Source organism: Cyprinodon tularosa, unplaced genomic scaffold, assembly GCF_016077235.1.
Source record: "Cyprinodon tularosa strain WSP-4 unplaced genomic scaffold, ASM1607723v1 ctg1074, whole genome shotgun sequence".
In the NCBI taxonomy this organism is placed as follows: Eukaryota; Metazoa; Chordata; class Actinopteri; order Cyprinodontiformes; family Cyprinodontidae; genus Cyprinodon; species Cyprinodon tularosa.
The window spans coordinates 17,153-89,241 of NW_024037865.1; the positions used below are offsets into that span (position 1 = coordinate 17,153).

Consider the following 72,089-nt stretch of genomic DNA (forward strand, 5'->3'; position numbering starts at 1 on the left):
AACGTTCGTGTTGATCCTACATCTGCAGCAGGAAAAGGCTCAGATACGTGAGAAACCCGGAGGGTTGGCAGTTACCGTTACAAACTACACCTTTGAAACACATAGCAGCTAGTTAAAAGAACATTACATGCGTGAGTGGTTGTTAGCACTAGCGGTTAGAAGTTGCTAAACTAGCAGTTGTCAGAGCTCGTCTGAACACAGCTTACCTTGGTGCGTATCACTGTGTTCCTAGTGTTTGCTGGCTTTATGATCTGCAGCTCCTGAACCTATCCATCATGAACTGCACATGCGACTCCAAGGACTTGTAGCTTCTGTATTGTTCTGAGGTATATGCGCTTAATCCACAAACAAGGTAGCCGAAGACGTCCGAGAAGGAGAACAGTGGCAACAACTCGTCGTCGGTGCTCCACTCATTATTTGGAACCTCATACGGATCCAAATTATTTATGATGCTGATTTTGTCTACATACCGGCCCCTGGCTTCTCTATTAAGTGTATCCCGGTAAATTCCGGATCCTTTTTGGGACTTCAACATCGTTCTTCTCTTCTGCTTTTCCTCGTGCAAATACGTTATGTCGGCGCTATGAAATTGTTAGCGTAGCCGTCAACATGGCAACCACGTCCCAGAATGCAAAGCGGATCCTGAGCCCTAGAAGAATAAAAAAAAAAAACACTCAAAATGTTCACATTCTGACCGGTTTATTTAGGGAGAACCAATATGGCGGATGGTGACGTCACAGTACAGCGTTATACCCATAGATATCCATAATAAAGGCCTTTTTTATGGATATCTATGGTTAGACCAACGACCTATCAGCAATCAAGTTAATAAATAGAGATCAGAGACAAATAGGAGTGATAAAAAGGAAAGGATTTGAATTCATTTATTTTCCCAGGAAATACACTATTAACGTTTAAAACTTATAGTTCATATCGCTTACTGTTTTGGGGTTTTTTTTAGGGTGGAAGGGACGTAATTTAACATCGAGAGTGACCCGGATGTAGATGTAGCCGCGCATGCGCAATGCGCTTCTGGTAGGGATCGGGTAGCATTAGCAGCATTAGCTTAGCTTGTGTGTGGAGTCATCGTAGAGAGGCCGATAATCTGGGAGTGTTTGCAGTGAGAATGTCTTCAGTCCAGCTTCAAGGAGAGTTTATCACCGAGCAGTTAACTCCTGCTGAAGAAACATTCACGGAGTTTAAAGGGAGTTTGGTCAATTCGGAGGAAAAGATGGACGATCAACAACTACTGCTGGATTTCACCAGGATCCCCCAGATCATCTTACACCGGATAGGTAGGAAACACCTGATAGAAACGATTCCCTGATGATGCACGCTGTGGATTTTAGCCTCATCTGATTGAAAAGCTGCTTAGAGGAGATCTAGATGCTAAGCTAAAGCTAACCTCCGGTTAGAGTGGGAGTCCAAAAAAGGCTAAAGTCTGCATCATGTTTGGTTATTGCAGCCTTTCGAGTGTGAGTTTATTGGTTTATTGTTTTTTTTGGGGGGGGGGCTTCCAGTCTCTGTTTTTACTTCTTATTTTATAATAAGAAATAAAACTTTACAGACGTACATTCAACAACCCGACAGCTCTCGCGTACATGGCCCTGAACCCTGTTGCATGCTGGGTATTGGAGTTTTAAAGCTTCCATGCTAATAACGTCACACTCCCCTCCACAAAGACACAATTTTCGCCCGGAGCTCCTTGGAAAGTTAGTAACTGAATCCTGGAGAGCAGCAGCAGCTCCTGCTGGCGATGGTTCACTGATGGAAACATTTACAGACATCCTGTCATTTAAATAACAAAACAAAAAAAAAAACAAAACAAAAAAACTCCAGAAAAGAAGCGACTGTCGTTATAAATGGTTTGTTTTCTACTTCATCGTGTAGTTTTTTAGTTACATTTTTTTTTTATTTCACTTAAAGTCAACAATAACATAAAAAGCATACAGATAAACAAAAAATATACTGGGGGGTATAATAATATAAAATAAACGAGTACATTCAGGAGGAAAAACAAACTTACAGACGTACATGTTTAGTAGTGTCATAATACGAATGTATATAAACATACATATATTGTAGAAAGACACATATATTCTGCATTAATGAACTGTCCAGAATTTTTAATTGGGAACAGATTGATTGAACAGATTTTTTGTGAGAAGAGGGTTTAATAGTACAAAAATTTTGTTTAGGTTAAATGGTCTGACCATCCATAATTACGTTCCAGATATCTTAAAATAAATTTTTACTAGACAAAACCACATTTTGACTATCCGGAATGATAATTTAAGATATCTGTATTTACATTCTGATTAGTGACAATAATAATTCAAGATATCTTAAATTACATTTTGGCTAGTCAAAACTCCTTTCAAGATATCTCAAATTACGACACCGGATTTGTCATTTAAAGCGTCACACGCTGATTTAACTTTTCCTCCTTTGGATTAAACCGAGAGTGAGGAATTTTTTTTAGGAATGATCCTCCTGGAAGCCCATTAAAAAGATCATTACACATTTTGACTAGTCAGAATGTCAATTTAAGATATCTTTTAATGGAAAAGCTGAATAATTCAAGATATCTTTAATTCATTTAGAGATATCTTAAAAGGAATTTTGAATAGTCGAAATTACAATTCAAGATATCTTTAGATTTTTTTTGTCAAGTCATTATTTGCTTTTAAGATATCTATAATTTAGATTTCACTAGTCAAAACTGCATATCTCCTATCGTAAAATATATTTAAGATATCATGAATTGTGGTGGCATTCGATATATTTTTAATTAGAATTATTACTAGTCAAAACTAAAATTGAGATATCTTGAAATTATTTAATGACTAGTCGTAATTTAATTGTAGATATCTGAAATGTGTCTTTCAGATAGTCAGTAATTGATTCTAGATATCTTAAATTGACGTCTCCATACAAGTTAATGGTAAATCTGACGTCACTTCAACTAGTCAGAATGTAATTAGAGATATCTCGAATAGGTATTTTGATTACCATATTTTCACAACTATAAGGCGCATATAAATGTCTTTTTTTCCCCCTCAAAATGTGCGGCGTGCCCTATGGTGCGGTGCGCCCTATGTCTGTTGTTACTGCGGGCGTTGTTGAGACCACCATGAGAACGTTAAAGGGGGAAGTGTGGGCGTGGACAGAAACTGCCGCCTATGATGATTTTTAAGAGAAAGACTTTGCCTAAAGAGATTTTTTCAGCTGGAGTCGTTATTAAGGCAAATGAAAAGGGCTGGATGGATGAGGAGATGATGAAAGAGTGGCTGAGGGAGGTGTATGTAAGGAGACCAGGTGGGTTTTTTTCCGCGCATCACCATCGCTGTTAATCTGTGACTCCATGCATGCCCATCTCGATGTGAAAAACATGGTGAAACAACGCTGTGCTTGCTGTTATTCCGGGAGGTCTGACAAAGGAACTTCAACCGCTCGACATCAGTGTGAACCGGCCGTTCAAAGTAAGGCTGCAGGCGGCGTGGGAGCGATGGATGACCGACGGAGACCACAGTTTCACGAAAAGTGGAAGGCAGCGCCGGGCAAGTTACGCCACGGTTTGCGGATGGATTGTAGATGCTTGGGCTAACTTTCGCAAAAGCCGGCATCATTTCCGACGAGCCGCCCGGCACGGAAAGTGACTCTGACAGCGGAGAAGGAAAATTGGCATGCCTGATTTAGCGCAGCTGTTTAATTCAGAAACAGAGGAGGATGACTTCAATAGGTTTGATTAATACTTTGTAATAAATACATGAATAAAGCACAGTCATACTCAGTTTTGCTCCCGCTCTATTTTTAAATACGCAGTAGAGGTATTTAAACGTAGTAGAGGACATGTACCTGTATATAAAACCCCCGCCCTATAGTCCGGTGCGCCTTATGTGTGTGTTAAATACAGTAATTGCACACATAACTGAGACTGCGCCTTTTAGTACTGTGCGCCTTATGGTCGTGAAAATACGGTAGTCAAAATATAATTAGACATATCTTAAATCGCTAAAACGTCTCGTCATAAAAAAATTTCAGATATCTTTAACGGCAGTACAACCGAATTTATGTTTAAACGGCTTGCCATAAATAACGTCACTTTTCCCTATTCATGTGTATTGGGCCGTTACCTTCAGATATCCAAAATGACATTACTGCTATCTGAAATAAACATTCTGGATGTCTAAAAATGAATTTCAGATCTCCGTAATCTGATTGTTACTGGTCATAATTTTAATTTCAACTGCATTTTCAATCTGTATTTTGGATAGGCGTTATTAAAATGTAGATATCTGAAATTCCAATTTAACTCGTCATAAATCAATAGTTGATATCTGTTATTATATTTCTACTAGTCGAAATATATTTTAGATAACAAGAATTGTATTTCTAGATATCTGTAATGTTTAGATTTATTTTAGATATCTGAAATAGTAGTTGTGACTTGCAGTAACTCTATTATGGAGATCTGATATTAGAATTCATCTTCGTCAGAATTCATTTTAGATAGGAAGAATGTTTATTTTAGATACCGGTATCTGGAAGTAAAAGCCCAATACATATGAATGGGAAACGTGACATCATTTGTACTAGTAAGAATTACATTTCAGCTTTCTGAAATGTATATTTTAAGATAAGATATATATAGAGGTATATCTTATTTTAGATATCTGAAATGTTCATTTTGACTAGGAAGAAACACATTTGAGACATCTAAAACATATATTCAGTCAAGCTAACAAATGTCAAAAGGGCCCCTTAAAATTTGTAACGATTTCTAGGTATTTGAAAGTTTATTATTACTAGTACAATTATATTTTTGGCAGCCTGAAATGACATTTTTGCTGGCAAAAATGTAATTTAAGATATTTATATGTACATTTCTGGCTAGTAGGAATGTCGTTTTGACTAGGAAGAATCTTATTCTAGAGATCAGCAAATGGAACAATAGAGAGGACAGCCCTTCTAATAAATATCAAAATGGCCTGCCATAGGGCTGTCCCTCGCTGCTCCTCCCGGCTCCCCCCTCCCCTTGCAGAGCAAGAAACCAGACCTGTGCTACAGATGCAGACCATGATACACACATATAAAAATAACTAAATCAAATCTGCCTGCTCTTAAATAGGATAATCAAATAAATTAGGCTTTAAGGGAGAAACCAGGGAAGCATTTAAGGCAGATTTAATTTTTTTTTCATTCATTCAACACTGGGAGTATCACGATATGGCAGCCCCAGATAACCAGGTATATGACGCTCGCTCAACTGAAAATTTGGCATTGGGACGAGTCAAAAATAAGAGAGCCAGGCTGTTATCTTTGCACCAGCCCACCAGCTGCTCCACCTCCTCTCTGTAGTCCAGGTCATTGTCGTCTGATGAGACCCACCAGCGTGGTGTCGTCTGCAAAGTTCACGATGTGATTTGTGGTGAACCTGGGGATGCAGTCATGTGTCATCAGGGTGAACAGCAGGGGGCTCAGGACGCAGCCCTGAGGAGAACCTGTTCTTAGACTGATGACATCAGAGGTTTTCTGTCCAACCAGGACTGGCTGAGGTCTATTGGTGAGGAAGTCTAGCAGCCAATAGCAGAGGGGTGTATTGAATCCCAGCTGTTCCAGTTTAGCCCATCAGATGCTGTGGGATGATGGTGTTGAAAGCTGAACTTAAGTCCAGGAACGGCATCCGCACGTGGGTGTCTCCTCCAGGTGTGCCAGCCTCAGGTGGAGAGCAGCAGAGATGGCGTCCTCAATGGAGCCGTTCCGTTGGTAGGCAAACTGGAACGGGCCGAGTGTTGGCAGCAGACTGGAGACGATGTGTTCTTTGACCAGCCTTTCAAAGCACTTCATCATGATTGGAGTCATTGCGACAGGCCGGTAATCATTTAGTGAGTTGACCTGAGGCTTCTTTGAGACTGGAATAATGGTGGCAGACTTGAAGCATGCTGGGACTATGGATTGGTCCAGCTAGGTGTTAAAGATATCTGAGAACACCAGCCAGCTGACCTCCACACTCCTTGTACACTTAACTTCACAGATCTCCCTCTGAGAATCACCTCTCACCATCTCAGCCAGCGTATTAACCGTCCCACTGCGTTTATTGCAATGTTTCTTTTTTTGTGTAATTCTCATATTTTTAATATAGAGATATAACCTGAGGTTTGAGATATGCTGCACGGATTCACTAAGTTGGACTTAACTTTATTGCAGCACCACTTGGTCCCCCCCCCCCCCCCCCACCCCCCACCCCACCCCCCAATAACATCCCATAATATGTCCAAAGTTAAATGTGGGATTTTTTTTTCAAATTGTGTGGTACAGAGACAGAAGTTTGGGGGGAAAAAATCAGCACAACCCTGCGCAGTCAGAGCTTCTCTATACGCTGTCAATGTGACACGGAAAAAATCAGATCCGTGATTAAAAAGTGGTGCCCAACCAGTGTGACCAGGCCTTTCTAGTCCGTGTTCTAGATCAGCTGGTGGTGACAGCTGGAATGTATAGATGTTTCTGTGGCTTTTCAGGGCTCCTTCACAGAAACTGGAAATATTCTGTGTTCAACTTTAAGAACTAAAAATGCTTTTAATATTCGCTCTGATGGAAACACATCCATTTTATTGCAGTGACATTGCATGTTGCAGTTTGTTTCAATTATCCCTGCACCTTTACACTGTGCAGAACTGCTTTGATTCCTGATGTTTCAGAGCCACACAGTCTTAATAGATCTCAAGATGCAACAAACATCAGAAAGCACAGAGTGATCATTGAAACCCAACTGAGATGTTATAGAGCCACGAGAAATAAAAGGTTCAGAAGGATCAGCTGGCTTTATCATTTATCTATTGTCATCCTGGATGATATCTAAAGCCTTCAGACGAAAACAGTCAAGCTTTGTTTGTTGTTTCAGAAAATCTTAGTGGAGGATGGATTAGTTTTTACAAGCTCACTTCTGCCCAGTGGTGTCAAAAGTACACACATTTGTTACTTAAGTAGAAGTATAGATACTGCAGTTTAAAATCACTGGTAAAAGTTGAAGTATCATCTTGACCTCTTTACTCAAGTAATAGTGAAAAAGTATCTACTCCAAAAACTACTTAAAGTATAAAGTAACCTTTAAAAAAAACAGCAAGTTGCCACTTTATGAATTGAAAGCTACATTTTTTAGACTATTACGAAAAATTCTTTGAGATAGGGCCAAGGATGAGGGAGGTCTTGTTGGTCTCTGTCTTCATATAGAGCATTTAGTATTGTAAGAAAGCCCACACTGTTTCCGAATAAATACATTATTGTATGAGTTATGTTCTGTTCTGTTTATGCCTCTTTCCTTGTAAGTATGAAAAGTCCCATGCTCCGGAATGCACCATAGCTATCTGACGCTCGTGAATGCATCACACTGGTCTGTGAATGCTGTGCTGTGTAGATGCGCGTTTGATTTTCCGCTTAAGTCAAAGCTGTACCCTGGACAAAATCTTTGGATTTAATGTTGTTCATAACATCCATACTTTTGTACATTAATCTGCCAAATGACCACAAATTTTTTTCCCCACATATTAAAGCGTTTTTATATCATTAATATAACAACAAGTATATTGGTCATATTTTAATCCGTTTTCCTCATTGATAGTCGCAGTTGTACAGAGCGAGGCACGCTCCCGCGGCTGGGGATGCATATCTCAGGCAGGGATGCACTTTTCGGCATAACACATTAGCTTCTGGCCAATCCAGTTTAACCAATCCACAACAGTGGCAATAGGGATCAGACATAGCAACAAAATGATTATTAACTCATTAACTCAATCCAGCTTTAACTAATCCAGAATCTGTGAACATGCACATATACACTACCATTCAAAAGTTTGGGGTCACATTGAAATGTCCTTATTTTTTAAGGAAAAGCACTGTACTTTTCAATGAAGGTGACTTTAAACTAGTCTTGAACTTTAAAGAAATACAGTAAATGACTATTCTAGCTGCAAATGTCTGGTTTTTGGTGCAATATCTACATAGATGTATAGAGGCCCATTTCCAGCAACTATCACTCCAGTGTTCTAATGGTACAATGTGTTTGCTCATTGACTCAGAAGGCTAATTTATGATTAGAAAACCCTTGTGCAATCATGTTCACACATCTGAAAACAGTTTAGCTCGTTTCAGAAGCTACAAAACTGACCTTCCTTTGAGCAGATTGAGTTTCTGGAGCATCACGTTTGTGGGGTCAATTAAACGCTCAAAATGGCCAGAAAAAGAGAACTTTCATCTGAAACTCGACAGTCTATTCTTGTTCTTAGAAATGAAGGCTATTCCATGCGGGAAATTGCTAACAAATTGAAGATTTCCTACAACAGTGTGTACTACTCCCTTCAGAGGACAGCACAAACAGGCTCTAACCAGAGTAGAAAAAGAAGTGAGAGGCCACGTTACACAACTGAGCAAGAAGATACAGTGGGGCAAAAAAGTATTTAGTCAGCCACCTATAGTGCAGGTTCTCCCACTTAAAAAGATGAGAGAGGCCAATAATTTTCATTATAGATATACCTCAACTATGAGAGACAAAATGAGAAAAAAAAATCCAGAAAATCACATTGTCTGATTTTTAAAGAATTTATTTGCAAAATATGGTGGAAAATAAGTATTTGGTCAATAACAAAAGTTCATCTCAATACTTTGTTATATACCCTTTGTTGGCAATGACAGAGATCAAACGTTTTCTGTAAGTCTTCACAAGGTTTTCACACACTGTTGCTGGTATTTTGGCCCATTCCTCCATGCAGATCTCCTCTAGAGCAGTGATGTTCTGGGGCTGTCGCTGGGCAACACGGACTTTCAACTCCCTCCAAAGATTTTCTATGGGGTTGAGATCTGGAGAATGGCTAGGCCACTCCAGGACCTTGAAATGCTGCTTACGAAGCCACTCCTTCGTTACCCGGGCGGTGTGTTTGGGATCATTGTAATGCTGAAAGACCCAGCCACGTTTCATCTTCAATGCCCTTGCTAATGGAAGGAGGTTTTCACTCAAAATTTGACGATACATGGCCCCATTCATTCTTTCCTTCACACGGATCAGTCGTCCTGGTCCCTTAGTAGAAAAACAGCCCCAAAGCATGATTTTTCCACCCCCATGCTTCACTGTAGGTATGGTGTTCTTTGGATGCAACTCAGCATTCTCTCTCCTCCAAACACGATGAGTAGAGTTTTTACCAAAAAGTTCTATTTTGGTTTCATCTGACCATATGATATTCTCCCAGTCATCGTCTGGATCATCCAAATGCTCTCTAGCAAACTTGAGACGGGCCTTGACATGTACTGGCTTAAGCAGGGGGACACGTCTGGCACTGCAGGATTTGAGTCCCTGGCGGCGTAGTGTGTTACTGATGGCAGCCTTTGTTACTTTGGTCCCAGCTCTCTGCAGGTCATTCACTAGGTCCCCCCGTGTTTTTACTCACCGTTCTTGTGATCATTTTGACCCCACGGGGTGAGATCTTGCGTGGAGCCCCAGATCGAGGAAGATTATCAGTGGTCTTGTATGTTTTCCATTTTCTAATAATCGATCCCACAGTTGATTTCTTCACACCAAGCTGTTTACCTATTGCAGATTCAGACTTCCCAGCCTGGTGCAGGTCTATAATTTTGTTTCGGGTGTCCTTTGACAGCTCTCTAGTTTTGGCCATGGTGGAGTTTAGAGTGTGACTGTTTGAGGTTGTGGACAGGTGTCTTTTATACTGATAACGGGTTCAAACAGGTGCCATTAATGAAGGTATTGAGTGGAGGACAGAGGAGCCTCTTACAGAAGAAGTTACAGGTCTGTGAGAGCCAGAAATCTTGCTTGTATGTAACTGACCAAATACTTATTTTCCACCATATTTTGCAAAAAAATTCTTTAAAAATCAGACAATGTGATTTTCTGGATTTTTCTTTCTCATTTTGTCTCTCAAAGTTGAGGTATATCTATGATGAAAATTACCGGCCTCTCTCATCTTTTTGAGTGGGAGAACTTGCACTATTGGTGGCTGACTAAATACTTTTTTGCCCCACTGTATGTACATTAGTCTCTAGTTTGAGAAACAGACGCCGCACAGGTCCCCAACTTGCATCTTCATTAAATAGTACCCGCAGTAGCCTGTAGTAAAGTACAGTGCTTTTCCTTCAAAAATAAGGACATTTCAATGTGACCCCAAACTTTTGAATGGTAGTGTAAATGGCTGGTTCAAGGTAGCAGACCAATCCTAACCATGAGCGCAGAAGGAAGAGCTCAATGTTTCTCCTTTGAGGAACAGAAACTCATCAGAAATGGGAAGAGAAAAGGAGGCTAAATGAAAAGTCAAGCACAATTAACATAATTTAACCCGGTTAGTTGCATTTTTTAATTAATGTTTGGGATCCAGTGAAGCTGGAAGCTGATGCCACGAGTGCTTCGTATTAATTCAAGAAGTGGTTTGTCTGAGTAAAATTATCATGATTTTTTTTTAGCTGTATCAGAACTTAGTGGGACAAATTGTAAAAATACCTGATTTTTAAAATGGTAAAAGTCCCCAAATTAAGCCCCAAATGTACAGAAATACCTTAATGTATCTACTTAAATGAAACTTCATAGCATTTCTGTTTCACTCTTTTACAAACTTATTACTCTACATGATCAACGTTCTATTTCACAATACAATTACAGCCTTCTGTTTAGTGTTTTTGTCTTCCTGGTGGTTTACCATTAATCTGTCATGTCATCTGTGATGCAGCTTTAGCGCAACATTTCCCCTTCTCATTTATACTGTTACAGCAGAAAAAGAAACAAACAAATGGAGGGGATCATATTCATCATGCAAAACACTTGGTAGTGGTTGCCTAACAGGATTCTCGGTCACCCACGATTAAAATTATTTAAGTTCACTCAAATATTAGGCTAACAGTTAGCTACAGAAACCAGGCTAGCATGATGTTTTAACATTTCAGATGGCAATAAAACATAAATTAATTTAAGTATCTGGAAAACTAAGATTGGGTTTGTCTACTGGGAAAATGAAAGAAAAACATGCTTAAAGATAAAAGTGAAGGTTCAAACATGTGATTGTGGTTTCAGAGCTGAAGTGCATGCTGGGAGATGTAGTTCCAGTCTGTTTATTTGTATTTAGACTAACACAAGGAGGACTAAACTTAAATGTCCTTTATTTAACTTACAATAGAACTTCTTTCTGCTGTGTTTGTCTTTCCAGACCACCTGGAAGATTATGTTGGAAAAGAGGAGGGTTTCTCTGACCAGCAGCTATGTGAACAGGAGAGGAATATTAGTTTGGACCATGAGGAACTGGAACCTCTGCAGATAAAAGAAGAGCAAATGGAGCCAAAACATCCGTGGACAAAAGAGGAAACCATGGAGGTCCTCATTAGTGAGCAGGAAGAGCAGCTTGTTCTGCAGCAGGAGACTCGAGATACAGCAGAGAAGCCTTCCCCATGTTTGACATGTGGAGAAAACTGTTTAAAAAAAGAATATTTTATAGTTCACACTCACGCAGGTCAGAAGATTTATGAATGTCTACCTTGTGGAAAAATGTTCACAAGGAAATCTAATCTTGATAGTCACATCAGAATTCACACTGGTGAGAAACCTTGTTCCTGCACGATTTGTGGCAAAAGTTTTACTCAAAAACATCATTTGACTAACCACATTAGAACACACACAGGTGAGAAGCCTTTTAAATGTCTGTCCTGTGGAAAAAGCTTCACTCAGAAATCTCATTTTGATAGTCACATCAGAATTCACACAGGTGAGAAGCCATGTTCCTGCATGATTTGTGGCAAAAGTTTTACTCAAAAACAACATTTGACTACTCACATCAGAACACACACAGGTGAGAAGCCTTTTGAATGTCTGCTCTGTGGAAAAAGCTTCAGTAAGAAATCAATTTTTAATGGACACATGAGAATTCACACAGGTGAGAAGCCTTTTTCCTGCATGATTTGTGGCATAAATTTTACTCTAAAAAAAAATTGGACTATTCACATTAGAACTCACACAGGTGAGAAGCCATATTCCTGTACCATTTGTAACGAGAAGTTTACTGAAAACAGTGGTTTGACTAGACACATGAGAATTCACACAGGTGAGAGGCCTTTTTCCTGCACGATTTGTGGCAAAAGTTTTACTCTAAAAAGTAATTTGACTAAACACATGCGAATTCACACAGGTGAGAAGCCTTTTAAATGTCTATCCTGTGGAAAAAGTTTCACTCAGAAATATAATATTGATAATCACATGAGAATTCACACAGGTGAGAAACCTTATTCCTGCACGATTTGTGACAAAAGTTTTGCTCTAAAGGGTAGTTTGACTGGACACATGAGAATTCACACAGGTGAGAAACCTTATTCCTGCACGATTTGTGACAAAAGTTTTAATGTAAAAAGTAATTTGACTACACACATGAGAATTCACACAGGTGATAAGCTGTTCTCCTGAAAGATTTGTGACAAAGGTTTTGATTGAAAAGATAATTTTTAGTATTCAGATGACATTTATTCATGCATGATGTGGAATGACTTAAATAAAAAAATACTTTTGTTTCACATAAGGTGCAGCAATTCAATGCAACAGAATTTAACAGTAGACGCGTTTTGCATGTTTGACTGGTGATAAAACGTCGATATAGAAACTCCTTTACTACATTACATGAGAAACTCAAAGGTTGATGGCCTATTTTGAGCAAATTTTTGAAAAAGACAATTAAAAGCTCTGTTTAGAAGAAACTAGAGCAGATAAGGTGCTATAAAGTTTAAATATATATTAAACCTGGTAAATATTCAGGTCCTGGGCGAATATGTGGATGTGAAAATTTTAAAGTTAATTATTTTGGGGCTGAGTAAATTAGATTTAAAGGGCCAAAAAAAGGAATGTTTCCCTAACAAAACAAAAAAAAGAAAATATGTTTACAATGTCTTACTTTTTCTGTAATGAAGGGAATAAAAGTACAACAACATCTTGGTTACAGGTGAAGCAAGTTTGCTGTCCATTAAACAAGCAATTGAGAAATTATAGATGTTTAAATTGAAACAAATTCCAGGCAGACACCTACTGAGCCATTTTGGCATGGTTTGGGTAACCTTTTTCTGAATGAATTTATTCAGAACAAAATAATTGAAAATGAGTAAGTTTTATTTTGGGGACTAAGAAACTTTTAGCTGAATGATAAACTATTGGTTGAATATATTCCAGAAATTGACTTTTACTCGAGTTAAAATATCCTCAGTTGAAAATAAAAGCAAAGCTAGGACAGATTTAATGAGCTTTGCTCAGTGTTGCTGATGGTTTTGGAGGATTTTCTAAGAGATCAGCTGCAAATGTGTTGTTGAATCCAGGCCCACCAAAACTCCAACTGTTTTTGGCCCAGTGTTAGAGCTATGGTCAATGGATATTAGAATGAAGTAGATCATCTATAGAGGAGTCTCACATGAAGATTTGGGACATATATAAGTGTGTGTCAGTCTCAGAGTTAGTCAGCTACAAGCTAATTAATGTTGCAAAGTAACTCCAGCCACCTTGAAAGGGGGTGCTGGGATTATGGGGTTAAACTACGGGACATCAAAGAACTCAGTTTAGAGGCTGGAGTCTGTAGTTCAGGTAAATTGAAGTCCTAAAATGATGAAACATGTTTGTTTAAAAAGATAAACAGGATTGATGTTGTTTTTACTGATCAGTTTGAACCTGCTTTAAAGGAGAAGTTCGGTTTTTTACACTTTAAGCCCATTTTCTGTAGTGTCCAGGATGAAATCGAATGATCGACACCAAAAGTTTGACAATTGCTCCTGTCTCTGCTTTTTGGCTCATTTAGAATCCCCCCCTGGCTGCTGTAGAATGGCTTGCATAGAGCATGTCCGATAATGTCCTTAAAACAACCTTAAACGTGCTTTTTTTAAAATATGCTACTCACCGGGTCGTCAGCGCTGTTCAATGACGTTCCAAAAAAAGTTTCGTGAAGAAAAAACGTTCCTGTAGTGTTTTATTTAGCATTTTGTAAATCCCATTGAGTTCTGTTGGAATAGTCAATATTCCGCTGCCACCGGAAACGGAAATGGGGCCTGTTTACACAGTTGTAGTCTTTTCGCTTCACTCTGTGTACTCCGACGTCGAGGTGCTAATGTCTCTGTTAAACACTTTAAAAAAACTCTGAAAATGGAATACGAAAGGTGGATTCTTGATTCTCGACGTTGGAGTACACAGAGTGAAGCGAAAAGACTACAACTGTGTAAACAGGCCCCAGTTTCCGTTTCCGGTGGCAGCGGAATTTTGACTATTCCTACAGAACTCAATGGGATTTACAAAATGCTAAATAAAACACTACAGGAACGTTTTTTCTTTACGAAACTTTTTTTGGAACGTCATTGAACAGCGCTGACGACCCGGTGAGTAGCATATTTAAAAAAAAAGAACGTTTAAGGTTGTTTTAAGGACATTATCGGACATGCTCTATGCAAGCCATTCTAAAGCAGCCAGGGGTTGATTCTAAATGAGCCAAAAAGCAGAGACAGGAGCAATTGTCAAACTTTTGGTGTCGATCATTCGATTTCATCCTGGACACTACAGAAAATGGGCTTAAAGTGTAAAAAACCGAACTTCTCCTTTAACTTGGTAAAAAGCCTTTGTCTTTATAATGTATTAAAGAAATCTGACTCTCCTCTAGAAGTGTAAAGTTTCTGCTTTTTAAAGATTTTTGAAAGTATAATTTTCCTTTGAACTAATTCTAATAGTTTTGTTCTTGATTCTGTAGATGTTCTATTTACCTGCTATGATTGAAAGTAACTATCACCTATTTTATTCAACTGATTTTATGTATTATATTCTGCTGTGGATGTTTTTAATTATTGTAATCGCTTCTAAATTGATGAACGAGCAGCAATAAAAACCTAATGGATTGTAAAAATGTGCTTCTTTATATGGTTTCATATTAATTACAATCTTTTTCCATGTTTTCTCTGATATTTTCAGACAAACTAAAGATCTAAAATAAATAGTTTAATGTAATTCAGCTTGTCTTCTCCAGTCTTTCCTGTTGCTCCTCCGTCAGCATTAATCTTTTTGCTTTTTAGATCCTGAGTGTGTTCAAATCTGGCCATTGGATAAATCCTCCTTGCTTGTTGGAGAACTTAGATTAGGAAATAATGTAGGTACGCATTCTGGCCCAGTTGGTTTGGCACCTGATAAAACAAGTGTTTCAGTTGCTATAACTGTGTGTGTCCAGAGCCGCTACAACAAAGCAACTAGAGGAATGAAGGATCTAACTATGGCTGTGTTCACAATGCAGCCTGAAGGGAACCAGATCTGATTTTTGTACTTAGTAAAAATCTTAGAATTACTTGGACAGATTTATTTGTCATTTTGTTTAAACAAGTGTAAAACAAAAATAAATTTCGTTTAGAACAGCTGTCAGGGACAATTTATTTTTTTTTTTAAGTGCAGCCTTGAAAAATAGTAAAAAAAAATATATAAAAACAGTAATATAAACATATGACAGTAAATTTACAATTCTAACATTTCAGTTTCTTTTATATTTATATATATATATATATAAAATATAATAAAATATAATGCAGAGCGGGGATAAAATGTCTTTAATGGAGCGAAGAGGAGCCCCCATGATCCTCTCTGCTGTTCCCACCACTCTCCTCACTTTTCTTCAGTCTGAGGCGCTGCAGCCTCCACACCACACAGTGAGACTGCTGGTCAGAACACTCTCTACGGTGCTTCTGTAGAAGGTGGTGAGGATGGATGGGGGCAGGTTGGCTCTCCTCATCCTCTGCAGGAAGAACATGCGCTTTTGTGCCCTTTTGACCAGTCAGGTGGTGTTTACAATCCAGGTGAGGGTGTCTGTGATGTGCACCCCCAGGAATTTGGTGCTGCTGACCACCTCTACAGCTAAGCTGTTAATGACCAGTGGAGCGTGGTTCTTCCTGAAGTCTAAGATGATCTCCTTCGTATTTTTACGTTCAGGATCAGGCTGTTATCTTTGCACCAGTCCACCAGCTGCTCCACCTCCTCTCCGTAGTCCAGGTCGTTGTCGTCTCTGATGAGGCCCACCACCGTGGACTTCTTGATAGTAAAGAATTACAATAGTCCAGCCTTGAAGTAACAAATGCATGGACTAGTTTCTCAGCATCACCCCTGGACAGGATATTTCTAATTTTTGCAATATTCCTCAGATGAAAGAAGGAGATTCCAGAAACTTAAATTTAAATGACTGGTCCTGATCAAAAACATCAAGATTTTTTACTTTATTATCTGAAATCAGTTTAATCCCATCCTAATGAAGTGACGGACTAGTAATCCAGGTTTTCAAAACATGCCCTGTAATCTATGTAATGGGTTAGCTTCATCTGGATTTATAGACAGATATAGCTGAGTATCATCAGCATAACAGTGGAAATTAATCCCATGCTGTCTAATAACTCTACCGATTGGGAGCATATGTACTGTGTGCAGAATTATTGGGCAAAATAATTATTTTGACCACATCATCCTGTTCATACATTTTGTCCTACTCCAAGCTGTATAGGCTTGAAAGCCAACTACCAATTAAGTTAATCAGGTGGTGTGCATCTCTCTAATGAGAAGGGTAGTGGCCTAATGACAACAACACCCTATATAAAGTGTGCTTAATTATTAGACAACTTCCTTTGGCGAAATGGGTCAGAAAAGAGATTTGACAGACTCTGAAAAGTCAAAAATTGTCAGATGTCTTTCAGAGGGGTGCAGCAGTTTGGAAATTACCACGCTTTTGAAGTGGGATCATCGCTCAATCATGCGGTTCATGAGAAAAATAGCCAACAGGGGAGCAAGAAGCGTCTTGAAAAACAAAACCCAAACTAAATCTGCATGAAATGAGAATGATCAAGCGTGAAGCTGCCAGGAAGCCATTAGCCACCAGTTGTGCCATATTTCAGAGCTGTAAAATGTCTGGAGTGCTGAGAAGCTCAAGGTGCTCAATACTCAGGGACCTGGCCAAGGTAAGGAAAGCTGAAAAAAGGCCACCTTTGATCAAGACACACAAGACAAAACATCAAGATTGTGCCAAGAAATATCTGAAGACTGATTCCTCCAAGGTGTTTTGGTCTGATGAAATGAGAGTGAGTGGACTAAAAAAAACTTTTAGCTGAATGATAAGCTATCTGCTGGATATATTCCATAAACAGACGTCTATTCAGATGAAAATAAAAGCAAAGCTAGAACAGATTTAATGTGCTTTGCTCAGTTTTGCTGATGTTTTTGGAGGATTTTTTAAGAGGTCAGCTTTAAGTGATCAGAGTTTAGCCAATTCAGTTAATGTTGCAAAGTAGCTCCAGCCACCTTGAAAGGGGGTGCTGGGATTATGGGGTTAAACTACGGGACATCAAAGAACTCAGTTTAGAGGCTGGAATCTGTAGTTCAGGTAAATTGAAGTTCTAAAATGATGAAACATGTTTGTTTAAAAAGATAAACAGGATTGATGTTGTTTTTACTGATCAGTTTGAACCTGCTTTAACTTGGTAAAAAGCCTTTGTCTTGATAATGTATTGAAGAAATCTGACTCTCCTCTAGAAGTGTGAAGTTTCTGCTTTTAAAGATTTTTGAAAGTATAATTTTCCTTTGAACTAATTCTAATAGTTTTGTTCTTGATTCTGTAGATGTTCTATTTACCTGCAATGATTGAAAGTAACTATCACCTATTTTATACAACTGATTTTATGTATTATATTCTGCTGTGGATGTTTTTAATTATTGTAATCGCTTCTAAATTGATGAACGAGCAGCAATAAAAACCTCATGGATTGTAAAAATGTGTTTCTTTATATGGTTTCATATTAATTACAATCTTTTTCCTTGTTTTCTCTGATATTTTCAGCCAAACTAAAGCTGTAAAATAAATAGTTTAATGGCATTCACCTTCTGTCTTCTCCAGTCTTTCCTGTTGCTCCTCCATCAGCATTAATCTTTTTGCTTTTTAGAGCCTGAGTGTGTTCAAATCTGGCCATTGGATAAATCCTCCTTTGCTTGTTGGAGAACTTAGATTAGGAAATAATGTAGGTACGCATTCTGGCCCAGTTAGTTTGGCACCTGATAAAATAAGTGTTTCAGTTGCTATAACTATGTGTGTCCAGAGCCGCTACAACCAAGCAACTAGAGGAATGAAGGATCTAACTATGGCTATGTTCACAATGCAGCCTGAAGGGAACCAAATCTGATTGTATTTACTAAAAATCATCCCAAAATGCTGAAACCAAAGTGCAGCTTCACAGATGAACTCCAGAAAACCTTTGGAGTCCAGTGGGAGGCTGAGTGCACTGTGTGCAAAGCTGGCTCATTAGTTTCAGTGTCTAATAAAGGTGCTGGAGATCTCAAAGCTCACATGGACACTGAAAAACCTGAAAAAGCTCTGAGAGGTGAGAGTTATTCTACAAAGCTGACTGAGTACTTTGTTAGACCTGGGAACATTTGCTGAAGCTGTATTTTCTAAAGCAGAAGAGGTCATATTTAGAACATTATTGGATTTTTATTTATGTATTTTAATAGAGAGCTTTAATTTTGTTCCTGGTTGTTACATTTCGTTTTACTAATGTTATTTTTGTACCATTTATGTATAATAAAGTTGTTCATTAACCTTTGAGAAGCCTGTCTGAATACGTCTGGAGGCAAAGTGTCCTCTTTATGGAAATCTAAATATGTTCACTCTAATATATATACCTACCGGTATTCTAAAAAGATTAGTTCTGTAGTTCCCATTTTGAAGCCAACTGATGTTTGCAGGAGCTGTTTTGAACTAGACTACAGAGGGACGGCAGCAGTTTATGGATCATGTTCCTTCATGTTTTTGAACTTTATCAGGGAGATTCACTGAACCTCCTGATGGGTTTTTAGGCACAAGACACAATTTAGAGATAAAGATTCTTTATATAAATACAAATAATCCAGTACACTGCATGATTGCTTAAATAATTCTCGAAACTCTTCTAAAACTGCAGTGTCACAGTTTGCTATCTTTTCTGGGGCCACATCTAACAGCTGAATCCATTTCTGAGCACAGTCTGCAAAACAACCGTCCCTCAATGGGTTCAAATACCTTTAATGGACACAAATACCATCTGACTGCAATTAATTCCTGATTATTTGATGTTTTTGGAAACAATTTTCCTGTGATGGACTGGCGACCTGTCCAGGGTGTACCCCGCCTCTCGCCCATTGACTGCTGGAGATAGGCACCAGCACCCCTCGCGACCCCACTTGGGACAAGCGTGTAAGAAAATGGCTGGATGGATAGAAACAATTTTCCTGAAAAGCACCTGCACAGCACTTTTAGTTAGTGTCTGTTTTTTTTTGTATCTTTTGGATGATCTTCCCCAACCTGATTCCTGCTGGGCATCTGAGATCTCAGAGGAGCAAATTTCCTTAGATTTTATGCCAGCACGGTGGATTCTTTCTGATGAGCTTTTCTCACTTTCTGAGACTTCTACCTCATCTGATGGTGCCGATAAAACCTTTGCACATCATTTAAGATTTTGGATGAAACATTTCCATTTGGGTTTGGAACCCGTTATCTTTTCTTTTTTAGCTACTTTCTCCTTATCAAAGATTGTAAAAAATATCCCCCTGCTCATACATGTCATCTCTTTCATTATTATTTGTCTCATCTATTAATGTTGTTGCTAAATCTGCTTAATTTCAAAGTCAGACAAATGACTTGGATGCTCTTTCTGTTAGTCAGGGCCATCTTCTCCTGATTCCTGCTGGGTTTTCAAATCTTGAGGGATGAAATCTCCTGTTTTTCCTAGCACAATTTGTGACAAAAGTTTTACTGAAAAACATAATTAGACTATCAGAACTCACACAGGTGAGAAGCACGCCAGTAACAGGAAGCTTTTCTGTTGAGTTTTTGTCTCAGACTTCAGGTGCATTTGATGAAGATGATGCTGAAACCTTTGCACAACATTTACCTCAAAAGAGGTTTTATAGAAAAGTGTTCGTCTGCAGCAAGTGTGAAAATCAACCTGCAGATTTAAGGGCAGGATATTCTTCCCCTGTAATTCATCTATCAGTCCAAAATATAACCTTTTTTGACCATTTAATGATTCACCATCTAGTTAATTCGATAATTTCCTGTATTTTATAACTAAATTAAATAACCACTAACAACTTCTCATTTGTGATTATGTGTTTTATTGCAAATACTGCAGTAAGTTTACTTTAATGTGTACCAGCCTCCAAACAGAAGCTCCAGCTACTAAATGTAACTTACCTGCTTTCTTTGAGCCAGTTTTCATCACAGCTGCATCTTTCTCCTTCCCCCTCTCTCATTTCCTATTTTCAGCTCATGAGACCTTCACTCTGTGTGAGTCCATCTTTAGCGCCTCTGCTCCTCCATGTAAACACTCGCTCCAGCTCAAAACAGCTCGAGGGAATGGAGCATCTGGAGGCAGTGAGAGGATGGAGGAAAGAGGTGTGTATGTAGTGGTTGGGGACGCTAATCTGCAACGTGCCTCTGCTATTGACTGCTATCATTTACACATGCACAAAAATACATACTTGTTTTATTTTTTCTTCTTTTAACTCATTATGCCCCTAGTGTTCAGTTTCTATGTTCTGTTCATCCTGTGGGTGTTCTCTGATAAATATTCTCTAGCATCACAGTGGGTTTTCACTTTGTGCTGCAGTCATCTCTTAGTTTTCATTGAACATGTATACTTAAAATTAGCCATATATATATATATATATATATATATATATATATATATATATATATATATATATATATAGCTGTTCCTAGGACTGCGCTCTTCTGGACAGAGACCTCCCAGGTAAAACATCAGAGGTCTCTGTCCAGAAGAGCGCAGTCCTAGGAACAGTTAAGATACTGCGCAGAACCCTCAAACTCCCAGGCCTCTGGTAGAGGACCCGAGCTTGAGGATGACACCTACCACCCCACGAGGGGTGAGAAAACAGTTTATATATATATATATATATATATATATATATATATATATATATATATATATATATATATATATATATATATATATATATATATATATATATAAGTTGTTTTCTTCACATCCTTCATTGTTGTCATGCCAATAACAACCATAATATTTGTTGTTTCTAGAGGAAGCTGAAAATATGCCTGCTATGGGTTTGTCTTATTTTACTGTTTTCTACCTTCTCCAATATCTGTTTTATTATTTTTTATTAGGATACTCTGCTGCAAGACACCATAGATGCAACAAGGTGGTGTGGTACTGCAACATTAAAGGGGAAACTTTTCCCTCCTCAGGTCATCTCCACTCTTACATGACTAATAGAAGATTGCAGAAGAGCAGTGGAGATCTTCGCTCTGATCACCTGGATCCGGATGAGGATCCAGGTTATCCTTTTTACCTTACAGCAGAATTATGAGGGACTTTTTTGCCAAGAAATGGACAATATTGAAATGCAGATCTATTCTGTGTGTTCCCTGCCTTTGTTGTAGCCTGCTCTCCAGACCTGGTGTTCCTCTGTTCCCCTCTAGGTTTGCATTTGTGTACTGTTCCTGTACGGTAACAATTCCTGACATGTACTTGGTTCTTAAGATATAGAATGTCTCTGGTACAACCAGATACAATAGGTTTCTATAGAGAGAGATGTATTATATTGTGTCTGTTCTGGGGGAAAGCAATAAAAAGATTAGTTTTTAATATATACCTATATGTGTATATATATATATATATATATATATATATATATACATATATATATATATATATATATGTATATATATATTAGGGATGCACAATATTGGGATTTTGGCCGATATCCGATATTTTAAAACTCATATAGCCGATAACCAATACCGATGTTAAAGCTGGACAAAAATAAGTAGTCATTGAAAATAGCAGTTTTGTTATCCATTTCTGACACTTTGAAAAATAATATACTCAAATATATTTTCATATGCTGATATCAAATTGATTTTTAAAAGCGCGGTATCGATCTATTTTACTTTTTAAAATCTCGTGAAATTTCATCGTTCTGTTACAAACTCTCATGATATTTTGCAAATTCTTGTGAGATTTTGTTAGTAAAATAGATTGATACCGCGTCAATATATAACCATATAAAAATACGGCAAAATTTCGTGGATTTTCGGTGGATTTCGTAGCATAATGATGACATATAGCAATATTTCATTAGTAAAAGAGATTGATATGGTGCATATGAAGATATTGTGATATTTTAATGTATCAATATTTTTTCCCTCGTCTTTAGAAGTTTTTAAGTGTAAAAAAGAAGTTTTTGAGGAAGAAGAAGAAGTAGTATTCTATATATATTTTTTTAGACTTTAGAAACTCAGAAGCTGATCAAATATCGGGTTAAATATCGGTGGGGTGGCCGATGTCCGATATTCAGTTTTAAGGCCGATACAGGCCGATACAGATAGGGGGCCGATTATATTGTGCATCCCTAATATATATATGTATATATATATATATGTGGATTATTATCACATTCATTGGATTCAAAACTAATACTTTTCTTAGGAATTTCCAAAAGCCTAAATGACAAATGGCAGCTCTATTTTATTGTTAGAATAAGGATAAAATGAGCAATGACTACACTATAGATCACTGTAGTGCCTCCAAACTTGTAGGATACATAGATAACCTCATCTGGATCATACTACAACTCTTACTTTGGGAAGATAGGTGAAACTTCATTTTTGGAGATTTTGTCTTTGTTTTTATAAGCATATAATAGCCAATAATTACACTATAGATCATTGTAGTGCCTCCAAACCTGTAGCACACACAGATAACCTCATCTAGTTCACACTACAGCTGTTACTTTGGGAAAATGTGCTTAATTCTTTTTTTTTTTTTTTTTTTTTTAGATTTTTCATTGTTATTATAGGAATATAAACGCCAATAATTACTTATGACTTAGACAGATTTATTTAGTCTTTTTCTATACACAAGTGTAAACAAAGAGAAATTTCATTTAGAACAGCTCTAGAAAATTTCATATTTTAAAGTGTAGCTTTGAAAACAGTAATAAATACATAAAAAAAAGTTATATAAACATATGATAGTATATTTACAGTTCTAACATTCTTTTTTTCTTACTTTGGGAAGATAGGCCAAACTGTATTTTTGGAGATTTTTCTTTGTTATTATAAGCATATAATAGCCAATAATTACACTATAGATCATTGTAGTGGCACGAAATGTGTAGCACACATAGATAATCTCATCTAGTTCATACTACAACACTTACTTTGGGAATATGTGATAAACTCTATTTTTATAGATGTTTGCATTGTTATTATAAATAGGCCAGGTGTGCAATCTCTGCAACAGGAACCACAGCACTGAGCGTTGTGTGCACTGCACAAAGTATACCTGTCGCAAATGCAGGAAAGACTCACCTTGGGTTTGTAAAAACTGCTAAATGGGACAATTGTAGCTTCATATGTAGAGCTGTTCTTTGGGTGAAATAAATGTTACTGCTATACTGAAATACTGTTTGTCATTCTCTAAGCTGAAATGTTGAATGACGTAAAAAAGGCGAGACAAGACAAAATACAATTATTCTCTAAGTTGTTCTTTCTTTCACATAGTGAGCTTTGCAATATAAATGAGTCTGTTGGTGAATGGACAATATAAATAGGCTCTGCCTTGCCTTGTTGGAAAAGCATGGTTATTATGTTATATATTATGTTCTCAGCTCAGGAACTAGGACCCCTATGATATCTGGTTGTCAATAGGTTTGCCTAAAGAAAAGATTTGGATATAACTTATCAAGTTATTGCTGCAAAAATGTCTGATGTTGCAGGAGAAGGTAATGAAAAGTGCTTGGAGCATGCTCTTGTTCTGATGCCAGTTTGTTTCAGGCTTATCCAGTCTCTTGTAGAAGAGCTGGTCATATCACAGGTTATTTGCATTACAACAAAGACACTTTGCAAGGTAGAGTGAATACACAAACTTGAAGAGGGGAGGGGGGCTTGCAGGAAAACTGAGGCCCCGTCCACACGAAGTCAAAACGAACACGAAACGCTAATATTTTCCAGAACGTTTGTCGTAAAGACGGAGACGTAAAATAAATGTGATCGTCCACATGAATGCATGAAAACGCTGCAAAATGTATGCCAGGCCTGTAAGTGGCGCTGTGGTGCCAAAGCAAAAATAGGCGAAAACAGGCAACGAAATGTTGGGCATGCGCAGTAATATTTATACAACAACCAAACCGGAAAATGGCCCTGCGGGTCCATTTTCGTGGTTCAGTCAAATTCAAATGCTGAACTACGTCGTCGATATTGCTCTGTTCTTCCTGGAGATATTCCAGAAGAAGAAGATTCTGTTGTAAGCCCGACAGCAGGGTGAGTAGCATGAACAGCAACCATTCAACACAGTACGGCGCCATTGTTGTTGTGATACTGTGTCGCGCATGCGTGTTTAGAGGCGACGCTATAACGCATGCTTGTAAGAAAAAAAATGCGGTTAGAGCTTAAAGATGGAAACGCGAAAACGGCGTTTCAAAATCTTCCCACTCTGAAGGCTGAATAAAAAAAAGATCGTTTACAGACCCCCGAAACGCCGGCTTCGTATGGATGAGAGGCTGGTTTGGTGAAAAATGTGTGCATTTAGGCCAGGGTTTGGCTTCGTGTGGACGGGGCCCTAGTGTTAAGAAACCGTCTCTTGACCCAGATGACTTGGTCAATTATAGACCTATATCCAGTTTTCCTTTCTTATCTAAAATTCTTGAGAAAGTAGTTGCCAAACAAGTGTGCGATCACTTACACCATAATGAACTTTTTGAAGAGTTTCAGTCTGGCTTTAGACTCATCATAGCACTGAAACAGCTCTGGCGAAGGTTGCTAATTATATTCTCATGGTCTCAGATAATGGACTTATATCTGTGCTCGTCCTGTTGGATCTCAGTGCTGCATTTGATACAGTTGACCATAATATTCTTTTAGAAAGACTTGAATATTTTGTTGGAATTATAGGAACAGCACTAGACTGGCTTAAATCTTATCTGATAGATTTCAGTTTGTTCATGTTAATGACAAATCTTCCTCATGCTCAAAGGTTACCTGTGGAGTACCACAGGGATCAGTGCTAGGACCAATTCTCTGTACTATATACACTGTGCAGAATTATTAAGCGAGTTGTATTTTTGAGGATTATTTTTATTATTGGGCCACAATTGTGTTCTCAGTCCCCCCAAAAGAGTCCTTCATATCAAAGTTTCATATTTTTGGAAGTTGATGTGTTCTTTTTTAGATTTGGCCATTTTATGAGGATGTCTGTGTGCAGGTAAATATTACTGAGTAGAATTATAAGACAACGTAATAAAAAACAAATATATACCCATCTCACTTGTTTATTTTCAACAGGTAAACCAATATAATAACTCAAAATTCAGAAATAAACATTTGCGACATTCAAAAACAAAAAAAATTAGTGACATATAGCCACCTTTCTTCGCCATGACACTCTAAAGCCTTCCATCCATAGATTCTGTCAGTGTCTTGATCTGTTTGCGATCCACATTGCGTGCAGCAGCCACCACAGTCTCCCAGACACTGTTCAGAGAGGTGGACTGTTTTCCCTCCCTGTAGATCTCACATTTCATGAAGGACCAAAGGTTCTCCATGGGGTTCAGATCAGGTGAAACAGGGGGCCATGTCGGTATTCTTTCTCCTTTTAGACTTTTTCTGGCCAGCCATGCTGTGGTGTATTTTGATGCGTGTGACGGAACATTGTCCTGCATGAATATCATGTTTTTCTGGAATGATGGCGACTTCTTATTGTACCACTGTTTGAAGAAGGTGTCTTCCAGAAACTGGCAGTGGGTCTGGGAGTTGATCTTGACGCCATCATCAACCCGAAAAGGTCCCACAAGCTCATCTTTGATGATACCAGCCCATACCAGTACCCCACCTCCACCTTGCTGGCGTCTGAGTCGATAAGGAACTTGCTGCCCTTTACTGATTCAGCCTGGTGCCCATCCATCCATCTGGCCCATCAAGACTCACTCTCATTTCATCAGACCAAAACACCTTGGAGGAATCAGTCTTCAGATATTTCTTGGCACAATCTTGATGTTTTGTCTTGTGTGTCTTGATCAAAGGTGGCCTTTTTTCAGCTTTCCTTACCTTGGCCAGGTCCCTGAGTATTGAGCACCTTGAGCTTCTCAGCACTCCAGACATTTTACAGCTCTGAAATATGGCACAACTGGTGGCTAATGGCTTCCTGGCAGCTTCACGCTTGATCATTCTCATTTCATGCAGATTTAGTTTGGGTTTTGTTTTTCAAGACGCTTCTTGCTCCCCTGTTGGCTATTTTTCTCATGAACCGCATGATTGAGCGATGATCCCGCTTCAAAAGCGTGGTAATTTCCAAACTGCTGCACCCCTCTGAAAGACATCTGACAATTTTTGACTTATCAGAGTCTGTCAAATCTCTTTTCTGACCCATTTCGCCAAAGGAAGTTGTCTAATAATTAAGCACACTTTATATAGGGTGTTGTTGTCATTAGGCCACTACCCTTCTCATTAGAGAGATGCACACCACCTGATTAACTTAATTGGTAGTTGGCTTTCAAGCCTATACAGCTTGGAGTAGGACAAAATGTATGAACAGGATGATGTGGTCAAAATAATTATTTTGCCCAATAATTCTGCACACAGTACATATGCTCCCAATCGGTAGAGTTATTAGACAGCATGGGATTAATTTCCACTGTTATGCTGATGATACTCAGCTATATCTGTCTATAAATCCAGATGAAGCTAACCCATTACATAGATTACAGGGCATGTTTTGAAAACCTGGATTACTAGTCCGTCACTTCATTAGGATGGGATTAAACTGATTTCAGATAATAAAGTAAAAAATCTTGATGTTTTTGATCAGGACCTGTCATTTAAATTTAAGTTTCTGGAATCTCCTTCTTTCATCTGAGGAATATTGCAAAAATTAGAAATATCCTGTCCAGGGGTGATGCTGAGAAACTAGTCCATGCATTTGTTACTTCAAGGCTGGACTATTGTAATTCTTTACTATCAAGAAGTCCACGGTGGTGGGCCTCATCAGAGACGACAACGACCTGGACTACGGAGAGGAGGTGGAGCAGCTGGTGGACTGGTGCAAAGATAACAGCCTGATCCTGAACGTAAAAATACGAAGGAGATCATCTTGGACTTCAGGAAGAACCACGCTCCATTGGTCATCAACAGCTCAGCTGTAGAGGTGGTCAGCAGCACCAAATTCCTGGGGGTGCACATCACAGACACCCTCACCTGGAATGTAAACACCACCTCAGTGGTCAAAAGGGCACAAAAGCGCATGTTCTTCCTGCAGAGGATGAGGAGAGCCAACCTGCCCCCATCCATCCTCACCACCTTCTACAGAAGCACCGTAGAGAGTGTTCTGACCAGCAGTCTCACTGTGTGGTGTGGAGGCTGCAGCACCTCAGAGTGGAAGAAAGTAAGGAGAGTGGTGGGAACAGCAGAGAGGATCATGGGGGCTCCTCTTCGCACCATTAAAGACATTTCATCCCCGCTCTGCATTATATTTTATCATTATATATATATATATTTCAGAAACTGAAATGTTAGAATTGTAAATTTACAGTCATATTACTGTTTTTTTTTTAATATTTTTTAAATATTTTTCAAGGCTGCACTTAAAAAAATAAATACATTGTCCCTGAGAGCTGTTCTAAACGAAATTTATTTTTGTTTTACACTTGTTTAAACAAAATGACAAATAAATCTGTCCAAGTAATTCTAAGATTTTTACTAAGTACAAAAATCAGATCTGGTTCCCTTCAGGCTGCATTGTGAACACAGCCATAGTTAGATCCTTCATTCCTCTAGTTGCTTTGTTGTAGCGGCTCTGGACACACACAGTTATAGCAACTGAAACACTTATTTTATCAGGTGCCAAACCAACTGGGCCAGAATGCGTACCTACATTATTTCCTAATCTAAGTTCTCCAACAAGCAAAGGAGGATTTATCCAATGGCCAGATTTGAACACACTCAGGATCTAAAAAGCAAAAAGATTAATGCTGACGGAGGAGCAACAGGAAAGACTGGAGAAGACAGAAGCTGAATGACAAACTATTTATTTTAGAACTTTAGTTTGTCTGAAAATATCAGAGAAAACATGGAAAATGATTGTAATTTATATGAAACCATATAAAGAAGCACATTTTTACAATCCATGAAGTTTTTATTTCTGCTCATTCATCAATTTAGAAGTGATTACAATAATTAAAAACATCCACAGCAGAATATAATCCATAAAATGAGTTGTATAAAATAGGTGATAGTTACTTTCAATCATAGCAGGTAAATAGAACATCTACAGAATCAAGAACAAAACTATTAGAATTAGTTTAAAGGAAAATTATACTTTCAAAAATCTTTAAAAATCAGAAACTTCACACTTCTAGAGGAGAGTGAGACTACTTCAATAAATTATTAAGACAAAGGCTTTTTACCAAGTTAAAGCAGGTTCAAACTGATCAGTAAAAATAACATCAACATCATCAATCCTGTTTATCTTTTTAAACAAACATGTTTAATCATTTTAGGACTTCAATTTACCTGAACTACAGACTCCAGCCTCTAAACTGAGTTCTTTGATGTCCCGTAGTTTAACCCCATAATCCCAGCACCCCCTTTCAAGGTGGCTGGAGCTACTTTGCAACATTAACTGAATTGGCTAAAATCTGATCACTTGAAGCTGACCTCTTAAAAAATCCTCCAAAAACATCAGCAAAACTGAGCAAAGCACATTGAATCTGTCCTAGCTTTGCTTTTATTTTCATCTGAGGATATTTTCATCTGAATAAACGTCTGTTTATGGAATATATCCAGCAGATAGCTTATCATTCAGCTAAAATTTTTTTTAGTCCCAAACATAAAACTTGTGAGGTTTTTTTTTTTTTCCTGAATAAATTAATTCAGAAAAAGTTGTGCCACTCCATGCCAAAATGGCACAGTAGGTGTCTGTCTGGATTTTTTTTTGTTCAATTTAAACATCTATAACTTCTCACTTGCTTGTTGAATGGACAGCAAACGTACTTCATCTGTAACAAAGATGTTGTTCTTGCACTTTATTATGTTTATTCCCTTCATTACAGAAAAAGTAAGAAACTATGAATTTAATCTTTTTTTTTTTTTGTTAAGGCAACATTCTTTTTTTTTTGGGCCATTTAAATCTAAGCTACTCAGGCCCCAAATTATTACCTTTCAGATGTTCACATTCACATATCCAGGATCTAAATATTTACAAGGTTTACAATATAACACCTTATCTGTTCTGGTTTCTATAAACAGAGCTGTTAATTAATGGCTTTCTCAAAAAAGACCATTAACCAGTGAGTTTCTCAACTTATGTGAAACAAATGTTTTTTTAAAAGAAATATATAAATCATTACAGGTCATGCATGAATAAATGTCATTTGTATACTCAAATTGCTTTCTCGTTTAAAACCGTTGTCCCAATTAATTCAGGAGAACAGCTTCTCACATGTGTGAATTCTCATAAGTCTATGAAGTTGAGATTCCTGAGTGAAGCTTTTTCCACAGGACATACATTCAAAAGGTTTCTCACCAGTCTGAATTCCCAAGTGTCATGTGTCAAGGAGTCATTTGACACATGAGAAGTCACCAGTGTGACTTTTCATGTGTCAAATGACTCCTTGTAGTAAAATTCTTGTTTTGTTGTACAGGAAAAAGGCTTCTCACCTGTGTGAATTCTCATGTGTCTAGTCAAATTACCTTTATGAGTAAAACTTTTGCTACAAATCATGCAGGAAAAAGGTTTCTCACCAGTGTGAATTCTGATGTGTTTATCAAGATCAGACTTAGAGGTGAAGCTTTTTCTACAAGAGAGACATTCAAAAGGCTTCTCATCGGCGTGCATTCTCATGTGACGAGTCAAACTACTCTTTTCAGTAAAATTCTTTTTACAAATGGTACAGGAAAAAGGATTCCCAAATGTGTGAATTCTCATGTGGGAAGTCAAACTATCCTTTTCAGTAAAATTCTTTTTACAAATGGTACAGGAAAAAGGATTATCAAATGAGTGAATTCTCATGTGATAAGTCAAATTACACTTTTCAGAAAAATTCTTTTCACAAATGGTACAGGAGTAAGGTTTCTCACCTGTGTGAATTCTCATGTGAGATGTCAATTTACCCTTTTCAGTAAAATTCTTGTTACAAATGATACATGAGAAAGGTTTCTCACCTGTGTGAATTCTGATGTGAGCAGTCAAATTACCCTTTTCAGTAAAATTCTTGTTACAAATGGTACAGGAGAAAGGCTTATCACCTGTATGAATTCTCATGTGAGAAGTCAAATTACTCCTTTTAGTAAACTTCTTGTTACAAAAGGCACAGGAGAAAGGTTTCTCACCTGTGTGAATTCTCATGTGAGAAGTCAAATTACCCTTTTCAGAAAAATTCTTCTTACAAATGGTACAGGTGAAAGGCTTCTCACCTGTGTGAATTCGGTTGTGTTTATCAAGATCAGATTTAGAGGTGAAGCTTTTTCCACAGGACAAACATTCAAAAGGCTTCTCGCTTGTGTGAATTCTGATGTGATCCATTAAATGTTCTTTTTTTATAAAGTTTTCTTCCAATGTTAAGCATGGGGAAGGTTTCTCTCCTGTATCTTCAGTCTCGTGTTTCAGAACAAGTTGCTCTTCATGCTCACTTATGGGGAGCTCCGTGGTTTCCTCTTTTGTCCAGTGATTTTCTAGCTTTTGCTGCTCTTCTTTTATCTGAAGAGGTTCTGGTTCCTCGTGGTCCAAACTGGAGTTCCTCCCCTGATCATAGAGCTGCTGGTCAGAGAAATCCTCCTCTTTTACAACATAATCCTGAAGGAGGTCTAGAAAGACAAACACAGCAGAAAGACTTTCTATTGTAGGTTAAAGCAAGGACACACCCTTTTTAATCATCCTTGCATTGATCTAACTACATATAAACAGATCTGAACTTCATCTCCCAGCATTAACCACAGCTCTGACATCACAAGTCAAAGGTTATGACAGACTGATTGATTATCCATCATCTGGCAAGGTTTGGACTAGGGATGTCCCGATCTCGAGATCGGATCGGCCCGATCTTTTCCCATTTTCCCATGATCAGAACTCGGCTACATTGCCTGCCTAGTTTCGCCGATCTTTACGGGAACTGCCATAAAGCACCCACTAGTTACGTTTGATGGTGGTCGCGCAATACAAACCTCTGCGGCGGTGCAAAGCAAGCATTTCAGAAGTGTCGAAGTATATTACTGTCGCGAGTGAAGACTGTCCTAAAGCTACTCTCAATGTCTGCAAAATGGCAATTTCAAAAGGAGGTCGCAACCGATCGGAGGTCACTAAAATTAGTGTTGTTCCGGTGTGTAAGTTTGCCAAAACAATGTCGGACTCCGCAATTTTCTCTGGTCCCCTCCCTGATCTGACCAGTGATGACACGTTTAGCCGCATGTCATCATTCAACTGCTGGTTGTCTAGGTGGTGTCCTGAAAACAATGTGGGCTACATTAATAATTGGCAATCCTTTTGGGGAAAGCCTGGTCTGATTCGGAGAGACGGCATCCATCCCACTTTGGATGGTGCAGCTCTTCTTTCTAGGAATCTGGCCACATTTATTAGTCCTCCAAAACCCTGACCACCCAGGGTGCAGACCAGGAAGCAGAGTTGTAGTTTAAACACACATCTCTGCAGCTTCTCTACTGTTATCCACTCTTTACTCCATCCAGACAGTGTGTTGCCCACGACCAAAATCTAATAAATTGGCAAATATTCCCAAACAAGTAAATCAAGATAATCTAATTAAAATAACTCCAATTGGGGCAAAAGTTAAAACGATTAAATGTGGTCTTTTTAACATAAGATCTCTTTCCTCTAAAAGCCTGCTAGTTAATGACTTGATTTGTGATAATCACATTGACTTGTTTTGCCTTACAGAAACCTGGCTGCAGCAAGAGGATTATGTAAGCATAAATGAGGCAAATCCTTCAAGCTATTTAAATTTTCACATACCCAAAAGTTCTGGGCGAGGAGGAGGAGTAGCAACATTCTTTCAGTCTGACTTACTGATTACTCCCAAGGCAGTTAATACTTACAACTCTTTTGAACATTTAACCCTTAATTTCCCTGATCCAAATTTCAAAGCAAGAAAACCTCTTCTTTTTGTAACTTTGTATCGTGCACCAGGTCCTTACTCTGAAATTTTAGATGAGTTTTCAGAGTTCCTTTCTGATTTGGTATTAAATACTGACAGGGTCATCATAGTGGGAGATTTTAACATCCATGCTTACATTGAAGGTGATAGCTTAAGAGCAGCCTTTAATGCTATCTTAGACACTATTGGCTTTGTTCAAAATGTGAATAGTCCCACACATTCTCATCTTCATACTTTGGATCTTGTGCTGACATATGGCATAGAATGTGAAGAAATAACAGTATTTCCTCACAACCCTGTCCTCTCTGACCACTTTCTAATAACCTTCAGGATTACTTTAACAGAGTTCTCCTCCCCCAAAAGAAGGTTCAATTTTAGTAGATCTTTATCAGATAGTGCAGTTATAAATTTTAAAGAATCTGCTTCACTTTCTCTCTCCTCTGTGTCGCTGAGCAGTACTGCAGAGTGCAAAAGCTTTGTTTATTCCTCTTTGCAGGTTGATGATTTTGTTGATGGGGTTGCTAGTTCTCTGCGTACTGCCTTAGACAACGCAGCTCCTTTGAAAATGAAAGGCTTTTAAGGTTGCTATAATTAAACCTCTGCTTAAGAAACCGTCTCTTGACCCAGATGACTTGGTCAATTATAGACCTATATCCAATCTTCCTTTCTTATCCAAAATTCTTGAGAAAGTAGTTGCCAAACAAGTTTGCGATCACTTCCACCATAATGAACTTTTTGAAGAGTTTCAGTCTGGCTTTAGAGCTCATCATAGCACTGAAACAGCTCTGGTGAAAGTCACTAATGATATTCTCATGGCCTCAGATAATGGACTTGTATCTGTGCTCGTCCTGTTGGATCTTAGTGCTGCATTTGATACAGTTGACCATAATATTCTTTTAGAAAGACTTGAATATTTTGTTGGAATTAAAGGAACAGCACTAGACTGGTTTAAATCTTATCTATCTGATCAAATTCAGTTTGTTGATGTTAATGACAGATCTTCAACATGCTCAAGGGTTACCTGTGGAGTACCACAGGGATCAGTGCTAGGACCAATTCTCTTTACTTTATACGTGCTACCAATTGGTAGAGTTATTAGACAGCATGGGATTAATTTTCACTGTTATGCTGATGATACCCAGCTATATCTGTCTATAAATCCAGATGAAGCTAACCCATTACATAAATTACAGGCATGTCTTGAAGACATAAAAACCTGGATGACTCTCAACTGTCTCCTTCTGAATACAGACAAAACAGTAGTTATAGTCTTTGGACCAGAGTCTTTGAAAAATAAGCTGATTAGCCAGTCACTTTATTTGGATGGGATTAAACTGATTTCCAGTGCTGGGCAAGCTACTTATCCAGTGTAGTGACCTAAGCTATCAGTTACTCAACAATAAATTAGGCTTCACTACCCAAAAGCTACCACCTAAAGAATTATAGCAAGCTAAGTTACACTAATGTGTTAACAGTAGCTTAACTACATCAGAAGCTACTTAACGTTGTACCAAGCTAATGTCAATTCAAAATTATTCTGATACACTGGTTAAAATATTTATTAAAGATCAGCCAATGACATATCACAGTGTAAAAATTGCATTATGATCAGCATAATAAAAAAAAAACTAAAGTAATTACTAGTAGACAAAAAAATAAACAATCTGCTGTTATTAGAACCAAATTAAAGGTACTGTGTAGTGTTCTGCACATCGAGACATGGCTATGAGTTTGCATTCAATGGACATCTCTAGGGAAAACAAAACCCTACAAAAGGCATCTTATTTCTTTAGGGTCTCAATTAAACAGTCGATTCAAGTAACAAATGAAACTGTTTACAAAAAAGGTGAACAAATAAAGACGCTAATTAAGAGATATATATACATTTATGTCTCACTGTATAATTTAATTTCTACCTACATATTTATTCATTGTATGTTGGGGGGTAATTAATTGAATGCTTATTTATATATTGAGCATGTATTTATTTATGTATTTATTTTTATATATGGGAGTTCCTCCATACCTAAAAAATCTTATCTGTTCAAATAAGCCTTAAAACAGATTTATGTAAACATCCTGTCTGGTAAATTAGGCCATAAAAATATAATATCGAAGTTTGGCTACTGCTCTCTAATGAGAATATCTTAATGGCACTCATCAGATTTAACTATCTGGAAATTAAAGGCGCCAATAAAGTTAAAGCTGATATATTTTTCTCATTTTTATTTAAAAAAATTGACTGCAGTTGACTGTTTTAGTGAGTGTTTTGCTATGTAAAACAAATGGCTAGTCTTGGCCACATGAGCTCTCTATGGCCAAGAACCTTGAAAATCACTCATGTTTGAATAACTGAACATTATAAAATACCAGGCTAATCAAATTTTACTATATAATAACTGCATAAACTTTTTTTTTTTTTTAAACACTTTTTCTTAGCCACTTGGATAGTCCCTTTCCATCACACACTGCTTGTTGGTAGGTGGGAAGCTTTGGTTTTACTAATTTACATATAGCATTTGGCTAAAATGTGTTGGGATTTATAATGATGCTAGATATTTTTACTTGCATACTGCAGGTGGGAAAATCAGTGATTCACCTGAATGTGAGTTCTTAGGTTGGTGTTAAATGTCCTGGACATTGACAACGGTTTGGTTTTTGGATTGCAAAGCAGACATCTGAACACGTACTTTTTATCAGAGGATTCAACAAGTTTCATAATCTCTGAAGATAAGGCCACAGTGTGATAGGGACAGTTGGCTGCTCTTCTTGCTCTGCTCCTATCTCCTCCTCCATCCTGTGTGTGTGGCTCTGTGTGTGTGCGTGTGTCATTGTTCGAGTTCCACTGCAGTGCGCATGCGCAGGTTTCGTAGACACAGACAGGAGAGGCAGAATAGAGGCTCATGCGTGAATGTCCAACGAATAACTCCGATTGATGTTTCAAATATAGAAAACCTGGTTTCATTACTTAGTTTTGCCCTGGATTTTGTAGCGTTTGTGGACGCTACGTTGCTACTTGATAAAAATAATAACGTCACTACTGGAAAGTTACTTGATAAATAAAGCAGCGACGCTACGGTCAAGCTACTGGAAAATGTAGTTAAACTAATAGCTTCGCTACATGTAGCGGCGCTACTGCCCATCACTGCTGATTTCAGATAATAAAGTGAAAAATCTTGGTGTTGTTTTTGATCAGGACCTGTTGTTTAAATCCCATATCAAGGAGGTTTCTAGAATTTCCTTTTTTCATCTGCGGAATATTGCAAAATTGTCCAGGGTTGATGCTGAGAAACTAATCCATGCATTTGTTACTTCAAGGCTGGACTATTGTAATTCTTTACTATCAGGAAGTCCACAAACTGTAGTTAAAAGCCTTCAGCTGATCCAAAATGCTGCAGCCAGAGTTCTGATGAATATGAAAAAGAGAGATCCTATCTCTCCTATCCTGGCTTCTCTTCATTGGCTTCCTGTTAAATCCAGAATAGAATTTAAAATCCTCCTTCTCACATATAAAGCCTTAAATGGCCAAGCTCCATCTTATATCAGAGATCTGATTGTTCCTTATGTTCCTAACAGAGCACTTCGCTCTCAATCTGCAGGTTTACTAGTGGTTCCTAGAATTTCTAAAAATAGAATAGGAGGCAGATCTTTTAGTTTTCAGGCTCCTGATAACCGCGGATGTCTGGGGGACAGTGATTCGCCTACATGTTATGAATGCTGGCGTACCATGAAGAATAAATTATGAACAGTTCAGTTTGTGCCTTCAAGTCGTTGCCCATAGGAAGATGTTACTTGGATATACCTTAACGGAATTTCTTCAGAACGGCTCCAAAACACACAAACCTCATATGAGTGAGTAGAACATGATGTAATAATGTAAAATCACCTATGGGGAGCTCCATGGTTTCCTCTTTTGTCCAGGGATGTTCTGGTTCTTGCTGCTCTTCTTTTATCTGCAGAGCTTCTGGTTCCTCTTGATCCAAACTGGAATTCCTATCCTGTTCATAGAGCTGCTGGTCAGTGAAATCCTCCTCTTTCCTAACATAATCCTGCAGGTGGTCTGGAAAGACAAACACAGCAGAAAGACTTTCTATCAGTGGTTAAATAAAGGAGACTTCATATAAAAGCACCAAACTCTCTCCTTGAGGTTGAGGAGCAAGTGAATCCTATCAAGCAACCTAAAGATATGAAGTTCATTCTGGCCTGATTTTGTTTCCTCCACAAATAATTAAGTAAGTAAAGCATTCAACACCACAGTTTACTGTCTGGCAAATGAGGAAGTAATGAGACACCCTACCCTTAGCAGCGCTTCCTGTTCACCTCTGCCTGGAAGAGACACACCCCAGCTCAATGTGTCAGAGGTTAAGCAGATTTTAAATAATTTTCTAATTAAATTCCTCTGCTCTTTCGTATTAAAAATAAGCATTGTGGTAAGAAAGAAAAAAAGGCCTAAATGATAAAGCCTTAGTATTTTTTGCTAAAAATGAAGCAATCGGCAGGGCAACAGGGCTGTTTTTTTTCCCTTGTAAAAATTGTTTGAACCACAAAATGAAATGACTACAGTTAAAAAAAAGATCACAGTGACACAAGAATTCAGTTGTTAGACAAACTTTGTCGATTTGTATACAGAGATTATACAAAATGAAATTTTGTTTAGTACAGCTTTACAGACAGTAAATGAACCTTTCCATTGCATAAATTGCAGCAGTGATAAAATGTAAACAGCAAGGGAGAAAGAATGTGATGCAAAAAAAGTTCAGAGCATTATTTATATGGTGCAAATATGCAGTATTTTTGGTTTGATTATCAGTGTGATGAAGGGTCTGACATGATTTAGTTTTTGTCAACAATTCAGCTATCTGATGGTGGTGGGGAAGAAGCTGTTGCAGAATCTGATGGACCCGCATCCAATGTTTCAAGGCCTCTTCCCAGAGAGCAGCAGGGATAACAATCCATGGTGGTGGTGGTGGTGGTTGGGGGGGGGGGGGGGGGGGGGGGGGGGGGGGGGGGTTAGTTGAGGGGTCATTGATGATGTCATGGGGTCTGACTTCCTTAACTGTTGGTTTAGCCCTGATTAGCTGGGGCCTGTTTATAAGTCTTGACTGTAATGGAGGCAGTGAGGTCTGCAAGGCCTGGATGATGAAATGATCACTTTCAATCCCTTACATGGAAATGCAGTATCCAATTCTGGACACTTCAAAAGATGTTTCTGCTCATCTGGGAACTCTTGTCTGGGTTCCCCATCACAGAAAAGCAAAGTAACTCACATATCACTCCAGAGAAGGGCTCTTTATTTCACTGCAGAAGAAAAAGACATTTGACCAGATCAATTGGAAGACAGCATAAAGGAGGGGTCAGATGGTTGAACCATATAATATTGATTTATACATATATACATATATATATACATATATACATATATATATACATATATACATATATATATACATATATACATATATATATACATATATACATATATATATGTATATATGTATATATATACATATACATATATACACATATATATACACATATATATATACATATATACATACATATATACATATATACATATATATATATACATATATATAGATATATATATGTATATATATACATATACATATATACATATATATACACATATATATATACATATATACATACATATATATATACATATATACATACATATATACATATATATATACATATATATATATATATACATATATACATATATATATATATATATATATATATATACATACATATACATATACATATACATATACATATATACATATACATATATATATATATATATATATATATATATATATATATATATATATATATATATATATATATATTGTTACGTCCCGCTAAGGACACAACATATTTGAGGTCACGGGACAACAAATGAGGGTTCAAAAGTTATTTTTATTTATCACTTCTCTTCAATTAGTTCTTCTTGGTCAGCTTCTTCTGATGTTCTGTGAAGGGAAGAGTAAGATAAGGCCCTCAAATCCCATGCCCCAAAAGTAAAAAAAACCCAAAGTAGCAACAGAAAGTTGGACCTGGCAGGCCGGCCAAACAGAACAAAACGGTACAGCAGGGGGCCAACCCTATACAGGGCCGTCGAAGCCCCTACTGTTACCGGACTAAAGACCAAAAAATATCCTAAGAAAAGAAAAATCGAAAACAGGACTACCGGTCCCGCCAGGCCAAAAACTCAAGAAAAAAAAGTAAGAAAAAACGGTTAACAAAAATACCGCATGGCAAGCTGGATCGTCCGCTGCAGGCCGCAGCAGAAAGACAAGTGCGCACCGCGCACGCTAGAACCAAAAGGAACAGGTGGAAAGCGGCGTCCCAAACGAGGTAGGAAAAAAAAAAGGAACGCATTAACGTGCTGAAGGCCAGCCTATTTATAGGCGGGCGACAGCACCGCAAATTAACATAATTAATTTACTAAAGAATCCCAAAATATTTTAACAAAAGATCCTTTAACTAAAGTCTGTAAAAAAGCAAAAAAAAGAAATAGACAAAAAAAATCCTAATGTGCCCGCAGCACATAACACCCCCACCCAAAGACTCTGAATGGGGTCTGAAGTAAAAAAAAACTCAACCCATTCAGAGAGAAAGAAAAAAAAAAAGAAAACGGGACTAGAGACGCGAAAGTGCGTCGGCCACTACGTTGTCCTTACCACGAACATGCTGTATAGAGATGTTAAAAGATTGGAGTCGCAAAGACCAGTTCATCAAGCGGCGGTTTTTATTCCGCATGCGAGCCAGAAAAAACAACGGATTATGGTCCGTAAAAACAACCACAGATCCGCTAGAACCTCCAACATACACCTCAAAATGTTCCAAAGCAAGGATCAACGCCAATGCCTCCTTCTCAATGGTGGAATACCATTTCTGACACTTATCCAGTTTCTTAGAAAAATAAGAAACCGGATGTTCCACCCCATCAGTACCGTCCTGGAGCAGGACAGCTCCGACACCAGAATCACAAGCGTCCACAGCCAATTTAAACGGTACATCAAAACGAGGGGCAGACAACACAGGGGCATTAACCAGCAAATGCTTAGTTTGCTCAAAAGCAGCTTGACATCGATCAGACCAAATAAAAGCGACTTTAGGGCTAAGTAGGTCTGTTAACGGGGCAGCCACAGAGGAAAAGTTTTTACAAAACCCCCTGTAGTAGCCAACCATCGCCAGATAGCGGCGCAGCTCAGTACGAGTGGTGGGTACAGGGACAGAAAGAATGGCCTCCACTTTAGCCTCAACGGGGCGCACTTGACCTCCCCCCACCCTTTTTCCAAGATAGGTCACCGTCGCATGGCCGAATTGGCATTTAGAAAGATTAACTGTCAAATTAGCCTCACTCAGACGCGTAAAAACAGTTTTTAAATGATCAACGTGCTCAGTCCAGGTAGCAGAACAAATGACCACGTCATCCAAATAAGCCTCACAGAAAGATAAACCCGACAAAACAGCATTCATTAGCCGTTGAAACGTCGCTGGGGCGTTACGCATCCCAAAAGCCATCACGGTGTACTGAAGGAAATCATCGGGTGTGACAAAGGCGGAAATTTCCTGGGCTCTCGCCGTTAAGGGCACCTGCCAGTACCCCTTTAGCAGGTCCAGCTTGGTAACGAACTGGGCAGCCCCCACATGGTCCACACAATCCTCCATACGAGGGAGTGGATAACAATCCGGCCTAGTCACCCCGTTTACCTTCCTGAAGTCCGTACAAAAACGGTCCTCCCCATTGGCTTTAACAGTAAGGAGACATGGTGAACTCCATGCACTACTGCTGGCAACAGCAAGTCCATGTTCCACCATGTACTCCACCTGCGTCCGCAAACGGCGCCGCTTGTCTGGATTCACTCTGTACGGATGTTGTTTAATTGGCTTGGAATCGCCAACGTCAATGTCATGGCTGAGCACACGAGTCTGAGTGGGAATATCAGCAAACAGAGACCTATAAGACTGGATCAAATGAACCACATCAGCCTGTTTGGAAGAGTCAAGGTGGGACAACAAGAGAGGCAAGTCCCGCAAAACCGCTGAATTCGGAACCTTCCCTTCAGTAACAGCCGGGGAAAAAATGTCACCTTCAGGTTCAGCACCGGACAGCTCCTCCCGTGCATCTGCAGCCGCCCCGACCCCTGCGTCATCACGTTCACTGGAAACACAACTGATAGATTTAAGCAGAGCGGGCGCACGTTCGATGTACGGCTTCAGCATGTTCACATGACACAAGCGCGAAGTCCGCCTCCGATCAGGAGTAGAGATCAGATAGTCACGATCACCAACCTTTCTCGTGATCGTATAAGGCCCACTATAGCGCGCTTGCAAGCTGGAACCAGGAACCGGAAGCAACGCTAACACTTTCTCCCCAGGCTGAAAAACTCTCAAAACTGCCCTTCTGTCAAACAGGGACTTCATTTTAGCTTGTGCAGTTCTAAGATTCTCTTTAGCAATCTCACACGCACGCCTCAACTTCAGCCGGAAATTGCTAACATAGTCCAACAAGTTCTGGTCAGATTTGTCACACAACCACTTCTCTTTCAACAGCCTTAAAGGGCCGCGAACAGTGTGAGCAAAAACCAAGTCCGACGGGCTAAACCCCAGAGACTCTTGAACCACCTCCCGAATGGCAAACATCTGTAAGTGTACACCCTCATCCCAGTCTTTTTCAAACTCCAAACAGTAAGTGCGAAGCATTGTTTTTAAAGTTTGATGGAAACGCTCAAGTGCGCCCTGACTCTCTGGGTGATAAGCGCTGGAATGACAGTGCTTAATGTCCAACTGACGTAAAACCTGCGCAAAAACTCTAGACATGAAATTAGAGCCCTTGTCAGTCTGCACAACCCGAGGTAAACCAAACAATGAAAAAAACTTTGTCAATGCTTTAACCACCACAGGCGTAGTTATTTTACGCACCGGAAAAACCTCAGGAAAACGAGTAGAGGTGCACATTACCGTTACTAGGAACTTATTCCCTGCTTTAGTTCGAGGCAACGGCCCCACACAGTCAACCAACACTCTCTCAAATGGTTCAGCGATGGCTGGGATGGGATACAAAGGAGCAGGAGAAATCGTCTGATTCGGCTTTCCAGATACCTGACAAAAATGACATGAATTACAGTAGCGCACGACAGCGCTCTTCAAACCTGGCCAAAAAAAATGACGCAAAATGCGATCATAGGTCTTTCTGATGCCAAGGTGACCCGCTAACGGATTATCATGTGCCAACCGCAAAATCTCTGAACGATATGGAGATGGAACAACAATCTGCTTCACCACACTCCACTCTTCAACAGGAGACACATTCAAAGGGGTCCATTTACGCATCAGGAGACCATCATCCAAAAAATAGCCAGTAGAAATGGAGTCAGGCTTATCAGTTAATGCATCACCGAACAATGACTCCAAACTCTTATCATTTTTCTGGAGCTCGATCAACTGCTTCCTAGAACATGATAGTGTATTCACATCCAACACGTCATCCTCCACAGTTTGCTTCAATGGAACATGTTCGGATTCAGCGTTGAACAAAAAACTTTCACTCAAGTCACACTCATCTGTACTCTCATCTAGACGACGTTTAAGTGCTGCACGCGTAACTGCGCACGACGTGAAAACATCTGGGAATTTACGGGCGAGCGCATCTGGACGGTCGCTCAACACCGGAACAGGTGTAACATCTGGGGTAACCAATACTCGACCCCCAGCCAAATCGTTGCCCATGATCATGGAGACGCCCGCTATTGGAAAACTAGGACGCACCCCAACGACAGCGTCACCAGACCACAGCTCAGATTGGATCATGATTTTATGCAGAGGAACGCAGATGTCTTGCATGCCAAAGCCACGCACTGGCACATCAGAACCAATCGCAGAGTCGTTATTCAACGGCAAGATTCCCTCCAAAATAAAAGATTGAGAGGCAGCGGTGTCTCGCAATATTTTTACAGGGAACTTTTCACCAGTTAGAGACAAAGAAACAAACCCATCCATAATGAAAGGCTTAAAATCAGCATACTCACAAGGTGGTGATGAAAGTGAATGAGCATCGCCTTCCACAGTTCTAATTAAAGCGACGGGCTTGGTGTTCTTTCTCTGCAAAACCGGGCAATTGGCTATAACGTGTCCTCCCTTTTTACAATAAGCACACGTCCTAATAGTTTTTAATTCCAACCTGTTATCTGATTTACCTCCCACGCCACCGAGCGCAGCAGATATCTCTGGTTCAACAAGCGGGGCAGATTTGGCATACTCCTTCCCATTATTCCCATTAGTTTCAGAGTAGTCAAACTTACTAAAAAGATGTGAACGCTCGAAATTACTTTTGTGCGTTAACATGTACTCATCAGCGAGCACCGCAGCTTCTGAGACATTTGAAACCTTACTTTCATTCAAGTAGGTGGTAACTTTCTCAGGCAAATTATTTTTAAAATCTTCCAACAAAATAAGTTGCTTAAGCTGCGTAAAATCGGCAACCTTCTTAGAAGCGCACCAACGATCAAAGAGAATTTCCTTATCTCTTACAAAATCCACATAAGTTTGATTATAGCGTTTTTTTAACTTACGAAATTTCTGACGATAAGCCTCAGGCACCAGTTCATATGCCCTCAAAACAGCACTTTTAACTTTGTCAAAATCAAGGCTGTCAGCCACAGAAAGAGACGCATATGCCTCCTGCGCTTTGCCACTCAATGCACACTGTAACAACAAAGTCCACACATTTTTGGGCCACTTAAGTGTGAGTGCCACCCTTTCAAACAAGATAAAGTACTTATCTACATCCCGCTCATTAAACGGAGGAACCAGGCGAACATTTCTACTCACGTCAAAATCAGTCGATTTGGGATGTGAAGAACCAGCACCAAGCTCGAGCTCCTTCAAACGCAGTTCGGCTTGTATCTTGCTTGCATCAGCTTGTATCTCTAATCGTCGCTGTTCAAGATGCAGCTCCTTTTCCCTCAAAGCAAGCCGACCCAATTCAACTTCCAGTTCCTTCAAACGAACCGGGTCATCCTTCAAAGAAGTTTTCGATGGCGATCCAACAGGACTTTTCGGTAAAACTGTAGCAGGAAAAATTCCTATCTGCACCAGTGCGTCTAACAACTCAGCTTCAACTGTTCTTCTCTTAACGCGTTTATCTACGGTAACCTTGAAATGCTCGGCTATTAACAGCAACTGATCCTTTGTGCAGTTACGCAAAGTATCCAACGTGGGCTCACGAACAAACTCATCCAGGTCAAACTCCATATCTACCCCTGGAATCAAGCCACACCAAATCAGGAACACCTCTGCACAAACAAAGCTACAGCACCACCAGAACCGAATGCACTAATTAATCAGCGCAACGCGCGTCAGCTGCGCAAAAACACACACAAACCCAGCACAACTGCCAACAAACAAAAACCAACCGAAGGACACGACCTGTCTCCAAAAGCACACTTTGTTTAAACAAGCCCCCAAAAATATGTTACGTCCACTAAGGACACAACATAATAGGGGACACGAAAGGCACGATTAGTTTTGACAAGCCCCCAAAAATATGTTACGTCCCGCTAAGGACACAACATATTTGAGGTCACGGGATAACAAATGAGGGTTCAAAAGTTATTTTTATTTATCACTTCTCTTCAATTAGTTCTTCTTGGTCAGCTTCTTCTGATGTTCTGTGAAGGGAAGAGTAAGATAAGGCCCTCAAATCCCGTGCCCCAAAAGTAAAAAAAACCCAAAGTAGCAACAGAAAGTTGGACCTGGCAGGCCGGCCAAACAGAACAAAACGGTACAGCAGGGGGCCAACCCTATACAGGGCCGTCGAAGCCCCTACTGTTACCGGACTAAAGACCAAAAAATATCCTAAGAAAAGAAAAATCGAAAACAGGACTACCGGTCCCGCCAGGCCAAAAACTCAAGAAAAAAAAGTAAGAAAAAACGGTTAACAAAAATACCGCATGGCAAGCTGGATCGTCCGCTGCAGGCCGCAGCAGAAAGACAAGTGCGCACCGCGCACGCTAGAACCAAAAGGAACAGGTGGAAAGCGGCGTCCCAAACGAGGTAGGAAAAAAAAAAGGAACGCATTAACGTGCTGAAGGCCAGCCTATTTATAGGCGGGCGACAGCACCGCAAATTAACATAATTAATTTACTAAAGAATCCCAAAATATTTTAACAAAAGATCCTTTAACTAAAGTCTGTAAAAAAGCAAAAAAAAAGAAATAGACAAAAAAAATATATAAATATATATATATATATATACAATATATATATATATATATATGTACATATATATATGTACATATATATATGTACATATATATATGTACATATATATATATATACATATATATATATATACATATATACATATATACATATATACATATATACATATATATATATATATATATATATATATATATATATATATATATATATATATATATATATATATATATACACCCAAGTAAACACCCTGTGCAATAACCCTGTATAATGATCCTAATATAAATAAAAAAAGCTGTTATAGGCGGAGGCTGTGTATATACTGTATATTTCCAAAACACCTTTCTCTTCCTTTGCCACGTTCTTCTTCTCTTTTTACTATTTGAGCTGATGTAACGAGTACATTTTTCCACTGTGAGATCAATAAAGTAAATCAATCAATCAAGCTGGAGAAGATGGATGGATGGGTGTTCTTTTTTTTTAGATTTATCTATCCTAATTTTAGTTGCAAAATGAGGTTCTTCAGTTTATTTTACTTTACTATTACTATTTTACTTTTATATAGACTTTATCTTTTGAATTTTAAAATTGTTTTTCCCCCCCCCTTTCAGTTTCAAAATTCGGTTTTCTAGATCAAAATAAAATGTTTCTGAACAATATTATGGCTCCAAAGTAGCTCCACAGATGTTCCTCTGCCTTCATGGAAACAACAGTTTTCTGTTGGTTGAGTCTGAAGGTCTTCACATCCGACCCGTATTTATTAGTTAGATGAACTTCCAGAGATGTAGAACTTGTTAACTGCTTGAATGTGGAGGCGTCGGGTCCTCAAACCGGTCTGGGAAAGATGCTGGTTAAGATCAGCCCATTAACTAAAGGCTACTGGTGCTGATCTGCTAAACTCTCACAGTAGGAATCATTCTCCTTCTCACTGTTCATTTCTGTTTGGAGAAACATTGCGTGATTTTCATTATGTTTGTCTTTAATAATAGACTTGTACAGCAATTGTTTTTTTATCCATGCTTTAAATTTTGATAGCTGTGAAAAATAAAGCAATATAAAGTGATATTGCAAAATCGTATTGTGACTTAAGTATCGTACCTCAACAATCATGCTAATACTCACCCCTACTGAGCAGTGTGGTTGTTCTGTAGGTGCTGAAAGGTTGGATGTGTTACTACATGTAACACATCCAACAGTTACAATTACAGTTGGTCACAGTTATCAGACTGAATGACGTTAATCATTTAAACTCACAAACCTTTGCTCAAAACCTGTCTGTCACGAGATCAACTGCTTCTTTCAGCTCCACAGGATTAACTGATGTTTTGTCTACAGCTGTGGTAGCCGCTTATTCACTGGACTCATCTGCCATTCAGTTTGTTTACGCTTCTTCTGACTGGATGGGTGGAGTCACGGGATAAGACACACGCTGCAGCGTCTTAAAGGGGACTAGAGATACCAGTCACCAGCGCGCACACAAGCAGAACTCTGAAATTAAATATATTTCTTTTACTGATTTGGGAACATTGTTGCCCGTTATCGTAGTGTTGTGCCATATGCCATGATCATACTTTCTGGACATTCATAACCAGTGTCCATATTTCATCTTGATAGGATGACCAGAGGAGAACACGCAGCTTTGGTGAATAACAGCTGGGGGACTTCTGCAGCCCCCCCTTTCAGCCAAAGCAGTCACATGGAAGTCACAGAGGTGGCTACCCCCCTCTCTGTGTGAGGACAGACAAAACCACAGAGCACACAGGATTCTTGCTCTTTTGCCTCTTCTGCTCCTGCTCTCAAAGCTGTGGTCCGCCTCTGCTGGTTCTCCACCACAGTGGAGATTTAATTCAATTCAATTTAATTCAGTTTATTTATATAGCGCCAAATTCACAACACATGTCATTTCAAGGCCCTTTACAGTTCAACCAGATCATACAGTCAAATTGATACAAAGTTTTCTATCTAAGGAAAACCAGTTGATTGCATCGACTCATTGATTCAAATACAATTCCTCACACTAAGCATGCTTGTAGCGACAGTGGAGAGGAAAAACTCCCTTTTAACAGGAAGAAACCTCCAGCAGGACCAGGCTCAGTGTGAGTGGCCATCTGCCGATTTAGTGGAATCCTGATGTCTATTCACTGCTAGCTATTTCAAAGAGGGTAAAGAATCATTTAACTAAAGGTTGTTGGTTCTTGATTAAGCAAATCACTCAATAAAACATTATTTGGCCAAATAATGTTTTATTCACCTCATGGATTTGCATTGTGAATTGGTCTGAAAACATTCCAATTTCTATAAAATTTGTGAAAGGCTAATTTGATCATATCACAAATTCTTCCAGATAAACTTTGGTGTCAAACACAAAATCCATCTTAAACTCTAATATGGTTTTCAACCATGTTTCCCTTCCTCTTTGTACATAGTAGTTAGTTTAGTTTAGTTGAGTTTTACTAGACTTAGTTGAGAGTGTTAAACTGAAATATGTTTGACTTGGAGCTGAATTATTTTTGTTAATAAACTCTTATATTTTGAACAGAAGTTGTGGTGAATTTATTCCATGTATGTGCAGAATTAACTGTTTGACAATGATTAGAGCTGGAATCACTCTTTCATTTATTGTTCTAACTTACAGCCAATAGGGCTGTGTGTCATGAACAGTATATAACAGCCGAAACAATATCTGATTAAATAAGATATTTTAATCCCCCCTTTCAGGGATCATAATAAACATCTTAAAGTATCAGAAATATAAATTCCCAGCTGGCTGGGAACTGAAAAGAACATAAAATCACAACAGTAGTGAATGTCAGTAACTGTAAACATTCATTTTATCACCCAGGCCTGCATGATGCTGAAGAACTGTGGTAGTTTGTTCTTCTCAAAGTGAGCTGATAAATGGATAATGGATCAATTCTCGCTCTTTTACACGATGAACATGTAGAAACACACAGTCAGGATGGAGGACAGCAGATACAGCTTTCATAAATCCCAAAGAGGGTTTGAAAGATTCCGCTGTTGGAATAATCTAATCCAGGTTCAGGTGTCTGAGTGTTGTAGTTTTTAAATTAGAACAGATTAAAGACACTTAAGGTGGTGAGAAAAGAGGTGGAATAGCCCTTTAGTCGTTAGCTGAACCTGAAGTCAGCTTCAGCTTGGTTTCCACAGTGAGGTCAGAAAAAGACACCAAGATCTAATCAGGGATCAGAACAGCCTCCATGTTGGAATCTAAGCATCAGAAACCATTGATATCTATAAACATGATAGAGCTCTCATGGTGGCTCGCTGGACGGTGATTGGCTAAGATGGGGCGTGTTCCCACAGAGCAGCAAGAAGAGGGACTTGTTTCCATGTTCAGTGAGCCCAGCCTGCCTGTGTTGTTTCAAGTTTCTTTCTCTTTATTTTAGATTTTGAAATCAAACACTATTAACACCATTTTGCATTCCTCATGAACATCTGCAAATTCTAAACAGACTTTAGCAATAAAAGTAAATTATGAAAGACGTTTCTGCACTACATTTGATTCCATTTAAAACTATTCTGTCTCGTTACTGTACTGTGACGGACGTAACTCAGTAAATTATTTAAAACATTTGTCATATTTTGTTTTTCATGGGGATTATTGATTTAAAAATGTAACACAGATAGAGCAAGGAAGGGTTTTCAAGGAAGAATTAAAGTTCTCATACTAATTAGATTCGTTGAATAGAGAAAATTGGACACCTTAATTCGCCAAATATTTTTGAAGAATTATTATATGAACATTAAATTGTAATTCCTGCCTAAAATCACTTTAAGGCATAATATTGAATTTATTCTGCTGAACTCACCTCCCCCAGCACTGAAACAATCCACAAAATACACAGAATATGACTATTTTACTTTCCAAAAAGTGATTTCTGCATTATTTTTTTTACCTGCAAGGTATATTTTCTGCATAAATTTGCTTTATTCAACTCTAAGGCATAATATGTAATATATCTTACTGAACTCTCTGAACAAAATAATCAAATTTTCCACAAAATAATGATGTCAAACGGTATGTACCACAACAAGTGCTACAGCAACTTACTGTTTTCAAAATAAAAGTGTAGGCCCTAGATTTTAAAGCCGAGGAGATATCAAGCTAGAATATTTAATTTGATCTTATATACAAAAAATGATAGATATTTTGATATTTCATATGCAAAACTAAAAGTTGCATTTCCTGAAACCAGTCCAGTACCATGATCCCTTATAGTTATGTCAATTATCACAAAACCTGGAAACTATTGAGAAAAACTGCCAATATTTAGACATAAATATTTAAAAACTATTAAGAGACTTGAAATAAAAAAATAAAAGCCCTAACTCTTGAATCCAGCAGAGAACTATGATCCAACACTGAATAAGTCAATTGATCACAATTCCTGGATGCTATTGAGCAAAAATGTTAATATTTTCATTAGGGATGCACAATATAATCGGCCCTCTATCAGTATCGGCCTGTATCGGCCTTAAAACTAAATATCCGACATCGGCCACCGGCCACGACCGAGAACCTTTTCTGACAGTTTTAAAATATGAATTACAATACACAATCCCAATTCCTCTAAAACAACCACAGTTGCCGCAAGCCGGAAATCCACCACTATGCTGGAGAACTTTAAGCCCTGCAGTTCCTAACAACAGATAATTTTATTCCTTTTTTAAGAAAAAACTTGACACTTGTAGTTATGTCATTTCCTGTTTCATGTGACAAGAGTAATACTGTAGCTATAGAAAAACTCCATGGAGCCAAAAATGTGCCGTTATATACATAAAGATTACATTTCTTTAAAATTACCCGCAACAAGAAATTGGAATTAAGTTTTTGAATAAATTTTTTTCCCAGGCCTAGTAAACACCGGCACTAAGGGATGCTGTCAGGCTGAAGAAGGAGTCCTATCGAGTCTGTTTGGTTTGTGGGACACCTGAGGCAGCAAGCAGGTATCGTGACGCCAAGCGTGCCGCTGCCCTGGCGGTCATGGAGGAAAAAACTCTGGATATTTGTGTTCCATCTTCTTCAAAAGTTACGCCTATATTTTCCACTTTAAATCTACAGTGTGTAATAATTACAGGGATATACAGTCAGAAATGTAATATATTATACATAACTATGTTATTTATCATCATCTACGAGCTCAGCCTCTTAACCTTAATATTTGCGTTGCCTTAGAATTCGTTATTTATAATTACATAGGAGCGGGTCTCGCAGCCATGGAGGCAGACATCTTTGCGCTACGGCAGCGCAGAGCCAACAAACTAGCGATTGCGAGATCGCCCATTACGCTCGAAAGTAACTACGGCACGTTGAGAGAAATGAACTGAGACGGTACTGAACAATAGATGGCAGTATTAAAATTATCTATGTAAACAAACCTCATCACTTGAGAAGGTAGGTGATGCGGACGTCGTGGAAGACATTTTGTCCCGTAACGCTCGCTGTACTGTTGGGGGGGAGAAGCGGTGGGGGGGAGATGTTCATGTTGCTGCGGTCTGCAGTCTGGACGTTAGATATCGCTAAAAATTACACACTGTAGCTTTAAATCTCAAAGTATTTTGAATTTTGTTTTTATATAGAAATATGAAAATTTTTGCTCAATAGCTTCAAGGACATGAGATCAATTAACTTAAAATCAGTGTTGGATCACAGTTCTCCATTTGCTTCAAGAGTTACGCCCTTTTTTTCCTATTTCAAATCTTTAATATTTCGTTCTTTAATTTTTAGATGGAAATATTAGCGTTTTTCCTCAATAGCTTCCAGGTCATGTGATCAATAGACCCAAAATCAAAAATTGGATATCAGTACTCTATTATATTCAAAATTTACACCTTTACCTTTTGCATTTCAAATCTTTAATATCTATTTTTTATTCATTTATTTTAGGGCTGCAACAACGAATCGATAAAATCGATAAAAATCGACTTTTAAAAGCGTTGGCAACGAATTTCATCATCGATTAGTTGTGTCGCGCGATTATTGCGTCATCCGCTGCCGCCATTATCACTGCCACTTGACTGAAGGGGAAGAAAAAAAAAGATACGGCAGAGCGAGTCAGCGCCGCAGGTGCGCAGTGTTTCCAACTCAGCGACTTAGTCGCTATATTTAGCGACTTTTTAGACCCCTCCAGCGACTATTTTTTTTTAAAAAAGTGACTAGCGACAAATCTGGCGACTTTTTACGGTGTCATTGGCGGCTTTTGGAGACTCTTACGTGAAAGCATGTATCGTTCCTACTCTTGTCCTCCAGCGGCAGCTGCTGCCGTGGGGCGCCTCCCCTCTCCCAACCCCGTTCTCCCGCAGGAATCTCTCTTAGCGCTGCAATCAGAGCCGCAGGATGTACTTGGAGAAGCATCCCGCTGCAGCCTGTTTCAGCGTCCAGACTGCAAATGAAGCGCGCATGTGCCGGGATTGACGGTGCAAATTGATCACAATAATTAAAATAGCCTTTATAAATCTTGCAAATTATGAGGGCAAGGCTTTTGAAGTTTAAATCTTCTGGCAAAGATAAAGTAAAGAAGATCCTGCAATTTATGGAAGTAAAGTATAAAATCCAGCAAGATCAGTAATATGTCAATTAATTATATGCCACATTACCATGTAAATATCTGTCTTTGGAGGATGTGTTTTTTAGCACCCCTAGTTCTCTCATTTTTATTCCAAATACAATTTATAATTTGAATCACAGGGCTATTTTTTATCTCTATGGTTCAGTATTTTCTCAAGTAGCAACTTTAACTGCTATACTTTCCTGTCTTAAAAGGCAGAACTCTTCTAGTAAAAAAAAACAAACTCATTTGTTGAAATGGGGGGGCCTATTGTTTGAACCCCTTAGGGGCTTTAGAAAACAAAAATGCCTTTTTTTGCGCTTTATGAAACAAAGTACACTATATTTTGTGGATGTACAGCTACATTTTTCATGTAAGTTTGCGTAGTTTTAACACAAACATTTATTTTTCATATTGCACCAGTACAGTTAATGAGCAACCTGTACTTGTGTGCTTGTTTGTTCTGTCTAAAATGTTTATTTTGGAAAAAAATATTAATATTATAAAATATAATATATATATATATATATATATATATATATATATATTAAATAAAATAAAAATATTTTTTGTCCGATTCATCGATTAATCGATAAAATAATCGGCCGATTCATCGATTTTTAAAATAATCGTTAGTTGCAGCCCTAATTTATTTATTAAAATATTAGCAATTTTGCTCAATAGTTTCCAGGTTTTGTGATGAAGTGACACAAAATATATAATGGATCATGCCACTGCAATGGTTTAATAAGATACACCTTTTAATTTTGCATATAAGATCTCTAAATATTTATAATTTTTTGTATACAAGATAAATATCAATACCAATAAACAAATCTTGAAACTGGCGTAACTTTCTGAAGGACTGGTGTGGACGTTGGGCACAGAAACAATCTGTTGGTTACACATACAGAGCTTTTTCAGCTAAAAATGGCAACAGAGTGTATATTTATATACATTTAAAAAGCTGGGCTTATCAGGACCAATACTCAGAGTTACAGATTCAAATGAACACAGATCTGTTGTTTTCTTATTGAACAGAGAATCAGACTGCAGAGCTTCTGGAGATCCTGAAAATGATTTTTTTCAGGCATCATTATATTGGTAGACATGTTCATAAATCTGTTTTTAAGCAGAACAGAGACACAGTTAGGAACACCTACTGATTTAAAGGTAAAACAGATTTACTGGGATATGCAACATACAATAAACTATATCTCCAAGTTTACAAGAAAAAAAAAACATGCTATAATAAAATACAACATATCTTTTTGTCTTTTGTTGTTCAAAAATACTCATAAAAAGCTGTGCAGCCAACCCAGAATCACAGGACACAGACTTTAAATTAAAATATAAGTCAGTGTATAAATTATTATTTAAATATAAGGTTCGATATATAGACTATGGCTGTTAATGACACATGGGACAAATTTCTAAATCTGATTTTGCTGCTTGTTGAAGGAGGACAATCACTGATTCAGCTTAAAGGGAAGCCATGCATGGATGGATGGATTTATGAATTGAAGTTGTGTCCATACTAGGGATGCATGATATATTGCTGTGACATTGGATATGGACTGTTATTCGTCATTTTTTACGCATTAATGTTTTTGAGCCCTTTATGAATAAAGCACTAAAGGCAGGCATCTGTGTAAATGTCCAAATTAAAACTGACTTCCCTTTTTTTTTTTTTTTTTTTTTTTTTTTAGCACAACGTGAACTCACAATCAACAGGACTTTTTCCAGATTCTGTTTACAGTGGTGATATTTAAATGACAGGATGTCTGTAAATGTTTCCATCAGTGAACCATCGCCAGCAGGAGCTGCTGCTGCTCTCCAGGATTCAGTTACTAACTTTCCAAGGAGCTCCGGACGGAAATTCTGTCCCTGTTGAGAGGAGTGTGACGTTATAAGGGTGGAAGCTTTAAAACTCCAATACCCAGCATGCAACAGGGTTCAGGGCTATGTACGGTAACCTCGCGAGAGCTGTCGGGTTGTGGAATGTACGGCTGTACAGTTTTATTTGTTATTATAAATTAAGAAGTAAAACACAGAGAGTGGAAGCTCCAAAAAACAATAAACCAATAAACTCACACTCGAAAGGCTGCAATGACCAAACATGATGCGGACTTTAGCCTTTCATGGACTCCCACTCTAACCGGAACTTAGCTTTAGCTTAGCATGTTGATCTCCTCTAATCAGTTTTCCAATCAGATGAGGCTAAAATCCACAGTGTGCATCATCAGGGAATCGTTTCTATCAGGGGTTTCCTACCTATCCGGTGTAAGATGATCTGGGGGATCCTGGTGAAATCCAGCAGTAGATGTTGATCGTCCATCTTTTCCTCCGAATTGACCAAACTCCCTTTAAACTCCGTGAATGTTTCTTCAGCAGGAGTTAACTGCTCAGTGATAAACTCTCCTTGAAGCTGGACTGAAGACATTCTCACTGCAAACACTCCCAGATTATCAGCCTCTCTACAATGACTCCACACACAAGCTAAGCTAATGCTGCTGGTTATTGTCCTGTTGTGTTTTTGTTCTTCCATCATGGCGGATGACAGACCAACTGTTAAGGTGCATTACCGCCACCTGCTGGAATGAAGTTTAGACAGGAGCTCTACGGCAAACAAAGACAAAAAAAATCTCTAATTATTTATGAATTGTTTTTTAAATCGAACAATATTTGATATTCAATTAATTTACTATGGAAATATTTTCAAAAGTAAATGTTCATTTGATCCATTGTTTCTCTAAACTGTCTCCCTTCAGTTTTATAACCAATAAACTCCATAAACACATGCTGACCAGTTTCAGGCAGGTTGCTACTTTCACATAAACCTGCTGCATGTTTACCAGTTATTTTAAGTAAACTATTCAAACCTGTTTGACCAATTCTGCATCATGAAATGATTGATTCTATTCTCCTGTTTCTTTCTGCTTTCCTTTTTTACCCACAGTTTTCTGAATTTTATTTCAGTTTCCCCCTCAATTTGTCTGCTATATTTTCTGATATAATTATTGATAATAATTTTACATTCAGCTTTAACTAAAGGATTTTCTAGATCAACATTTTCTAGATTTTAGTGTCTTTTTAGCTCATTGTTTCCCTCCTCTCCAACATCTGCTGAACCCAAAAAATTCTTCTGTTATTTTCTTTAGATGAAGTTTGTTCAGAGGATGATAAATATAATGATAAATACCATCAATAATATCTTACTTTTTTCAGTTATTCGATTTAATCCTTAATAAAGCTCCAATACTATCAGACGCTTTTACATTATTTTGATTATTCTGTTTTTAATCCAGTTTCAACTTAAAGGTTTTGCTAAAGAGCATAAAGAGAACAGCCCATTTCATTCTCTGCTTCTTTAAATGCATCATCTATCATAACGGAAAATAATAAAGGACTTATTATTCTTCCTTGGAGTCCCAACTCTTCCCTGTATTACCTGCTCTGTTAAAAAGTTATTGAACCAGTTATAGATTCTATTTTCCTCAGTTTAATCATTAATTCCACATCATATCATGAACCTTTTCTCTATCTAGAAAGAACGCCACAACACTTTCTTTATTAACTTTAGCTTTCATTACCTCATGCTGTTAACATATTGCAGGGTCCATGGTGTTCCTCCCCCTCCTAAAAGCACTTTGATGCTTAGATAAATATCCATTGGATTCAATAAAAAGTCTTTCATGAACCATTTTCTCCATGATTTTAATCCAGCATGATGTTGGACCAACCGGCCTATAATGTTCTGGTCTTGAACAATCCTTGCCAGGTTCTGGTGTTGGAACCACTGTGGCCTCTTTCTAACTCTTGGTTAGTTTTCCACATTCTCATATTCTGTTAAATAATCTAATAAAATGATCTTTGAACTCATCATTATATAACATTCGATAATTCCCTGCAGTTGACGTCTTAATTCTCCTCAGGGTTCGTTTTAATTACACTATCAATAAGGTAATTAATTAAACTGTTTTCTTCTTTTTTCATCGTTTCCTCCTCCTCGACTCTTCACCAATATTATTTGAACTCTGCATACTGATAAATGCTCATACCAACATTTCTGCTTTTTCTTCCTTGGTGACGCTGTTGGTTCTTCATTAAGTCAAACTGGGTAACCATAATCTCTTCTTAAACTATTCATTCCTTGGATCATGTTCCAGATTCTCTGTTTCTCTTCCTAACAAATGACCAAACTTCCTCCATGTTTTACCATTTATCCATCAGGGTTACAGGGCTTTGGTGTCTATCTGCAGGAGTCTATGGGTGAAAGGCAGAGTCCACCTTGGAAAGGTCATCATTCCTTTAGAGGACAATGTAGAGACAAAACCATGCAGAAACATCTAAGTGCCATTTATAGGCTCCATCCAAATACCTCAGATTGTAGCTCCTAGCTCCCATCCCTTCACCTTTAGTGGGGTCAACAGTAAGAACACTATCCAGGGTAGGAAAGAAGCTCCAAGCTGCTGTGCTGAATCCAGACATACTTCAACCTTATAGATGTCATCACACAAAGGACACGCACATTATTGAGGCTGGACAAATTGGGACTACAGCCTCCTGGAAAAGAACTACAAAAGTCCAAAGTTCCGTAAATGTAGTAAACAGCTGAAGCTCTCTGCTATAAAATCCTAAACATATGAAGCTGAGGATATGAGCATGAGTCACACAGAGAACATGTCAGGAAATAATGGACTTTGGTTAAACTGTGAGGTGGGCTGTGCCTTTACGCTCTGTCACAAAAAGGATTGTGTGTAACCGTATAGCTCCTGCTGGTGCCTAGAGACGTCTGTATGCTAACTGCATTGGAGCTAGGAAGCATCCTGCCTCCTGGTCCTAGCTCCTTCGTAACTGCCAGCACTGTTCAGATAAACACTTATTATGGCGACTGCTGACGCATTTCCATAAGAGGAAGCTGGAGTACCCAGAGAGAACCCACACACGCACAGGGAGAACATGGGGACTCCATGCAGAAAGACCCCAGGCTCAGAATCAAACCCAGAACCTTCCTGCTGCAAGGCAGCAGAGCTACAGACTGCAGCCCTCCAACCTTCCTCCAATCCTCATTCTGGATTTCCTAGAACCCTTCTCACTGTAGCTCCTTTCTTCTGCTTTTCAATTAGATTCTGAAAGTTCTGATTTCTTTTCAAACCTTGAAAGCTTTATCTGGAGATTTAATAACCGGATCACATTCACACTCACCTTATCGCTCAACCCTACAACTGGAACAGAGTCAGGTTGATGAGATCATGCCGATGTTGGAGGACAGCTAGTATGTATTCGATCAATAAGCATAAGCCTTGCTTGATCCTTCATCTTTTGTGGAAGATCTGCTCGATGAAGTCTGGAGGAGTACTTTGGTTTGGTCTGAATGCCATCAGTTCTCAGTTACCCAGATGGTGCCGTCAACGTCTCCCACTGTGTCCACTCTCGAAGGAAACATCATGCTTCACACCTACAGATACCTTGGTGATGGGGGACTCCCTCACCTTCAAGCCTCATGTTGACCATCTGCTACAGAAACTCAAACTGGGCTTTTTCTTTCCTAATAAATCTTGTTTTTCATTAGAGGTGAAAAAGCAGCTTGTCTCAATGTCTTCATCAGACTAACCCTGTTCATCCTGCTTCTCTGAGGTCATCATGGTGGACTCTGGAGTGGGACTGCCTTCTTTGTCCACCAGGAGGTTAGGTTAGTCTTTTGTTTTGGTTGTGCTTGGGCTGCTGCCCTCCTACATGTTGGATTTAATCCCAAAGAGAAGCTTTGATTCCTCCTCTTTGTGTTCAAATCATCACTGTTGCTCTCTGGTCCATTTCCCCCTGAGAGAACTGGAAAAAAAGGCCTGAACTGGTTTCATTGAGCACTTTTAGGTCCAGACTGAGAGAATTAGAGATGACCTTTTAAAACTTTGAATGTTCTTTTCATAAAACTAAACATAATTGAGTAAAGAACACATTTAGTTGTAGTTTTTAAAGCCTGGGTTTAGTAAACAGCTCGCCTTATTTCTGTGTGTTTCTCTCCTCCTCAGTCCTTCACTCTTCTGTTAATCTGCTTGTTTTCTTCCTGTTAGAATCGGACCCGTCCTGAACCACATTTCTGAACTCTGCTGCCAGGCTAACGTTGGATTTCTCCATATTTTTTATTTTACTGAAGGTTAAACTTCAGAAACCTGCTTTCAGACACAGCATTGATCAGTTAGAATAATCCGGTTGAACTGGGAATGAAAGGCTTCCTACTGTTAGGACTCCAGTCTGTGTGGTCTGTGTTTTTGTGTGTTTGTCTTCCTTCCTCCACCAGGCAGTGCCTGGTTCTGATTCTCCTCCTCACACACCTGCAAGGGGTTTTCTCGTTAACAGAGTGTTCTTAAGCTGCTGACTGCCACTACCTGGACGCCAGAGTGCTTGCCAGTTTTGGGTACTCTAGTCAAGCTGAGTTTTGCTGTGTCAAACAGAGTTTTTGTCAACCTGAGTCTTAACGTTGTTTTTTGTCTTTGCCTCTCGGCAGGAAGTCATCCTGCAAACTGGATTTTTCTGACCTTCTCTCCCTGGAAGGATCAACTGAGCTTGAAACTGAGCTGATGAAACAAACCAGAAGTTTGGATCCACTTTTCTCCGAGGAAACATTTGAGCTTCACACTGAGCAAAGGATTCAACTGCACAACTGTCCGTTCAAGTACCGCAGGAAATCTGAGTGGCAGTCAGTCTTTCTCCGTTCATCTACAAGCAACTGCATTCTGGGTAACCCTGTCCGCCCTTCACCGTATGAGAAAAACACCGGAACACATTCTTCACCTACTGGAATCTAAGAGTCAACCTAATCTCTGAAAACGTGAGTCTGCCAACCTTTTCTCCTCTTCAAGTTCGAGAATAAATTTTCCCACTAAACCTGAACTAACAGTGTCTTCCCCTCACCTTTCAGTTCCGGCTGAGCAGTGTTCAGAGCAACACTGGAACCTCCACAAAACTTCTCAATAAACCTGTTAAACGTTTTCCCTGGTCTCTCTGTAATGGTTTCTCTGCATTTGGTGCTGATCTTTAGTTAAATCATGACACCTACACACTTTGCTTTCAAAGGGTCTGAACTAAAATCTTCACACATCTCAGTCATTTTCTCCCTTTTTGTCCCACATGTAAGGAGGTTTGATGGGATTTGGTGTCCTGAGCTCCAGAAGCTCCAAAGCTGCAAAGAAAACCCAGTTTCTGAGCTGAGCTGCAATAAGAAAGGACAGAAATAAAGCTGCTGCTGGTTTTTCACTCCGAAAATCTGAACTATGTTCAGATCTGCAATTTATTTTCTATTAAAATGAGAATGAGGAGATAAAGAGCTGCTAAACTGAGCACAACTTCAATGCTGGTTTAGCTGGGTTTACAGTCCACACATCTCATCTAAAGGCTGTTTGGTACTAACTGGGTCACTTCCTGGAGATTAGACATTAGCTGTGTTGCTATGGTAACAGTTTTATAGATAATCTGTAAGGTAGTGATTAGTGACAGGATCTCTTTTCCTGCAAACAAGGACATTTCAAGCATGTTTTTAATCTCTTTAGTTTCATTATATCTGGAAAATAAATTTTCAATCTCTGAGATTAGAGGTTCAGATAAACAAAAAGAGAAACAGGGCTGATAAAATATCAGGTTTCTGAGATCATGAGAAATCATTTCTAAAGGCTTTTTTCACCTTTAACATGTCAAATATTCTGCAATAATCTGGCTGATTTAATCCCGACATTGAGGACAGACTTGGAATTAATGAGAGTGAATCTGATGAACCTGGAAATAAAGTCCAGCTTCCCCAGTAGAACGATCCTCACACCTGAAGCTGAGATATTCCAGAGGATCTAATGGATCTCCGTGAATAAAGCTATCAGTCAGAAGAATAACACAAGGCAGTACCATATTATTCTATATAATGTGTATGGCTGAGTCTGGAAAAGCTGCCTGGTTCTCCAGAATGAATCAAAAGCACAGAAATGGGTCAGAACCTGGAACATTGAAGGAGCTGCAGGAATCTCTAAGAAGTCCTGGTTGGGTTCTACAGTTTCTCCATGTGTCTGGACTAAAGTTCAGGCCTGCAGGACAGAATCTTTTTCTTCCAAAGAAAACATCCAGATCTGAATCAAACCTCCTGAACCTTGCAGGAGAATTTGTTCTGGTCTGATGGAACCAGAACTACATTTCTGAGTTCCAGTTAGGTTTGTTTGCACAGAGCATCACTAACAGAACATCACAGCCACTGTGAAGCACAGTGGTGGCAGCATCATGCAGTGGGGCTTCTTTTTATTCAGGTGGAACTGTGGCTCAGGAATAGCTAGTGTTCACTAGGAACCTGAAGATGTAGAGGGATTTGGTTCTGCAGCATCACCTGGGGGTCATAGCAACAACAAAAACGGCTTCATGAGAGGAAAGTTCTGGAAAGAACGAGCCAGAGTCCCGAACCAGATCTGACAGAAAAGTTTTAAGGGAAAATCCCAGGAGCAGACAGAGCTGTTCTGTTGTTCATCTACGGCCTCACAGCTGCAGAACCTGAAGGCAAAGCATCACCTCCAGCCTCAGCAGCTGATGGCTGAGTGGAAACGTCAGAAACTAAAGCTGCAGCATTTAACCAGCGTCTCTGAACTTCTTTAAACAAAACCTCATCCCGTCTGTTTTAGCAGAACCAGGAGACATACAGACCCAACTGGATATCTGAACACAATCACTTTAACCAGAGATAATGCCAGCTCCATGTCTTGCTGCTACTCCTCCGTCTTTCTCCTCAGCTGCTCCTCCAGAGCAGGTTTCTCCCTCAGCAGCCACTTATGAGCCATAACAGCAGCTGTTTCAGCCTCAGCTCTTCATCTGATTAATGATGATGATGATAATGATGATGATGTAGACAGATTTCCTCACCACTGAACTGAGTGTTTTTATCTCCTGCTATCAATGCTGTTAGAAAATGACTAAAATGGGCCCATACCAGATGCTGCATCAGATATATCCTATAGTAAATATGGTTTACATGACAGTTTAATCTGAAAGCAATATTGATAACCAATACAACATTTACTATAGGAACTAAAACTCATTTAATACCAACCAACAACTAGAAATGATTCCATTAATCGTCTATTTACAGGATCTAATCTGATATATATTCAACCACATCCAAACCTAAATGTTTACCTGTTTATATTTGATGCAGACAGAATCTGAACCAATCAGATCTTTGCCTCAGCAATAAGCAAATATTGCTCCTGGCATTAACCTCTGTCCTGCCTACTGAAGGAGTTCATCAGTTTGAAGCAGAATCCGATGGATGAGATCAGATTTAGGGAAAAGAACCACCTGCTCACTGACCGCTTTCTCACTAGTCCACGCTCACCATCCAACTGCTCTCTGATCACTTTCCCCCCGCTCCTTTTTCACCCACACCACTCCCCTACCCCCCCCCCCCCCCCCCCCCCCACACCCACAGCCCTCCTCCACGCAACCCCCCCAGCCTAAAACCACCCGTTTTTTTGATCACTTTTCCCATCCATGCTCACCATCCAAATCCCCCTTGATCCTTTTCACTAGTCTTTCTCTCCATCACCTGCTCCCTGAAACATTTCTCATAGTCCGTTCCATACCCTGCTCACTGATCACTTTCTCATAGGGGTCTCCTTCCCACCTGCTCACTGATCACTTTCTCACTGTCCCTCTCCCACCCCTGTCATGATCACTTTTCTCCCAGTCCATGCCACTCCACCCCGATCACTTTTCATAGTCCACATCTCCCCCCACGCCTCGATCATTTTTCACTAGTCCAGCTCTCCATCCCCCTGCTCATGATTATTTCTCACTAGTCTGCTCTCCACCACCTGTCAATGTCACTTTCTATAGCCTGCTCTCCTTCCACCTGGCCCCGTAAAATTTTTTATAGTCCAGCTCTCATCCCCCCTGATCACTTTTCACTAGTCCTCTCTCCATCCCCCTCCCCAATGATACTTTCTCACTGCCCCGTCTCCATCCACCTGCCACTGATTACTTTCTCACTAGTCCTGTCTCCATCCCCCCCCTCATTTAAACCTTTTCCCCTAGTCCATGCTCTCCTCCCCCTGTCAATGATATTTCCCCGTATTTTTAAATTTTATATTTCTCCTTTCCTGTTCCCCCCCTGTCCTGACACTTTTCACGATTTCTTCCCCCCCAACCGATGAAAATTTTTCCACTATTTGTCCCCCCACCTTCAGATATTTTCAAGCCCGTCCCCATCACATGTACTGCCCTTTTTAAAGCCTGTCTCAAACACCTGCTCCCCGATACCTTTCTCCTTTAAAGCTCTCCATCCACCTGCTCACTTTTTCAAAATGCCAGCTCTCCATTCACCCGCTCACTTTTAAGCCAGTTTACCACTGTCATGATCACTTTTCAACCGTATGTTTCCACATGAAATTTCTAAAGTCCATGTTAAAAAAAATTGTCATGATTTTTAAGGTTCCCCAAATTTTAGATTCTTTCTCACTAGTTGCCCCAACCTGCTCAGCCCCTTTCTCACAGTTGGGTCTCCATCCACCCGCCACTTTCCACCGCCATGGCCCCCAATCCTTTCACTGCATTTTCTTAAATATGTCTCATCCACCTTTTCCTGGATACTTTTAAAAAGTCCCGCTTCCCTCCCCCGTCGTCACTTTTTATTTATGCTTAAAACAATGTCATTTTCACCTTTAGGGCCCCCATCCAAAATGTCACTTTCTACCTGGGAGCTCCCTCCCCCGCTAGAACTTTCTCACTATAACCCCATCACCTGCTAGGGGAACTTTTTAGCCTGTTATCCACCTGCCAGATATTTTCCACTATTCCCTGCTTAACCCGTCATTTCCCTAGTCATGCTCCCAACCGCCATTTCTTGTTAGCCTCCCCATTACCTCCTGACACTTTTAAGCCCTCTTCAATCCCCCGCCATGTCCTTTCTCCATGCCATGCTCCAATATGTATGAAAACTTTTTCACCTTTCCTGCCCCCACCACTTCCCCTTTCCCACCTGTCCTTCTCTCCCCCCTGCTCACTTTTCACCCCCCATGCTTTTCCCCTCCCCCCTGGGTCACTTTCCTTTTTCACCTTCCATGCCCCCCTCACCTCTCCTGTCCTTTCTCACTGCCCTGTTTATCCCAATGCCCCTTTCTCACCCGTCCTGCCTCCATCCTCTGCTCCCTGTCACCTTTCTCACTAGTCCATGCTTTTTCCATCCACCTCCTCACCTGATCCTTTCTCACTAGTCCTGCTCTCCATCCACCCCACTGACACTTTCTCACTTTCATGCTCTCCATCACCCGCTACTTTCTAACCTTCCTTTTTCTCTCCATCCACCTGCTCACTTTCTCCCTGTTCCCCTGCTCTTCATTTTCCCCAAACCTGCTCATACAAATTTCTCACTAGTCCCACCTCTCCATCAAAGCCTCCTGAACACTTTTTTCCAGGGAAAGCTCTCCATCCCCCCTTCACACCTTTCTCATAGGGCCCTGCTCTCCTCACGATCACTTTCTCATAGTCTTGCTCTTCCATCCCCCCTGCTCAAATTTTCATAGCTATGCTCTTTATCTCACTGATCATTTCCAACTTTCGAATGCCCCTAAATACCTGCTCACTGATCACTTTTCCCTGGGCAGCCTCATTCCACCTGCTCACTGACCCCCTTTCTCACTTTCCATGGCTCTCCATCCACCCGCTAATTTCACCTTTTCCCCTGCTTCTCCAGGGCCCTGCTCACTTTCCCCCCTTCCCCTCCCTCCACTTGCTTCACTGGTCACTTTCTCCTGTTGCTCTTTCCCCCCTCTCCCAAATTTTTAAAACACTTTCTTTACTAGTCCTAGCTTTCACCTCAAAACTGCCTTTGATCCTTTCCACTAGTCCCTTGCTCACCACCAACTGTCTCTGATCCCTTTTTCCATATCCTGTTCCATAAAAACCTGCTCATGATTTACTTTTCCACTATCCCGGTTATCCCGCTCTGATTCATTTTCAAAAGTCCTGGGGCCCACCCCGCACTGTCACCTTTTCTTTTACTAGTCCCTTGCTCTCCCTTTCCCCTGTCACGATCTTTTTACAGTCATGCTCACCATAACTTTTCTCCTGATCACTTTTTTTCCAGTCCTGTCTCCCTCCATCTGCTTTTTGGGGTACTTTTTCACTTTGTCCCCGCTTCCCTACCCCCTGCTCATGTCCCCTTTTGCCGGTTTCCCCCATGCTAACTGACACTTTCTCACTAAATTCCATTTCTTCCCTCCCTATTCATGACATTTTTTCCCCTTGTTAATGTTATCCAAGATCCTTTCTCAAAAAGTCCCCCTTCCAATCCCACCTGCTCACTGATCACTTACTCACCCGTCCCATGCTCTCCATCCCTTCCATTTTTTTATTTCTCACTATCCTGCTCTCCCTCCCCTGATCACTGCATCACTTTTCACTGTCCCTTTTCTCTCATCCACCTGTTTTCCCCCTGATAATTTCTTACTAGTCCAGCTCTCCATCCAAACCCGATCACTTTTCACTAGTCCCTGCTCTCCATCCACCCCCCTCATGATCCCTTCTTCATAGTCCATGCTCTCCATCCCCCTGCTCATGAAATCCCTTTCTCCTAGTTCAGCTTCCATCCACCTGATCACTTTTTTACTAGTCCCGCTCTCCCCTCCACCTGCTCACTGAACCCCACTGTCCATGCTCTCATTTCCCCCTGTTCACTGAAACCCCCTTTTCCCCGTTTCCATGCTCTCCATCCCCCCTGTTTTACTTTTTTCCACATGTCCATCTTTCCACCACCTGTCATTTTCACCCGTCCCCCCTGCTCTCCAAAACCACTGCCACTGATCACTTTTTTACTGTCAGTTTCCATCCACCGCTCCTTTCTCCCTGCCATGTCTCCATCCATCCCGTCATGATCACTTTCTACTAGTCCATGCTCTCCATCCCTCCTCTTTTCCTTTCTCACTTTTTCCATGCTCTCCTCCACCTGCTCACTGATACTTTCTCACCTTTCCTGTCTCCCTCCCCTGCCACTTTCTCACCTTTCCTGCTCTCCTCACCCGCTCACTTTCTCACTGTCCATGCTCTCCCTCCACCGCTCATGTACTTTCTCACTGTCCCACTCTCCTCCCCTGCTCACTGATCCCTTTCTTTCACTAGTCCCCTGCTCTCCTCACTGCTCACTGATCACTTTTCCACTAGTCCCTGCTCTCCATCCACCTGAACACTTTCTCACTGTCATGCTCTCCATCCACCTGCTCACTTTCTCACTGTCTTGCTCTCCATCCCTGCTACTGATCCTTTCTCACTAGCCATGTCTCAATCCCCCCTGCTCACTGACACTTTCTCATGTCCCTGCTCTCAATTTTACCTGTCCCGATCCTTTCTCACTTTCATGTCTCCATCCCCCTGCTCACTTTCTACCTGTATGTCTCCATCACTGCTCACTTTCTCACCTGTCCAGCTCTCCATCCCAAACCTGCCCTGATCCTTTTTCACTGTCCTGCTCTCATCCCCTGTCAGATCATTTCTCACTAGTCCCAGTCCCATCCAAAATGCTCTTTTAATTTCTCATAGTCCATTTTACATCCAACTGCTCTCTGATCACTTTTCACTAGTCCTGCTTCCATCACCTGCTCCTGATCATTTCTCACTGTTGGGCTCCCTCCACCTGTCATGATCCTTTCTCAATAGTCCTGGTCTCCCTCACCTGCTCATGATCACTTTTTCACAGTCCTGCTCCATCCCCCTGATCACTGATACTTTCTCATAGTCCTTTTCACCATCCAAAAATGCTTCTGTCCTTTTCACTAGTCCATGCTCTCCATCCACTGCTTGTGATCACTTTTCCTAGTCCACGTCTCCATACACCCTGCTCATTATCATTTCACTAGTCCTGGGCTCCATCCCCCCCGTCATGATCCTTTCTCATAGTCCTGTTCCATCCACCTGATCCTATCATTTCTCCTAGTCCTGTTCCATCCAACTGTCATTTTCATAGTCCCCACTCTCCTCCACTGCTCATGTCCTTAATCACAGTCCATGTTCCATCCATGCCTTTTATTACTTTCTCACTAGCCCGCTCTCCATCCCCCTGATCCCTTTTCACTTTCTCACTAGTCCATGCTCTCCCTCCACCTTTCACTGATTTAAAATTTCTTACTGTCCGCTCTCCATCCACCTGATCACTTTTCATGGTCCATTTTCCCCCATCCACTCCTCATGTCACTTTCTCACTAGTCCCTGCTCTCCATCCACCCGTCACGATTATTTCTCACTAGTTGTCTCCATCCCCCGCTCACTGATATTTTTTTCAATTCCTGCTTCATTCACTGATCATTTTACCTGTCCTGCTCTCCATCCCCTGATCCCTTTTTTTCACTAGTCCCATCTCCCTCCACCTGTCACTGATCACTTTTCATAGTCCATGCTCTCCCTCCACCTGATCACTTTTCACTACATGTCTCCATCCACCCGATCATGATCACTTTCTCACTGCCATGTCTCCCCCTCCACCTGATACTTTTCACTTGTCCCACTCTCCATCCACCTGTCACTGATCCTTTTCACTAGTCCATGCTCTCCATCCACTTCACTGATTACTTTCTCACTGTCCCGCTCCCATCCCCCTGATCAGTCACTTTTTCATAGTCCATGCTCTCCATCCACCGCCATGATAATTTTTATGTCCCGCTCTCCACCACCCGATCACTTTCTCACTAGTCCATGCTTCCATCCACCCCCTCATGATCACTTTTCTACTTCCGTCTCCATCACCCGCTCATGATTACTTTCTCATAGTCCTGCTTCCATCCACTGCCACGAATTTCTCATAGTCCATGCTCTCCATCCACCTGCTCACTTTTCACCTGTCCTTTCCATCCACCCGCCCCACTTTCCACCTGCCAAAGACTCCCTCCACCTGTCATGATCACTTTTCACCTGTCCTGCTCCATCCCCCCTGCTACTGTCCTTTTCATGTCCATGGGTCTCCATCCACCTCCTCATGATCCTTTTCATGTCCAGCTCTCCATCCACCGCTCATGATCACTTTTTTCACTAGTCCCTGCTTCCCCCTCCACCTCCTCATATCACTTTCTCCAGCCATGCTCTCCATCCACCTCCTCACTGATCACTTTTCACTAGTCCAAAGCTCATTTCCCCGTCACTGATCACTTTCTCACCTTTCCATGCTCTCCATCCCCCTTCACTTTTACCTTTCCATGCTCTCCATCCCCCTGCTACTTTCTACCTGTCCATGCTTCCATCCACTGTCACTGATCACTTTCTCACTGTCACATTCCCCTCCCCTGCTCATGATCACTTTCTCACTAGTCCATGTCTCCATCCACCTGCTCACTGATCATTTCTCATAGTCCACACTCTCCATCCCCCTGCTCATGTATTTCTCCCAGTCCTGCTTCCATCCACCCGTTTACTTTCTCACTTTCCATGTCTCCATCCCCCTGATCACTGATACTTTTCCTGTCCTGCTTTCCTCCACCTGTCACTTTCTACTAGTCCCCCACTCTCATCACCTGCTATGATCACTTTCTACTAGTCCATGCTCCCATCCCCCTGTCATGATTACTTTTACTTGTCTGCTCTCCCTCCACCTGATCCGATCACTTTCTCATAGTCCTGTTCCATCCCTGCTCACTGATAACTTTCTTACTAGTCCACGCTCTCCATCCACCTGATCACTTTTCATGTCCATTCTCTCCCTCACTCCTCACTGATCACTTTTCATGTCCATGCTCCCATCCCCCCTGCTCCCGATTCTTTCTACTAGTCCTGCTCTCCATCCCCGCTCACTGACCCCTTTTTCACTGTCCATGCTCTCCATCCACCCCGCCCCCCTTTCCCTGTCCCTGCTTCCATCCCCCTGCTCACTTTCTCACCTGTCCCTGATCCACCACTGCTCACTGATCACTTTCCACCTGTCCTGCCTCCATCCCTGTCACTGATCCTTTTCATAGCCATGCTTCCACCACCTCCTCAGGGTCCTTTCTAATAGTCCCCGTCTCCATCCACCCGCTCATGATCCTTTTTCATAGTCCCCTGCTCTCCATCCCCCCTCCTCATGATCACTTTCTCACTAGTCCATGTTATCCCTCCTCAATGACACTTTTCACTAGTCCATGCTCTCCATCCACCTGTCCTTATCACTTTCTACCTTTCCCTGTTCCATCCCCCGTCACTTTCTGCTTTCCATGCCTTTTCCCCCTGTCACTTTCTCCCTGCCCCTTGTTCCCCTCACCTGCTCATGTCATTTTCACTAGTCCACACTCTCCTACGCTCATGCACTTTTTCATAGTCCATGCTTCCATTCCCCCCTGCTACTGATCCCTTTTTCACTAGTCCATGCTCTCCCCACCTGATCACTTTCTCATTTGTCTATGTTCCATCCACCTGCTCACTTTCTCATATCTATTCTCTTTCCCCCTGCTCCTGATCATTTTTCATAGTCCTGTCTCAATCCCCCTGCTCACTGATCACTTTTCACTAGTCCATGCTCTCAATCCCCCCTGCTAATGATCCCTTTTTTCACCTTTCCATGTCTCCATCCCCCTGCTCACTTTCTCACGTGTCCTGCTCTCCCTCCACCGCTAATTTCTCACTGTCCATGCTTTCCACCCCCTGTCACTGACACTTTCTCACCCGTCCCTGCTCTCATCCCAAAAGCCCCTGATCACTTTTCATAGTCCCCGCTCACCCCCCCAAATGCTCTTGATCATTTTTCATGTCCCTGCTCACCATCCAACTGCTCTTTTTGATCACTTTTCATAGTCCATGTCCCATACACCTGTCATGTTCACTTTCTCATAGTCTGGTCTCCATCCACCCGCTCAGATCACTTCTCAATAGTTTTGGTCTCCATCCCCGATCATGATCCTTTTCACTAGTCCCTGTCTCTCCACCTGATCACTGGTTTACTTTCTCATTTGTCCTGTCTCCCTCCATTTTCTTGCCCAAAACTTTTCACTAGTCCCGCTCTCATCACTGTGTGATCACTTTTCACTAGTCTGGTTCCTCCCCTGCTCATGATCCTTTCATAGTCCTGCTCTCATCCCCCTGATCAGATACTTTTCATAGCCTGTTCCTCCACTGATCCTTTTTCCACAGTCCACACTCTCCATCCACCCGTTCAGATATTACTCACCGTCCATGCTCTCCCCTCCACCCGCTATTGTTACTTTCTCACTAGTCCCGCTTCCATCCCCTTATCATGATCATTTTTCACTGTCCATGCTTCCATCCACCCCGTTCACTGATATCTTTCTTATAGTCCACGCTCTCCCTCCCCCGATCACTTTCTCATAGTCCTGCTCTCCACCCCCCTCCCCACTGATCACTTTTCACTAGTCCATGCTTCCATCCACCTGCTCCTGTTACTTTTCCTAGTCCCGCTCCCATCCCCTGTGATGATCACTTTCTCACTTTCATGCTCCCAAACACCCGTCACTTTCTCACCTGCCTGCTCTATCCACCCGATCATTTTCACTAGTCCCATCTCCATCCACTGTCACTGATCACTTTTCATAGTTTCCCTGCTCTCCCCCCCTGTCAGTACTTTCTCATGTTCCCTGTCTCCATCCCCCTGTCACTTTTCCTATTCCCTGTCTCCCTCACCTGTTTATGTCACTTTTCCCCTGTCCCTGCCTCTCCCCCCTGATCACTTTCTCACTAGTCCACACTCTCCTCCACTGTCAATGATCCCCCTTTCTCCTAGTCCAGTCTCCATCCAACCCGTCACTGATTACTTTTTCACTAGTCCTGCCTCCATCCCCTGATCCTGATCACTTTTCATAGTCCATGCTCTCCATTACTGTCACTGATAAATTTTTACTAGTCCACGCTCTTCCAAAACCCGATCACTTTCTCACTGTCCCTGTCTCCTCCCCCTCCCATGATCACTTTTCACTAGTCCTGCTCTCCATCCCCCTGCTCACTGATTACTTTCTCATGTCCTGCTTCTTTCCACCTGTCACTGACCCCTTTTATTGTCCCTGTTCTCACCTGTCATTTCTCACCTTTTCCTGCTTCCATCCCCCTGTCATTTCACTAGTCCATGCTCTCCATCCCCCCTCCTCAGATCCTTTTCATAGTCCCTGCTCTCCATCCCCTGTCATGATCACTTTTCACTTTCCTTTCTTCCACCACCCGCTACTTTCTCACCTTTCTTGCTCTTTCCTCCCCCTGCTCACTTTTCACCTGTCCTGCTCTCCTCCACCTGCTCATGATCCTTTCTCATGTCCCCATCCCTCCCTGCTCACTGTCACTTTCTCATAGTCCCCTGTCTCCATCCCCCGCTTATGATCAATTTCTCACTAGTCCAACTCTCCCTCCCCTGCTCCTGATCATTTTCTCCCTAGTCCCTGCTTCCACCCCCTTTTTCACTTTCTCATATTTCATGCTCCCTCACCTGATCATGATCCTTTTCATGTCATGCTCCATCCACCTGATCACTTTCTCATAGTCCACATTCCATCCACTGTCATGCAGTTCTCATAGTCCTTTTTTCTCCATCATGCTCATGATTATTTTCCAATAGTCCTGCTTCCCTCCACCTGATCACTGATCCTTTCTATAGTCCCTTGTCTCCCTCCAACTGCTCATGATAACTGTTTATGTCCCCGCTCTCCATCCACCCGAATTTCTCACTAGTCCCCTGTTCCCCTCCAATCCACTGATCCTTTCCCGTCCCCTGCTCTCATCCCCCTGCTCAATGATTTTCTTTCTCATAGTCCCGCTCTCCCTCCACCCGTCACTGACCACTTTCTCACTAGTCCTGTCTCCATCCACCCGCTCACTTTTCACTGCCTGTCTCCCTCCCCTGCTCACTTTTCCCCGTCATGCACCCATCCCCCGCTACTGATACTTTCCCCACCCGTCCATGCTCTCCATCCACCTGTATGATCACTTTCTCATGTCATGCTCCCATCCCCTCCTCACTGATCACTTTCCACTGTCCCTGCTCTCCATCCCACCTGCTCATGATCACTTTTCACAGTCTGCTCTCCTCCCCCCTTTTTCATGATCCTTTCTCATAGTCCATGTCCATCCCCCTCCTCACTGTTTCCCTTTTCATGTATCTTCCATCCCCCTGTCACTGTCACTTTTCACCCTTTTAAAACTCTCATCCATGCTCACTTTCTGCTTTCCCTGCTCTCATCCACTGCTACTTTCTCCCTTGTCCCTGTCTCCATCCCCTGCTCACTGATCACTTTTCATAGTCCCATCTCCCCTCCACCTGTCACTGTCACTTTTCACTAGTCCATGTTCCCCTCCATGCTCACTGATCACTTTTTCACTAGTCCATGCTCTCCATCCCCCTGATCACTTTTTCCCCTAGTCTAGCCTCCATCCCCCTGCTCACTTTTCACTGTTATGCTCTCCATCCCCCTGCTCATGTCACTTTCTACTAGTCCCTGCTTCAATCCACCTGTCATGATATTTTCATAGTCCAGTCTCAATTCCACCCGTCATGATCACTTTCTCACCTTTTCCCCGCTTCCATCCACCCGCTCACTTTTACGTGTCCTGTTCATCCCCCTGCTCCCTTTTACGTGTCCCCTGTCTCCCCTCCACCTGCTCACTTTCTCCGTCCCTGCTCTCCTCCACTGCACTGACATTTTTTCACCTGTCCATGCCTTTCCTCCACCTGCTAATGTCACTTTTCACTAGTCCCGTCACCCCTCCAACTGTTTGATCACTTTCTCCTAGTCCATGTCACCATCCAACTGTCTCTGATCACTTTTTTATAGTCCCCTGCTCTCCATACACCTGCTCCTGATCCCCTTTTTACTAGTCCCGGTTCCATCCACCTGCTCTGTTTCCCTTTTAATTGTTTTGGGCCCATCCACCTGCTCATGATCACTTTCTACTAGTCCATGCTTCCCCCCACCTGATTATGATCCTTTCTCACTAGTATGTCTATCCATTGCTTGTGTCACTTTTTTCACTAGTCCACGCTTCCATACACCTGTTACTGATCACTTTTTCATGTCCTGCGTCTCCTCCCCTGCTCACTGATCACTTTTTCAAGTCCTGTTCCTCCCCTGATCATGATCCTTTTACTAGTCCATGCTCTCCATCCACCTGCTCACTGATCACTTTCTCACTAGTCCATGCTCTCCATCCACCTGCTCACTGATCACTTTCTCACTAGTCCATGCTCTCCATCCACCTGCTCACTGATCACTTTCTCACTAGTCCATGCTCTCCATCCACCTGCTCACTGATCACTTTCTCACTAGTCCATGCTCTCCATCCACCTGCTCACTGATCACTTTCTCACTAGTCCATGCTCTCCATCCACCTGCTCACTGATCACTTTCTCACTAGTCCATGCTCTCCATCCACCTGCTCACTGATCACTTTCTCACTAGTCCATGCTCTCCATCCACCTGCTCACTGATCACTTTCTCACTAGTCCATGCTCTCCATCCACCTGCTCACTGATCACTTTCTCACTAGTCCATGCTCTCCATCCACCTGCTCACTGATCACTTTCTCACTAGTCCATGCTCTCCATCCACCTGCTCACTGATCACTTTCTCACTAGTCCATGCTCTCCATCCACCTGCTCACTGATCACTTTCTCACTAGTCCATGCTCTCCATCCACCTGCTCACTGATCACTTTCTCACTAGTCCATGCTCTCCATCCACCTGCTCACTGATCACTTTCTCACTAGTCCATGCTCTCCATCCACCTGCTCACTGATCACTTTCTCACTAGTCCATGCTCTCCATCCACCTGATCACTTTCTCACTAGTCCATGCTCTCCATCCACCTGCTCACTGATCACTTTCTCACTAGTCCATGCTCTCCATCCACCTGCTCACTGATCACTTTCTCACTAGTCCATGCTCTCCATCCACCTGATCACTGATCACTTTCTCACTAGTCCATGCTCTCCATCCACCTGCTCACTGATCACTTTCTCACTAGTCCATGCTCTCCATCCACCTGCTCACTGATCACTTTCTCACTAGTCCATGCTCTCCATCCACCTGCTCACTGATCACTTTCTCACTAGTCCATGCTCTCCATCCACCTGCTCACTGATCACTTTCTCACTAG

At 40.4% G+C, this 72,089-nt stretch overlaps 2 protein-coding genes across 2 annotated transcripts; one reads left to right on the top strand and one right to left on the bottom strand.

Annotated features, from left to right (window-relative positions):
* The first annotated feature begins 11,213 nt into the window (after positions 1–11,213).
* On the top strand, positions 11,214–12,870 carry LOC119786713 (gastrula zinc finger protein XlCGF8.2DB-like). Its single transcript, XM_038290210.1, has one exon. The coding sequence runs from the start codon at positions 11,324–11,326 to the stop codon at positions 12,443–12,445; it is 1,122 nt and encodes a 373-aa protein (XP_038146138.1). The 5' UTR covers positions 11,214–11,323; the 3' UTR covers positions 12,446–12,870.
* Positions 12,871–28,929: 16,059 nt separating this feature from the next.
* LOC119786700 (zinc finger protein 501-like) lies at positions 28,930–53,343 on the bottom strand. Its single transcript, XM_038290183.1, has 4 exons — positions 53,292–53,343; positions 36,078–36,251; positions 29,684–30,890; positions 28,930–29,633 (listed from the first exon to the last, which is right to left on the bottom strand). The coding sequence occupies exons 2-4, from the start codon at positions 36,091–36,093 to the stop codon at positions 29,630–29,632; spliced, it is 1,227 nt and encodes a 408-aa protein (XP_038146111.1). The 5' UTR covers positions 36,094–36,251; positions 53,292–53,343; the 3' UTR covers positions 28,930–29,629.
* Positions 53,344–72,089: the final 18,746 nt, after the last annotated feature.

Coding starts and splice junctions, on each gene's coding strand:
- LOC119786713 (XM_038290210.1), top strand. CDS start 11,324: ATGGAGCCAAAACATCCGTGGACAAAAGAGGAAACCATGGAGGTCCTC.